This window comes from Rhinoderma darwinii, chromosome 1 (assembly GCF_050947455.1).
Source record: "Rhinoderma darwinii isolate aRhiDar2 chromosome 1, aRhiDar2.hap1, whole genome shotgun sequence".
NCBI lineage: Eukaryota > Metazoa > Chordata > Amphibia > Anura > Rhinodermatidae > Rhinoderma > Rhinoderma darwinii.
In genome coordinates, this window is record NC_134687.1 from 7,511,100 (window position 1) to 7,583,188 (window position 72,089).

Below are 72,089 nucleotides of genomic sequence, written 5' to 3' on the forward strand. Positions count from 1 at the left end.
TGGAGGTGATCTGACAGCACTGTGTATGGGGGTGATCTGACAGCACTGTGTATGGGGGCACTCTGACAGCACTGTGTATGGGGGCGATCTGACAGCACTGTGTATGGGGGCACTCTGACAGCACTTTGTATGGGGGTGATCTGACAGCACTGTGTATGGGGGCACTCTGACAGCACTGTGTATGGGGGTGATCTGACAGCACTGTGTATGGGGGTGATCATACAGCACTGTGTAAGGGGGTGATCTGACAGCACTGTGTATGGGGTGATCTGACAGCACTGTGTATGGGGGTTATCTGACAGCACTGTGTATGGGGGTGATCTGACAGCACTGTGTAAGGGGGCACTCTGACAGCACTGTGTATGGGGGCGATCTCACAGCACTGTGTATGGGGGCACTCTGACAGCACTTTGTATGGGGGTGATCTGAAAGCACTGTGTATGGGGGCACTCTGACAGCACTGTGTATGGGGGTGATCTGACAGCACTGTGTAAGGGGGTGATCTGACAGCACTGTGTAAGGGGGTGATCTGACAGCACTGTGTATGCGGTGATCTGACAGCACTGTGTATGGGGGCGATCTGACAGAACTATGTATGGGGGCGATCTGACAGAACTGTGTATGGGGGTGATCTGACAGCACTGTGTATGGGGGGCACTCTGACAGCACTGTGTAAGGGGGTGATCTGACAGCACTGTGTATGGGGGTGATCTGACAGCACTGTGTATGGGGTGATCTGACAGCACTGTGTATGGGGGTGATCTGACAGCACTGTGTATGGGGGTGATCTGACAGCACTGTGTATGGGGGTGATCTGACAGCACTGTGTATGGGGGGCACTCTGACAGCACTGTGTATGGGGGTGATCTGACAGCACTGTGTATGGGGGGCACTCTGACAGCACTGTGTATGGGGGCGATCTGACAGCACTGTGTATGGGGGTGATCTGACAGCACTGTGTATGGGGGTGATCTGACAGCACTGTGTATGGGGTGATCTGACAGCACTGTGTATGGGGGTGATCTGACAGCACTGTGTATGGGGGCACTCTGACAGCACTGTGTATGTGGGTGATCTGACAGCACTGTGTATGGGGGGCACTCTGACAGCACTGTGTATGGGGGCGATCTGACAGCACTGTGTATGGGGGAACTCTGACAGCACTTTGTATGGGGGTGATCTGACAGCACTGTGTATGTGGGTGATCTGACAGCACTGTGTATGGGGGTGATCTGACAGCACTGTGTAAGGGGGCACTCTGACAGCACTGTGTATGGGGGCGATCTGACAGCACTGTGTATGGGGGTGATCTGACAGCACTGTGTATGTGGGTGATCTGACAGCACTGTGTATGGGGGTGATCTGACAGCACTGTGTATGGGGGTGATCTGACAGCACTGTGTATGGGGTGATCTGACAGCACTGTGTATGGGGGTGATCTGACAGCACTGTGTATGGGGGTGATCTGACAGCACTGTGTAAGGGGGCACTCTGACAGCACTGTGTATGGGGGTGATCTGACAGCACTGTGTATGGGGGTGATCTGACAGCACTGTGTATGGGGGTGATCTGACAGCACTGTGTATGGGGGTGATCTGACAGCACTGTGTATGGGGGTGATCTGACAGCACTGTGTATGGGGGTGATCTGACAGCACTGTGTATGGGGGTGTTCTGACAGCACTGTGTATGGAGGTGATCTGACAGCACTTTGTATGGGGGTGATCTGACAGCACTGTATGGGGGCACTCTGACAGCACTGTGTATGGGGGTTATCTGACAGCATTGTGTATGGAGGTGATCTGACAGCACTGTGTATGGGGGTGATCTGACAGCACTGTGTATGGGGGCACTCTGACAGCACTGTGTATGGGGGCGATCTGACAGCACTGTGTATGGGGGCACTCTGACAGCACTTTGTATGGGGGTGATCTGACAGCACTGTGTATGGGGGCACTCTGACAGCACTGTGTATGGGGGTGATCTGACAGCACTGTGTAAGGGGGTGATCTGACAGCACTGTGTATGGGGTGATCTGACAGCACTGTGTATGGGGGTTATCTGACAGCACTGTGTATGGGGGTGATCTGACAGCACTGTGTAAGGGGGCACTCTGACAGCACTGTGTATGGGGGCGATCTCACAGCACTGTGTATGGGGGCACTCTGACAGCACTTTGTATGGGGGTGATCTGAAAGCACTGTGTATGGGGGCACTCTGACAGCACTGTGTATGGGGGTGATCTGACAGCACTGTGTAAGGGGGTGATCTGACAGCACTGTGTAAGGGGGTGATCTGACAGCACTGTGTAAGGGTGTGATCTGACAGCATTGTGTATGGAGGTGATCTGACAGCACTGTGTATGGGGGTGATCTGACAGCACTGTGTATGGGGGCACTCTGACAGCACTGTGTATGGGGGTGATCTGACAGCACTGTGTATGGGGGTGATCTGACAGCACTGTGTAAGGGGGTGATCTGACAGCACTGTGTATGGGGTGATCTGACAGCACTGTGTATGGGGGTGATCTGACAGCACTGTGTATGGGGGTGATCTGACAGCACTGTGTATGGGGGTGATCTGACAGCACTGTGTATGGGGTGATCTGACAGCACTGTGTATGGGGGTTATCTGACAGCACTGTGTAAGGGGGTGATCTGACAGCACTGTGTATGGGGTGATCTGACAGCACTGTGTATGGGGGTTATCTGACAGCACTGTGTATGGGGGTGATCTGACAGCACTGTGTAAGGGGGCACTCTGACAGCACTGTGTATGGGGGCGATCTCACAGCACTGTGTATGGGGGCACTCTGACAGCACTTTGTATGGGGGTGATCTGACAGCACTGTGTATGGGGGCACTCTGACAGCACTGTGTATGGGGTGATCTGACAGCACTGTGTATGGGGGTGATCTGACAGCACTGTGTAAGGGGGTGATCTGACAGCACTGTGTATGGGGTGATCTGACAGCACTGTGTATGGGGGTGATCTGACAGCACTGTGTATGGGGGTGATCTGACAGCACTGTGTAAGGGGGCACTCTGACAGCACTGTGTATGGGGGCGATCTCACAGCACTGTGTATGGGGGCACTCTGACAGCACTTTGTATGGGGGTGATCTGAAAGCACTGTGTATGGGGGCACTCTGACAGCACTGTGTATGGGGGTGATCTGACAGCACTGTGTAAGGGGGTGATCTGACAGCACTGTGTAAGGGGGTGATCTGACAGCACTGTGTAAGGGTGTGATCTGACAGCATTGTGTATGGAGGTGATCTGACAGCACTGTGTATGGGGGTGATCTGACAGCACTGTGTATGGGGGCACTCTGACAGCACTGTGTATGGGGGTGATCTGACAGCACTGTGTATGGGGGTGATCTGACAGCACTGTGTAAGGGGGTGATCTGACAGCACTGTGTATGGGGTGATCTGACAGCACTGTGTATGGGGGTGATCTGACAGCACTGTGTATGGGGGTGATCTGACAGCACTGTGTATGGGGGTGATCTGACAGCACTGTGTATGGGGTGATCTGACAGCACTGTGTATGGGGGTGATCTGACAGCACTGTGTAAGGGGGTGATCTGACAGCACTGTGTATGGGGTGATCTGACAGCACTGTGTATGGGGGTTATCTGACAGCACTGTGTATGGGGGTGATCTGACAGCACTGTGTAAGGGGGCACTCTGACAGCACTGTGTATGGGGGCGATCTCACAGCACTGTGTATGGGGGCACTCTGACAGCACTTTGTATGGGGGTGATCTGACAGCACTGTGTATGGGGGCACTCTGACAGCACTGTGTATGGGGTGATCTGACAGCACTGTGTATGGGGGTGATCTGACAGCACTGTGTAAGGGGGTGATCTGACAGCACTGTGTATGGGGGTGATCTGACAGCACTGTGTATGGGGGTGATCTGACAGCACTGTGTATGGGGTGATCTGACAGCACTGTGTATGGGGGTGATCTGACAGCACTGTGTATGGGGGCGATCTGACAGCACTGTGTATGGGGCGATCTGACAGCACTGTGTATGGGGGCGATCTGACAGCACTGTGTATGGGGCGATCTGACAGCACTGTGTATGGGGGCGATCTGACAGCACAGTGTATGGGGCGATCTGACAGCACTGTGTATGGGGGCGATCTGACAGCACTGTGTATGGGGGCGATTTGACAGCACTGTGTATGGGGGTGATCTGACAGCAATGTGTATGGGGCGATCTGACAGCACTGTGTATGGAAGTGATCTGACAGCACTGTGTATGGGGGCACTCTGACAGCACTGTGTATGGGGGTGATCTGACAGCGCTGTGTATGGGGGTGATCTGACAGCACTGTGTATGGGGGTGATCTGACAGCACTGTGTATGGGGCGATCTGACAGCACTGTGTATGGAAATGATCTGACAGCACTGTGTATGGGGGTGATCTGACAGCACTGTGTATGTGAGCGATCCAACAGCACTGTGTATGGGGGTGATCTGACAGCACTGTGTAAGGGGGCGATCTGACAGCACTGTGTATGGGGCGATCTGAGAGCACTGTGTATGGGGCGATCTGACAGCACTGTGTATGGGGGCGATCTGACAGAACTGTGTATGGGGGCGATCTGACAGAACTGTGTATGGGGGTGATCTGACAGCACTGTGTATGGGGGTGATCTGACAGCACTGTGTAAGGGGGTGATCTGACAGCACTGTGTAAGGGGGTGATCTGACAGCACTGTGTATGCGGTGATCTGACAGCACTGTGTATGGGGGCGATCTGACAGAACTATGTATGGGGGCGATCTGACAGAACTGTGTATGGGGGTGATCTGACAGCACTGTGTATGGGGGGCACTCTGACAGCACTGTGTAAGGGGGTGATCTGACAGCACTGTGTATGGGGGTGATCTGACAGCACTGTGTATGGGGTGATCTGACAGCACTGTGTATGGGGGTGATCTGACAGCACTGTGTATGGGGGTGATCTGACAGCACTGTGTATGGGGGTGATCTGACAGCACTGTGTATGGGGGGCACTCTGACAGCACTGTGTATGGGGGTGATCTGACAGCACTGTGTATGGGGGGCACTCTGACAGCACTGTGTATGGGGGCGATCTGACAGCACTGTGTATGGGGGTGATCTGACAGCACTGTGTATGGGGGTGATCTGACAGCACTGTGTATGGGGTGATCTGACAGCACTGTGTATGGGGGTGATCTGACAGCACTGTGTATGGGGGCACTCTGACAGCACTGTGTATGTGGGTGATCTGACAGCACTGTGTATGGGGGGCACTCTGACAGCACTGTGTATGGGGGCGATCTGACAGCACTGTGTATGGGGGAACTCTGACAGCACTTTGTATGGGGGTGATCTGACAGCACTGTGTATGTGGGTGATCTGACAGCACTGTGTATGGGGGTGATCTGACAGCACTGTGTAAGGGGGCACTCTGACAGCACTGTGTATGGGGGCGATCTGACAGCACTGTGTATGGGGGTGATCTGACAGCACTGTGTATGTGGGTGATCTGACAGCACTGTGTATGGGGGTGATCTGACAGCACTGTGTATGGGGGTGATCTGACAGCACTGTGTATGGGGTGATCTGACAGCACTGTGTATGGGGGTGATCTGACAGCACTGTGTATGGGGGTGATCTGACAGCACTGTGTAAGGGGGCACTCTGACAGCACTGTGTATGGGGGTGATCTGACAGCACTGTGTATGGGGGTGATCTGACAGCACTGTGTATGGGGGTGATCTGACAGCACTGTGTATGGGGGTGATCTGACAGCACTGTGTATGGGAGTGATCCAACAGCACTGTGTATGGGGGTGATCTGACAGCACTGTGTATGGGGGTGATCTGACAGCACTGTGTAAGGGGGTGATCTGACAGCACTGTGTAAGGGGGTGATCTGACAGCACTGTGTATGCGGTGATCTGACAGCACTGTGTATGGGGGCGATCTGACAGAACTATGTATGGGGGCGATCTGACAGAACTGTGTATGGGGGTGATCTGACAGCACTGTGTATGGGGCACTCTGACAGCACTGTGTATGGGGCACTCTGACAGCACTGTGTAAGGGGGCACTCTGACAGCATTGTGTATGGGGGTAATCTGACAGCACTGTGTATGGGCCGATCTGACAGCACTGTGTATGGGGGCGATCTGACAGCACTGTGTATGGGGCGATCTGACAGCACTGTGTATGGGGGCGATCTGACAGCACTGTGTATGGGGGTGATCTGAGAGCACTGTGTATGGGGCGATCTGACAGCACTGTGTATGTGGGGGATCTGACAGCACTGTGTATGGGGCGATCTGACAGCACTGTGTATGGGGGCGATCTGACAGCACTGTGTATGGGGTGATCTGACAGCACTGTGTATGGGGGCGATCTGACAGCACTGTGTATGGGGGCGATTTGACAGCACTGTGTATGGGGGTGATCTGACAGCACTGTGTATGGGGCGATCTGACAGCACTGTGTATGGAAGTGATCTGACAGCACTGTGTATGGGGGCACTCTGACAGCACTGTGTATGGGGGTGATCTGACAGCACTGTGTATGGGGGTGATCTGACAGCACTGTGTATGGGGGTGATCTGACAGCACTGTGTATGGGGGTGATCTGACAGCACTGTGTATGGGGGCACTCTGACAGCACTGTGTATAGGGGTGATCTGACAGCACTGTGTATGGAAGTGATCTGACAGCACTGTGTATGGGGCGATCTGACAGCACTGTGTATGGAAGTGATCTGACAGCACTGTGTATGGGGGTGATCTGACAGCACTGTGTATGTGAGCGATCCAACAGCACTGTGTATGGGGGTGATCTGACAGCACTGTGTAAGGGGGTGATCTGACAGCACTGTGTATGGGGGTGATCTGACAGCACTGTGTAAGGGGGCGATCTGACAGCACTGTGTATGGGGCGATCTGAGAGCACTGTGTATGGGGCGATCTGACAGCACTGTGTATGGGGGCGATCTGACAGAACTGTGTATGGGGGCGATCTGACAGAACTGTGTATGGGGGTGATCTGACAGCACTGTGTATGGGGGTGATCTGACAGCACTGTGTAAGGGGGTGATCTGACAGCACTGTGTAAGGGGGTGATCTGACAGCACTTGACTTAAGGTATGTTTGATGCTTCCGCTATCTACGACCTTACACCCCAAACCCCAATAAGAGACCACACATGAATTTTGGTGTAAAGGCCACAGCAGCCATTTATTAAACACACCTTTTTTCTGAAAAAGAGCATAACCATAAACACATCATAACTCCATGATAACATCCTGCTCTATTTCCCAACTCCAGATAAAGGATCCTTGAAGGCACTTCAATCATTAAACTCCATCGTTTCCTTATTAGGTCTGGACCCCTTACCCTACAGCCGTTCTGCACCTGACCCGAGGGCACCAACCATGTCCAAGACCTCTCTCTCCCTTCCTGGGGACCCTGCCCATCAGGAATATATATGAGCTGGGTAACCACTCCCCAGCCCCTCCAATACTATCCCGGGTTAAACGCCCCGAGTTCTCTTGCAACAATCTCCATTGTTGCTTCTCCTTCTCATTCCGTGCCTCCAAAGACCCCTCCTCCTACCGCCATTGCTACTGTGACAAAACAAAACCCCAACCGACAAATTCCCATAAACAGGAGAAAATACTGGGAGGGCGGGCGGGACAAAAATTTCTCCTGTTGTCCAGCGGGAAAGAGGGCTGCCTCTTCCCCGCATGGACTTATATACTTTATTCTCCACCCACCACATATAGATACATTTTGCCCCATGCCCCCTTTCACATAACCCTCCCATCCCTACAAATATAGCCTAACACATAATACCTAATACATAATAGCCTAGAACTCCCAAACACCTAGTCATGCGCTTGCTTCATTACGGCTGCGCCTACATTACGCTGGGCTTACTTGACTTAAGGTATGTTTGATGCTTCCGCTATCTACGACCTTACACCCCAAACCCCAATAAGAGACCACACATGAATTTTGGTGTAAAGGCCACAGCAGCCATTTATTAAACACACCTTTTTTCTGAAAAAGAGCATAACCATAAACACATCATAACTCCATGATAACATCCTGCTCTATTTCCCAACTCCAGATAAAGGATCCTTGAAGGCACTTCAATCATTAAACTCCATCGTTTCCTTATTAGGTCTGGACCCCTTACCCTACAGCCGTTCTGCACCTGACCCGAGGGCACCAACCATGTCCAAGACCTCTCTCTCCCTTCCTGGGGACCCTGCCCATCAGGAATATATATGAGCTGGGTAACCACTCCCCAGCCCCTCCAATACTATCCCGGGTTAAACGCCCCGAGTTCTCTTGCAACAATCTCCATTGTTGCTTCTCCTTCTCATTCCGTGCCTCCAAAGACCCCTCCTCCTACCGCCACGACAATCATGTGTGACCCCTTACACATGATTGTCCCTCCACAACTGCAGGGCTTTCTCCATGCCCTCCTTAATGTCCAAGGTCCACATATCCAGACCCACCTCGTTTAGATGAACACCATCCGCCCTGAGGAAACCTACCTCTCTACCCTCCAACTCCTTATGCCTCACCACAACACCGCCATTGCGTGCCACAAACCTGCCAACTACCTTGTTGACCTTTTGCTCGCGCTTTGTTTAAGCTATGTATGGAACGTGCCTGCCGCCACACCTTGCGAGCCACAATATCAGACCATACAATAACCACTCCTGGGAACGCCGACCACAACCGCAAAAGGTCAATCTTCACATCCCTCACTAAATCCCTGGACGACCGAATGCCCAAATCATTGCCGCCAAGGTGCACCACTAAGATATCCGGCGCCCTGTCCAATCCCGCATAAAATTGTACCTCTGGTAACAGCCTACACCACAGCATGCCCCGCAGGCCCAACCATCTGACCTGCACCTCTGCGTGATCCATGCCCAACTGCCGTCCGGCCGGACGAACATCAGCACGCACACCTCCCCAGTGTACGTAGGAGTGCCCCATGATCCAAATCAAGCAGGGACCTGCACCTAAAACCACACAAAACAACAACGTAACTACTCCATATCCACCTCCAGCACATCTTATCACCACCGCCTCAAAGCAAGTGAGGCCGCACATACAACCTGTATCTGTCTGACTCCCACCTACCAATCTTCTTAACCATCGCCGGGGATAAACCCCACCGAGCTGCTTCCGTAGCTGCGCCAATTCTAAAGGAATGAGAGCTAAAACCTGCTCCCCCTCTGCCGGACAACAGGATACATTTTTTGAACACCTGTGAAAACTGGAATTTTGACAGAGACAGCCCGTCTGCATGAACCAACAAGGATGCCGGGCCCTCAGGCCTCACCGCAACAAACTCCCGAAAACAGCGGACCGGGCACACCCGCGACCCTGGTAACTCATACAAACGCACCACAAAACCTCTCCCCTCCTGATCTGTCTTAGATCTACGGAGCAAACAAGAAAGGCAGGAGCCATCCAAATCCACATCAGCATACAATAAACCCCCTGCCACACTCTTACTGGCCGACACCAACTCCGATATCCGGAACGCCCCAAAGAAAGCCAAAGAAAAGGCCAGTGTAAATAGCCGCACTTCAAATGCTGAAACACAAACCTCCCTCAACAATTCACAAATCGCTACCAACAGCTCAAATGACACCGGCTTCCTGAGATCCCTAACTGCGGAACCCCTCCTGAAACCCTTCATTGCCTGCCGCACCAGAAAGGACTTAGTCACGTCCTCCTCACCTTTCTTCTTAAACCAAAAAGCCAAGGCCGACAAACTGCGAGCGACCATTGCTGCAGACGACCCCTCACTGTACGCATTTCCTATAAAATACAGCACACACGCCTGCCGATCTGCAATACCTGCCTGCGCATTTTCCAACAACGTCTCCCATACTTGCCACACCGCACTGTACCTCTGCCACGTGACCGCACTAACCGACCTTTCCACAAGCGACATCGCCATTGTCACACCACCTTCCACAGATGCTCTGGACAAGGCAGGCCATGAGACTCCGCCCCCGGCGCCAGCAGACGAAACCTGTCCCACTGTTGACGAGAAAGGGAATCAGCCACAGAATTCAGCACCCCAGGAATATGCACTGCCACAAAATGCGCATTCAACATCAGACCTCTCAAAACTAAATGTCGCAATAGTCGCACGACTGGCGGAGAATTAGCTGTCTGCGCATTAACAGCCTGAACGACACCTAGATTGTCACATACGAAACGCACTCTCCGGTCCCGCAGACAATCCCCCCACAACTCCGCAGCCACCACAATCGGGAACAATTCCAGCAGAGCCAAGTTACGGACAAAACCACATTCATGCCATGTATCAGGCCAAACTCCTGCACACCACTGCCCCTGGAAATAAGCCCCAAATCCACATGCACCTGATGCATCAGTATACAGCTCCAAGTCCACACTAGACACCGGCTGATACATGAGCACCGACCGCCCATTATAGGTCTGCAAAAACTCCCCCCACACCAACAAGTCAGCTTTCACCTCCGCCGACAACCTAATGAAATGATGAGGGGAATGCACCCCTGCGGTAGCATTCGCCAACCGCCTGCAAAACACCCGCCCCATGGGCATAATCCTACAAGCGAAATTCAAATGCCCCAACAAGGATTGCAAGTCCCGCAATTGTATCTTCTTCCTGCGCAGCGCACTCGCCACCAACTCTCTCATCTCCAGCAACTTATCATCAGGCAAGCGACACTCCATGTTATCTGAATCAATCATGATTCCCAAAAACTTAATGACCGTCGTGGGTCCCTCAGTTTTCTCAGGCGCCAAAGGTACCCCAAAATCCATTGCCACTCTCTCCATAGTGTGTAGCAATCCTGCACACACATAGGTACCCGGCGGACCGATAAACAGGAAATCATCCAGATAATGTAGGGCAGATTGCACCTGCGCCTCCCGACGGACCACCCACTCCAAAAACGTGCTAAACATCTCAAAATAAGCGCATGAAATGGAGCAGCCCATCGGGAGGCAACAATCCACAAAATATTCCTCCTGCCAATAACATCCCAGCAAACAAAAACTATCCGGATGCACCGGCAATAAACGAAAAGCGGCCTCAATGTCAGTTTTCGCTAACAGAGAGCCCTTCCCGTATTTCCGAACCCAAACAACCGCCGCATCAAAGTTAGTGTAACTGACCGCGCACAGGGCCGGATCAATGCCGTCATTCACCGACTCGCCTTCCGGATAAGACAAGTGATGAATAAGGCGGAATTTATTCACCTCCTTTTTTGGAACCAAACCTAACGGGGAAACACGCAAATTCTGAACAGGCGGGGAGGAAAACGGCCCCGCCATGCGGCCCAAAGCCACCTCCTTCAGCAGCTTATCCGTAACCAGATCAGGCCGCGCCAAAGCAGACGACAAATTACGGACTACCCCGTCACGTCCAACCGACGTACAAGGAATCCGAAAACCTTCTGAAAATCCTAACCACAACAAATCCGCCACTTTCTTATTTGGATAGCCCCTTAAAAACGGGAGCATCCTTTCCACCCTCACTGGCGTCGCCCCTCTTCTGCTCAGCATCTCCCTGCCTGCCCTTATGCTTCTTGAAGCATCTGGACAAACCATGGGCGCCTCCGCAACCGGAGCACTCGTGCTTGTACCTACAATCTGGGCCGAACTTGCAATGCCCCTCATTATACTGCCAGCAACACCCCTTTCCTGAGGATCCTGACCGACCCGCTGCTGACCCCTGACCGCCGGCCGCATCACGAAAGGGCTGCTGCCCCTGTTTTGGCGCAGACATCAGACGCATCCATAAACTGATATCCTTGTGATCCCATCGCAACGACGGGCGCACCGACTTCCGCTGACGAAACTGTTCGTCATACCGCAACCACGCATTACCACCGTATACACGATACGCCTCCCCTACCGAATCCATATAACAGAATAGCGCCGAACAGTTCTCCGGCGCCTTCTCACCCACCACACTAGCCAAGATAGCGAAGGCCTGCAGCCAATTCGCAAAAGTCCGTGGAATCAAACGATACCGCCGCCGCTCCTCCTCCTCCTTCTTACTTTCATCCGGTTTCCACCGGTCCAAATTAAACTTCTCTAACGGCAGCAAAGAAAAAATCTCAACATATTCATCTTTCCATATCTTTTCCCTAATCTCCACCTTCAAATGTGCCCCCAGCGGGCCCTCAAAACACACATAAACCTCACCTTTAGCGGCGTCAGCCAAACGCACATCCTCCACCACCTTCTTAGCTGTACTAGCCGCCTCGTCAACTGCTTTTCCCACAGCCACTACGGCACCCACAACCGGCGCCACTTCACTAACACCCGCAATCACTGCCGCAGCTGCACCAGAAATCGCCTCATTAGCAACCGCACTCCCTGCCGCACTAGCAGACGCCTCACTAGCAGCGCCCCATACCCTCGCTGGCGACTGCTCTACGCCTGGCACAATTCTCATAAAATACTCCTGCATCCCTCTAAACAACAATTGCATCTGTGACATTGACAATATCCCCCCCACATCCCCCCCACACATCCCCGGCACCACATCAGTGGTAGACTCACCCGTACGTCCCTGAGGTGACCTCCCAGCGGACGCGTCCATCACTCCAGATAATCCAGGCGTCGGTCGTGACGATCCTAGGGAGTGGTGCTCCTGCACCCCACGCTCCCCGTAGCTCCCCGCACTTCCAGTCGCTGCTGCTCTAGGCTCCGCGGAATGCGGCCCGTCCACGATCCTGCCACCCCCTGGTGGCGTGGCATATTCAGAACGACAGCCCTGCCGATCCAGTCCTTCTGCAGGGCTGTCAAAATAAAATCTTCTTGTAGTCGTCGCTGCCTGTATAGCAGACCGCTGCCCCCCCTCGTCCGGATGGGGCCCGGCGTCATTCCAAGAAGTTGCCCGGGTACCTCCGGTCGCTGTCGCCGCCGCACGCCTCCCTGCTCCTGCAGGAGGCGATCTCGCTCCCCATCTAGATGCCGCCCGCCTCTTCCTGCGGGTCGGCGCTGGTGTCCTGATGTCTGTCCGCTGAGCTCCTCCGGCACCTGGAGCATCGGCGCCGGAGAAAGCCGTCACTTCCGGACCTGCGCGCGCATCCGGCCCCGCACGCACATCCGGTCCTGTGCGCGCATCCGGTCTTGCGCGCGCATCCGGTCCCGCCTCCACTTCCGGCGTTGTTGTTGAAGACAGGAGGGAGGAAGATGGCCGCCGCGGCCCCCCCCCTCCTGTCACCTCCGGTCTCGCCCGCCTGATGGGATTCCTCCCAGACCTCCGTGGACCGACGCCAGGGTGCAGCTCCGGACCAGCAGGAGGAGGAGGGTCCCTGGAGGGGCTCCCTCGGCGCCGACCAGACCGAGGCGTCTCTGCAGATGAAGGCCTCTCCTGAGGCCTGGAACGCCTGCTGCTGCGTCCCTCACTCTCCTCTCCAGCCGCTGGAACCGGAGGAAGAGCCCCGGCAATCAGCGCATCCAGCCATCCCACGCCGTGCTGCATCGCTGCATCGCGGATCCTGGCCATCGTTGTCTCCATCGCCGCTTCCATCAGGTAAGTAGAAATATTAATCTGTATATTTGTCTTTTAAATATAATAACAGGACAAAAATTTCTCCTGTTGTCCAGCGGGAAAGAGGGCTGCCTCTTCCCCGCATGGACTTATATACTTTATTCTCCACCCACCACATATAGATACATTTTGCCCCATGCCCCCTTTCACATAACCCTCCCATCCCTACAAATATAGCCTAACACATAATACCTAATACATAATAGCCTAGAACTCCCAAACACCTAGTCATGCGCTTGCTTCATTACGGCTGCGCCTACATTACGCTGGGCTTACTGTGTATGCGGTGATCTGACAGCACTGTGTATGGGGGCGATCTGACAGAACTATGTATGGGGGCGATCTGACAGAACTGTGTATGGGGGTGATCTGACAGCACTGTGTATGGGGCACTCTGACAGCACTGTGTATGGGGGCACTCTGACAGCACTGTGTAAGGGGGCACTCTGACAGCATTGTGTATGGGGGTAATCTGACAGCACTGTGTATGGGGCGATCTGACAGCACTGTGTATGGGGGCGATCTGACAGCACTGTGTATGGGGCGATTTGACAGCACTGTGTATGGGGGCGATCTGACAGCACTGTGTATGGGGGTGATCTGAGAGCACTGTGTATGGGGCGATCTGACAGCACTGTGTATGTGGGGGATCTGACAGCACTGTGTATGGGGCGATCTGACAGCACTGTGTATGGGGGCGATCTGACAGCACAGTGTATGGGGCGATCTGACAGCACTGTGTATGGGGGCGATCTGACAGCACTGTGTATGGGGGCGATTTGACAGCACTGTGTATGGGGGTGATCTGACAGCACTGTGTATGGGGCGATCTGACAGCACTGTGTATGGAAGTGATCTGACAGCACTGTGTATGGGGGCACTCTGACAGCACTGTGTATGGGGGTGATCTGACAGCACTGTGTATGGGGGTGATCTGACAGCACTGTGTATGGGGGTGATCTGACAGCACTGTGTATGGGGGTGATCTGACAGCACTGTGTATGGGGGCACTCTGACAGCACTGTGTATAGGGGTGATCTGACAGCACTGTGTATGGAAGTGATCTGACAGCACTGTGTATGGGGCGATCTGACAGCACTGTGTATGGAAGTGATCTGACAGCACTGTGTATGGGGGTGATCTGACAGCACTGTGTATGTGAGCGATCCAACAGCACTGTGTATGGGGGTGATCTGACAGCACTGTGTAAGGGGGTGATCTGACAGCACTGTGTATGGGGGTGATCTGACAGCACTGTGTAAGGGGGCGATCTGACAGCACTGTGTATGGGGCGATCTGAGAGCACTGTGTATGGGGCTATCTGACAGCACTGTGTATGGGGGCGATCTGACAGAACTGTGTATGGGGGCGATCTGACAGAACTGTGTATGGGGGTGATCTGACAGCACTGTGTATGGGGCACTCTGACAGCACTGTGTATTGGGTCACTCTGACAGCACTGTGTAAGGGGGCACTCTGACAGCACTGTGTATGGGGGTAATCTGACTGCACTGTGTATGGGGCGATCTGACAGCACTGTGTATGGGAACGATCTGACAGCACTGTGTATGGGGCGATCTGACAGCACTGTGTATGGGGGCGATCTGACAGCACTGTGTATGGGGGCGATCTGACAGCACTGTGTATGGGGCGATCTGACAGCACTGTGTATGGGGCGATCTGACAGCACTGTGTATGGGGCGATCTCACAGCACTGTGTATGGGGCGATCTCACAGCACTGTGTATGGGGGCGATTTGACAGCACTGTGTATGGGGGTGATCTGACAGCACTGTGTATGGGGGTGATCTGACAGCACTGTGTATGGGGCGATCTGACAGCACTGTGTATGGGGGCGATTTGACAGCACTGTGTATGGGGGTGATCTGACAGCACTGTGTATGGGGGGATCTGACAGCACTGTGTATGGAAGTGATCTGACAGCACTGTGTATGGGGGCACTCTGACAGCACTGTGTATGGGGGAACTCTGACAGCACTGTGTATGGTGGAACTCTGACAGCACTATGTATGGGGGAACTTTGACAGCAATGTGTATGGGGGCGATCTGACAGCACTGTGTATTGGGGACTATGACAGCACTTTGTATGGGGCACTGTATACAGGGGCTGTGTTGCTGTTTATGGGGGCACTGTGTACGCGGGCCGTGTTGTTGTTTATGGGGGCACTATATATGGGGGCTGTGTTTTTGTTTATGGGGCAATGTGTATGGGGGCTGGCCAGACCCTAAAATAAATTCAGAGACAATGCGAGGGGGCACCCTCTGTTCCACGATCGTGCCCCCCCCCCCCCCTCACGACTAAATTGCGGGGTGCCGATCAGTTGCCATGACAATTGGAGGTCTATTGAAGATATCCAGGTCTGCCATCAGTGCTCGATTATTAAGCCTTGCCAAAGACAGGGGTTAATAGCAGAGCACAGATAAACTCTGTACACTGCAATATATAGGTAAGAGACCAATAGATCACATGGTAAAGTTCGGAGGACAAGGGCCGCTTCACATCAGCGCTGTGTTTCCGTTGAGGGGTTCCGTCTGAGCTTTCGGTCGGGGGAACCCCTCAACGGAAAGGCAAATGGAAACCGTGGCGTCCGTTTGCATCAGCATTGATGTCAGTGGTGACGGATACTTTGCTAATGGTTTCCGTTTGTCACCGTTGTGAAAGGGTTTTGTTTTTTGGACGGAATCAATAGCGCGTTATAAGAATATAAAAAAACAAATAAGTAAACGTTTTCCCATTTTTCACTTAAAATAATGTAAACAATAAAAAATAAACATAAACGGTAACGCCATGTCCGTAAATGTCTGAACTATTAAAATATCACGTGATTTAAAATCAATGGTGACGGAAATGGAAACCTCTGTCAGTTTGTGTCTTTTCAGGGTCCCGTTCTGACGGAAACCTCAGGACGGAGCGTCAGAACGGGACCCCAATGCAGATGTGAACGAAGACTCAATGTGGTATCGTCGTAATCGTACAGAGTCGGGGAATAAAACTGACATTACTACACAGTGAACGCCGTAAAAACGAAACCCCAAAAATATTGCAGAATTGTGTTGTTTTTTTTTTCAATTCCACTCCACAAAATATATTTTTTTCAGTTTCCCAGTACATTATATAGCACATTATTACAAAATACAACTCGTCCCGCAAAAAACAATCACTCATACGGCTACGTCGACAGAAAAACAAAAAGTTATGGCTTTTGGAATCCGATGATGGAAAAACGGGAGAAAAAATTGACTTTTTAAAAGTGAAAAAACACACACGACACTTTACACAATTTCCCTGATGTCCCTTCTCCATAGTTGGAACGTACTGTCCCTTTAAATACAATAAAGTGTCTGCGTTGTTCCTACTAATAAAGCTTTTTGTGCATTGAATGTGTGCTCGGGTATAAGTGGGGGCGTGTGGGCGGCCCCTCCTACCCTCTGCTGTATCACCGCCACTTCCTGATCACATGCAATCAGCTGATCAGGAGGTCACATGACCAGCGCTGCCTGCAGAGAGACCATGCCTGCGCTGTATGGAGGAGTGGAGGGGTGAGGCTGTGTATTCTCTACATGCCATATTGTGTACGTCCACCGATGCAGCAGAGATGGATTTGTCATTTAACTCTTTACACTGTTTGCGCATTGTGATCGACAAATGACAAACACGTCTCTGCTACGTCTGCGTTCCTATATGTTTATTCACGATGCGGAAGTTGGTTTCTTATTCGTCCAGTTTCTTATACAAGGGGAAGTATTTTTTTTTCCCCGGTTCGGTGACGATGAAGGACTTCTCGTATTGATAAATTACAATGACCCGGGCGCCCTGAGGAGCGTAAAGTCGAAAGCAGATCGAAAACTGGAATAATTGGCGCAAAAATTGGCATCGAATTGGGCGACCGAGAGTGGTTTAAGGGGTTAAATGACTGTTGTTTACCGTCAGACCTCGATGACCGGTTCCCTTTAAAGGATCTGCTGCGAACGTCTTGGGGCCACATATGACCGGAACATTCGCCTCCTTTGGTGACACGAGGGGCCTACACGAGATATATATATATATATATATATATATATATATTGTATGTGAACGTACAGCCGTATTCACACTGTGCAGGTTATTTATACGGTACACTGACCCAGTAGAGTTCGGCCCCCTCTTGCATGGCACAAATGGGCACCCAATCTATTCCTCCTCATCCCAAAGATGCTCCGTGATGTTTAGATCCTTGCACATAAAGTAGAACTCTGGGCCAAATGACGAAGCCCCCGCCAGCTGGAGCAGTGTCCTGGTGCCGGCACCCAATGCTGGTACTTCCATCCGTTTTTTTTTAAGTCAATATAGACCATATTGTCGTCCGTGCCAAGGACTGATGACCGGTAAACGCTGGGACGACATTTGTCCACCACTGCCGGATGCAGCTGTAAAGTAGAATATAAAACCGGCCTAAACCTCACCGATCCCGTGGAGCTTCCGTCTATTTTTGTGATTATTTTTTTTTTTTATCACAATGTTTGATTATTTCTTGCCGCTGTTGTGCATAAAAATGCTGTAACTTTTAATATTAGAATCTGCACAATTACATCTAGAGCTGGAAGGAAACTTCCAAGGGGCAGGCAGCATAGTAGCCAAGGGGCCTTGCAGCATAGTAGCCAAGGGGCCTTGCAGCATGGTAGCCAAGGGGCCTTGCAGCATGGTAGCCAAGGGGCCTTGCAGCATGGTAGCCAAGGGGCCTTGCAGCATGGTAGCCAAGGGGCCTTGCAGCATGGTAGCCAAGGGGCCTTGCAGCATGGTAGCCAAGGGGCCTTGCAGCATGGTAGCCAAGGGGCCTTGCAGCATGGTAGCCAAGGGGCCTTGCAGCATGGTAGCCAAGGGGCCTTGCAGCATGGTAGCCAAGGGGCCTTGCAGCATGGTAGCCAAGGGGCCTTGCAGCATGATAGCCAAGGGGCCTTGCAGCATGATAGCCAAGGGGCCTTGCAGCATGATAGCCAAGGGGCCTTGCAGCATGATAGCCAAGGGGCCTTGCAGCATGATAGCCAAGGGGCCTTGCAGCATGATAGCCAAGGGGCCTTGCAGCATGGTAGCCAAGGGGCCTTGCAGCATGGTAGCCAAGGGGCCTTGCAGCATGGTAGCCAAGGGGCCTTGCAGCATGGTAGCCAAGGGGCCTTGCAGCATGGTAGCCAAGGGGCCAGCAGCATGGTAGCCAAGGGGCCAGCAGCATGGTAGCCAAGGGGTCTGCAGCATGGTAGCCAAGGGGTCTGCAGCATGGTAGCCATGGGGCAGGCAGATATCCCAGGCTGTTGCATGGCAGAGACATTGGGTCAAATTGTGCAGCTTGACGTATCAGTATGATATGTGCCGATTTGCGCCCATCGGTGACTTGTTTCTTCGGGTTTGTTTTCCAAATGCTACTTCAATGGAAAACCCAGTTTTACATCATATTTACAGTCAATAATACCACATGTCGGTCCCCCCAACTTAACAATCCCCCCCCCCCCCCCCCCCCACCTGTTTATGAGCTCTGTTATAATGCACAATCACGATGTCCCATTCAGGGGAGGAACACACTCCAAAGCCGTCTTGATCTCGGAAGATGGACGGATCTTGTGTGAGACAGAAGGACCTTGCACCAACCACTGGGTAAGAAACATGCAGCGCTCCGTCATAATGGGAGGGAAGGGGTATTATGGGTAAGAAGAACGATGTAATTCATTGTCATCTTGTTGTTTCGGTTCTACAGGGTGGGCCATTTATATGGATACACCTAAATAAAATGGGAATGCTTGGTGATATTAACTTCCTGTTTGTGGCACATTAGTATATGGGAGGGGGGAAACTTTTCAAGCTGGGTGTTGACCATGGCGACCATTTTGAAGTCGGCCATTTTGTATCCAACTTTAGTTTTTTCAATGGGAAGAGGGTCATGTGACACATCAAACTTATCGAGAATTTCACAAGAAAAACAATGGTGTGCTTGGTTTTAACGTTACTTTATTCTTTCATGAGTTATTTACAAGCTTCTCTTTGTTTCCAGCCATTGACATGTCACAGAGGATAACACGTGAGGAGCGGATAGAAATTGTGTTGATGTCTGGTGAACGCAGTACCCGGGTCATTGCAGCAGATTTCAATGCAAGACACCCTACGAGACCACCCATCTCCCATGCTACAGTTTGCAAACTGCTTGCCAAGTTTCGTGAAACTGGTTCAGTGTTGGATTTGCCCAAATGTGGACGCATGAAAACTGTCACTAATGAAGAAACATCAGTGGCTGTCCTAGCTTCATTCAGCAAGAGCCCACAGCGTAGCACTCGCCGCATGTCACTGGAGAGTGGCATCAGTCGAACATCCCTTCGGTGGATATTAGCTACTCACAAATGGCCCCCTTACAAACTCCAGCTGCTGCAGGATCTCAACGAGGATGACCCAGATCGGCGCACTGAATTTGCAGAATGGGAAAAACAAAAATTGGAACAGGACCCTCAGTTTACACAGAACATTTTGTTCAGTGATGAGGCAAACTTTTATGTGAATGGTGAAGTTAACAAACAAAACCACCGCTATTGGTCTGACACTAACCCACATTGGATAGATCCCTCCAAGACTGTTGGAACACAAAAATTGATGGTATGATGTGGTATATGGGGTACAAAGATAGTGGGGCCATTCTTCATGGATGGAAACCTCAAGGCCACGGGATATCTGAAATTGCTACATGATGATGTGTTTCCCTCTTTATGCACTGAAGCGGGCACGTTCCCTGAGTTTTTCCAGCAAGATGGTGCACCACCACATTATGGGTGTCAGGTCTGAGCATTCCTAGATGAACAGTTTCCTGGAAAGTGGATTGGTCGTCGTGGGCCAGTTGAATGGCCCCCTAGGTCTCCCGATCTGACCCCCTTAGACTTTTATCTTTGAGGTCATCTGAAGGCAATTGTCTATGCTGTGAAGATACGAGATGTGTAGCAACTGAAACTACGGATACTGGAAGCCTGTGCTAGCATTTCTTCTGCGGTGTTGCTATCAGTGTGCGAAGAGTGGGAGAAGAGGGTTGCATTGACAATCCAACACAATGGGCAGCACTTTGAACACATTTTATAAGTGGTCAGAAACTTGTAAATAACTCATGAAAGAATAAAGTAACATTAAAACCGAGCACACCATTGTTTTTCTTGTGAAATTCTCGATAAGTTTGATGTGTCACATGACCCTCTTCCCATTGAAAAAACTAAAGTTGGATATAAAATGGCCGACTTCAAAATGGCCGCCATGGTCAACACCCAGCTTGAAAAGTTTCCCCCCTCCCATATACTAATGTGCCACAAACAGGAAGTTAATATCACCAAACATTCCCATTTTATTTAGGTGTATCCATATAAATGGCCCACCCTGTACATATATTTGTCTTTGTTAACGGGACTGACCCATGACCAGGTCATCAAAAGTCCTAGATTTGCCATTGTAAAGAACTGGGCATGGACAGGGTCTTTCACTTACATTGTAGCAGGGAAGTTATGATAAGGTGGGTGTTTATCTGTGACCTTATCACTTTACCAGACTGGAGGGACCATCCATAGTGGTCTCGGTACTCCTGGGAGGAGCGGATGACATGACCTCACAGACGCGCGGACTAGTGGGAGTCTCACTGGGTGACCAATAATTCTTGTCAATACATTTGAACGTAATTATTTTTGCCCAGTCTACTGCTTGTTGGGGGTGTAGAAGGGGAATGGGCCATCTAGATGCTTGGCCCCATCGTAACCACTATGCCTTCAACCCTCATGGAAAAAAATGGATACAATGAGAATGAGTCCATGAAATTCATAAGGAGGAATTTTGCGTTATAATTCATGATTTCAGTCATCCACCACCCGATGGTCCAATCCTGCAGGCTCCAGATCATCAGATTGTACACATTTGACAATTATGTTTTGCTGGATGGATCCTGGTTCAAAAATATTTAATAAGGCCCCATGTACACGGCCGTTCTCCACCCCGTTCCCCATCTTAGGTGGAGAACCTCTATACATTTTGGAGATTGATTTGGTAGAATGAATGTCGTACTACATGATCTGTACAGGCCAGGGCTGAGTACTTTGGGTGCAGTATAAAACTCTTCTGTTACTTCACGTTTAATCTTTTCATTTATCCTTTTTTTCTTCCAGTTGGTCGGCACAGACCGATGTCTGGAGGTGATTAATTCCATGGTGACGGAGGCTAAACAGAAAGCGGGGCTGAACCCTCAGGTTCCCATCAGTTGCCTGGTAAGACTGGAGGGGAGGCAGTTGTGGATCATCCTCCTTAAAGGGGCTCTGTCGCCACATTATAAGAGCCCTGTCTCCTACATGATGTGATCGGCGCTGTAATGTAGATTACAGCAGTGGTTTTTTATTTTGAAAAACAATCAATTTTGACGGAGTTATGACCTATTTGAGATTTATGCTAATTTGTTTCTTAATAGACAACTGGGCGTGTTTTTAGTTTTTGACCAAGTGGTCGTTGTGGAGAGAAGTGTATGACGGTGACCAATCAGTGACCAATCAGCGTCATACACTTCTCCCCATTCATGTACTCAGCACATAGTCCTCTTACGAGATCATGCTGTGCTGTCACTTACTCCCACATTAACTTTACTGAAGTGTCTTGAGAGTGAATAGACATCAGTTCCAGCCAGGACGCGATGTCTATTCACAATTCCGACACTTCGGTAACGTTTGTGTGGGACTTACAACACAGCACATCGAGATCACGCCGTGCTGTCATTAAGTCCCACACAAATGTTACCTAAGTGTCGGGAGTGTGAATAGACATCGCGTCCTGGCTGGTAGTGATGTCTATTCACTCTCAAGACACTTCAGTAAAGTTAATGTGTGAGTAAGTGACAGCACAGCGTGATCTCGTAAGATGACTATGTGCTGAGTACATGAATGGGGAGAAGTGTATGACGCTGATTGGTCGCTGATTGGTCAGCGTCATACACTCCTCTGTACAACGCCCACTTGGTCAAAAAGTAAAAACACGCCCAGTTGTCTATTAAGAAAGTCATTAGCATAAAGCTAAAATTACTCATAACTTGATGAAAAATAATCGTTTTTCAAAATAAAAACTACTGCTGTTATCTACATTACAGCGCCGATCACATTATCTATGAGACAGGGCACTTATAATCTGGTGACAGAGCCTCTTTAATTTAAGTGCTCCTTCACCCAAAAAGAAAAACTTGCCTGTGCTCCCGAATCCTTCGGCCGCTTTCAGAGAGGAATGGTTTCCCTGACTTGTCCTGACGGGATCTGATCCTGTTTTTGGCACTAAATAATCGCAGCTGCTTCTATTCCAGACGTCTCCAGCCTTCAGATCCCATTAGCTACTTCCTGTCAGCCATATTGGCTCCCATGGGGTAAAACAGGTCACAAATCTGTGTCTGAATAAGGTCCCCCGCCCCTTCCCCGTCTTCTTACTTATAAGCATGGTATGTTGCGGCATGCTGAGAAACAATGTAAAACCAATGTAAAAGTGCAGTAAAGTATACTCTGTACAAGCTACAAACCAGCAGGGGATGTGAGGCTCAGGAAATTAGCAGAATTTGAAATATAGCTACAGCTCAGGCTATGCTCACATCACATTATGTGAGCATATTCGACTTATGCCGAATGTAGCCATAGGCCCCCATTCACCCAGTGGAGGCCAAAAAAGTGTCCTGCTTCGGCATACTTTTTTTTTCTTTTTTTTACTGTATAGGACGGCTCATCAGACTGCACTTTCCTATAGTGGGCCACCGAAAAAAACAAAAACATTGTGGCTAATTGCCACTATAACTATGCAGGGGCATATGTCGGAGATATACATCAGGGAATACTCCCCATGCATAACTCCAATAGAGCTCTAGTGTGAACAGGGTCTTATAGGAAATGTTTATTTTCTCATTACTTCGGGTGAGACCAACTTAACATAAAAATGTAAAGAGGTTTAGGCACCTTAAGGCTCAATACACACGATGTGTATTACATGCGCTTTTCCCGCACGGATTTGCGTGCGGCAAATCCACAGCGTAATACAGTACCAGCATAGACGATGAGGTTCCATGAATTCTCATGTGCACCCTGCGGTATTTATCTTGCACGTAAATTGACCTGCGGTGTGTATTTTAGAGTCCGCAGCATGTCAATTTATCTTGCGTTTCCGCTTGCGAATTGCACAGCTTGTGCCTAGTGCTGTGGAAAATTGCACCAAAATCCGCAGAATGAAAACGCGCCGAAAAACGCATCAAAACGCACCATTAGGTGCAGTTTTTACCTGCAAAATGCCTGCGTATTGCTGTGGTTTTGGTGCGTATTCTGTGCAGCAAAAAACGCAACGTGTGCATGTAGCCTAAAGGCTATGTAAACCTTTGAAAGCTATTTTTTTTATATAAAAAGGTATCCGTGTGATTGGTGCAACTTTCTAATTCGTTTTTATTAAAAATTATTTTGACTTTTTGAGATACAGCTGCTTTTGTATTCTCTATACAGAGCAGCTGTATCTTACGCTGAATCCTGCACCTGCCGGGGCCGACGGGTTCAGGGTCAGCGGGTCCTGCGTGTCTGACAGTTAATAACTTAGATGTGATAGATTACAGGTGGCTCCTGCGTGTCAGAGACACAGGACCCGCCGACACTGAACCCGTCAGTCCCGATGACCTGACAGATTCAGGTCTTAGCGCACGATACAGCTACTCTGTATACATAATATAGAGCAGCTGTATCTCAAAAAGTAAAAATAATTTTTAATAAAAACTAATTAGAAAGTTGCACAAATCAAATTGAATGACCTGTTTGTTAGAAAAAAAACATTTTTTCGAAGCTTTACATAACTTTTAAGGTAAATCATACACCTAAGACGACTGGCGGCTAATCCAGCCAACTATCTGTTGTGTGTGGGGGTGTCCTGACATTCCCCGGATGTGTGGGGAAAGAAGGAGCGCGCATGTTTATGGGGGAGTCGGGAAGAAAATTTGTTCGGCCGACAGCTGTGTATGGGCAACTTGACGACCTTGTATCTCCTTTACCACCTGCTGGTTCAGTGTCTGCTGTATGATCTCTTATGGATTATTTTTTCTTCATCGCAGGGCATGTCATTGAGTGGTGGGGAAGAGAAAGACGCCATCGACAAACTGATAGAGGAGATGAGGCAGCGCTTTCCACAACTCAGTGACAATTACTTCATCTGCAATGATGCCATAGGGGCCATGGCGACTGCTACAAAATTGGGTAAGAAGACCCTCAAATCGCCCCGCCCCCATCTCAAAGTCCTCAAGTGGTGTTATAACTCAGGACCGGTTCTTATCCCATTAACCCTTTCAGGATCAGGCTAATTTTCCTTTTTATGCTTTTGTTTTTTTTTCCCTCCCCGCCCACAAGTCATAACTTTTTTTTTTTTTTTTTTTGTTGATAGCCGTACGAGGGCTTAATTTTTACAGGACAAGTTGCACCTTCTGATGGCACTATTTAATATTATGTGCGATTTACTGGGAAGCTGGAAAAAAAATTCAGAATGGGGTGGGATTGGAAAAAAAACAGCAGTTCCGCCATATTCTTATGGGTTTCGTTTTTACGTGTTCACTGTACGGTGCAGAGGATACTTTGTCTTTATTCTGGGGGTCAGTGCGATCACGGTGATACCCAATTTATATCGTTTTTGTTACGTTTTAGTACTTTTAGAAAAATCTAAATGTTTGAAAGAAAGAAATCATATTTTTGCATGGCCATATTGTGATCCCCGTAACTTTTTTATATTTCTGTGTACAGAGGAAAGAGGTCGCTTTTATTAATACGATTTTGGAGAATGTCGGGCATTTCGATCACTTTATTAAATTTTTTTGGAGCGGTTGAAGTGGCAAAAACTGATTCAGCCATTTTGATATTTTTTCCCGCTACGGCGTTCACCGTACTGGATAAATATTTTTGTATTTTTATAGTTCAGGCATTTTCGGACGCGGGGATACCGAATGTGTTTGTTTATTATTATTTCTGATCTAGGGAAAGGGGGTGATTTAAATTTTTCTATATATATAATCTTTTATTACCTTTTGTTAGCCCCGCTAGGGGGCTTGAACCTGCAAAAACAGCAGATGGCTATAGTGGCAGGTGTCAATAGCAATCTTCCTATATGAGGGCTGGGAGCAGTCACGAGTATCCCAGAAGCTATAGGAATACCCCGGCTCCCACGATCTCGTCACTCGGGAGACGGTGACCGGCCCGGAAGGGGCAGTAAAAACCCCTCAGATGCCGGTGGTCACATCTGACATCGGTATGTGAGGAGTTAAATGCCTGCGATCAGAGATCTCACTGATCGCAAGCATTGCCGCTGGGTCCCTGCTGTGCGACACCATGGCGCCCGCTCAGAAGCCATTTTTAAAATCCTTTCCCTTTTACTCTGATCGCTCGTCCCCATACGTTTCTATCATGCCGGCAGCGCGTCCCGCTGTTTACACTGATACGCTGCCAACAACCGTAATATCTTCGGCTGCATAAACGATACAATCAGCCGATGAACGAGCGTTTGCCCCATTATTGGCCCTTGTGAAAGGGCTTTTACCCAGTGATTGTTCCCTACTGGTGGAGGTGTTGGGACCAGTAGTTTCATCTAGAAGGTATTTTTTTTGCAGTTGACCTCATGCTCAGACTGACCCACCCTAGGACCTACCTGAAGATCATCTGGTGGACCAGGGTCTGAGACATTATTGGGCTCCAAAGGTCCATCAGAAAACAATCCTATTCGGAGGGGACTTTGGAGCCAATCACTTGCCACTGGGGTCCATTTCTTATGGGATGATTGACAACCTATTAGACCTCGTTGATCTGTCCTGTGTGTACAATGTATAGATGGAGGTGGGCACTCATTTTCTCTGGAGGGCTCGAAGACTCCTAGTCTGGAGCCAAAGAAAATGTTTTTTCTTTTGTAGACATGGATGTCACAGTTTCAAAGTTTTGGTCCCTGATGCTTTACAGGAAGGTGCAGCAACATCTAGACTGGGTGGGTATTGCACTGGGACTGGAGGACCACTCTTTATATGGGGGGGGGGGATTGACACCTACGAGATGGTTGGTCTTCAGGTTTAGCTCCCTCCACCATGACACTGAATCAACCGAAGCCAGTCCCTGTCCTGATATTATAAACATGCGGCATTATTACTTCTGTCATACGACTGCTCACATTTACAATTCTACAAAACAAAGTACAAAAACTGTATGTATAATATATATAAAGTGTAAAGTGCGGGGTTATTGTTTTTTTATACGTCAATGGCTTAATACTAATTTCGTCTTCCAGGGGGCGTTGTGCTGATATCAGGGACTGGATCTAACTGCAAACTGGTGAACCCAGATGGTTCAGTGACCGGTTGTGGGGGCTGGGGACATATGATGGGTGATGAGGGATCAGGTGAGTATCTACAGTCCTCTGAGTATATATATCTGTGTGTGTGTGTGTGTGTGTGTCTATATAGATATATATATGTGTGTGTGTGTGTAGGAGAGCTGAATTTGTTATTGAACTTTTTTCCGTTCATTGCCATCGTCCTATACTCCAGTTTGGATGTTGTGTAGGAATCCTGTATGTTGTGTGTATGTGCGTATAAATATATATGTGTTGTGTAGGAGTCCTGTATGTTGTGTGTACAGTGTGTGTATCATCACGGCTCCTGGTGATCTCTATCCGCAGCATATTGGATATCTCACCGGGCCATGAAGACCGTGTTTGACACGACTGACAACCTGGTGGATCCAGAATACGACGTCCGCTACGTGCAGGAGGCCATGTTCAGCTACTTCCAGGTAGCGCTCCACTTTATCATCTATATTTGTGTGACTTTATAACCGGCCGGTGAGCGCTTCTCACCCATAAAATCCAAAAATCACCAGTAAATATAAAACCTTGACCCATTTTCTCCTGTTAAGTTGTTAACCCCTTGGTGCAGGTTGGTGTCCTAGAACATGAAGGGCTTGAGCCAGGGCCCGGGCATCTATTCCAACATATTGATGGTCCGGGCAGTGCCCACGTGATCAAAAACTTGGCTTTAATAGTGCGTAGCAGAAGCCTAATGGCGTTATAATAAATATTGGCGTAATTAGTTGTTTTTTCGTTTTTTTTTTATTATTTCTTGTCCCCCAAAAAATGTGTCAATAAAGATTAAACGTTCACCTATAAACATCCAAAAAAGCATAAAGCGCAACATGTCCCGCAGAAGACCCGACGTCCGACCGCCACATCCACGCAGAAAGTTACTGACGCAGCGTTTCCTCGTGCAGTAATGGGATTATATTTTGTCCATATCGGTTCCACCCTAAAAATGGCGGCCTACGGCACAACATATGCGGTTTCCATTTCCGGAAGATTAATGATTCCTACGTTTTGTCTTGTTCTTTAACCCCTTCCCGCCGCTGCCCTTTTTCAGATTTTCATTTTCGTTTTTTCCTCCCCGCTTTCCAGAAGCCATAGCTTTTTTTATTTTTCCGTCGATATAGTCCTATGAGGGCTTGTTTGAGTTTTGCGGGACGAGTTGTAGTTTTTCGTAGCACCGTTTATTTTGCCGTATAATGTACTAGGAAACGGGAAAAAATTATTTGTGGGATAGAAAATGAAAAAAACAGCGATTCCTCCATGTTTTTTTGCATGCCGTTTTTACGGAATTCTCTGTGCAATTAAAACAACACGTTAACTTTATTCTGCGGGTCAATACGATTACGGCGATACCAAATATGTATCGTTTTTTCTGTATTTTACAAGTAAAAACCTAAGTGTAAAAAAGAACATTTATTTTGCGTCGCCAAATTCCGAGAGCCAGAACTTTTTTTATTTTTCCGTCGATTAAGCGGTACGAGGGCTTATTTATTGCGGGATAAACTGTAGTTTGTAATGATACCATTTTGGGGTAACATGCGACATTTTGATCACTTTTTATTTCATTTTTTGTGGGAGATTAGGTGACCAAAAAATAGACATTCTGGCGTTTCCAATTGGTTGTTTTTTTACGGCGTTCACCGTGCGGGTTACATGATAATATATTGTAATAGTTCAGACTTTTACGGACGCGGCAAAACCAATTATGTTTATTTATTTTTTTTACTATTCTCTAGGGGGAGAATGGGAAAAGGGTTTTTTTTTGGAAACTTTAATATTTTTATTTTACAAATTGTTTTGTTTTTTTTTTATTAGTCCCCGCAGGGGATTTCAACCAGCGATCGTTAGATCGCTTGCACGATATACTGCACTACTAATGTAATGCAGTATAACGTGATTCTGACAGGCCGGAGGCAGCGCTTAATAGGAGTAAAAAGATGGCGGACCTGGAGTGCTTCATTAGGCCCCCAGGCAGCCATAGCAACCATCACCCCCCAGCGATTGCATTGCGGGGGACACGATGAGCTGTTAGAGGAGGTCTCCCCATCTTTCAAACTATTTAAATGCCGCGGTCGCTATTGACCGTGGAATTTAACAGGTTAAAGGAGCGGGATTGCGCTCGAGTGCGATCCCGCTCGTTACTCTGAAGTTTCGGCTGTAACATACAGCCGACACCGGCATCGTATGAAGCGGGGTCACTCCGTGAGCCCGTTCCATACTTCCCCTACCGGACTATGGCGTATGGATACCTCAAATGTCGGAAAGGGGTTAATCTACAATTCCGCCCTCAGGTCTAGTTCACACTGAGTTCTTCGGTGCTGATTTTGACGTGGAAACCGGGGCAAAAAACGTCCGAAATCGCCGCCTGTTGATTTCAATGGGAAACAGAGGCATTTTTTTCCCCGCCAGCAGAAAAAAACGCGTGCGGGGGAAAAAAAGCGACATGACCTATCTTGAGGCATTTTTCGCCTCAGAAACCCCATTGAGATCCATGGGAGACGGAAAAAAAAAAATGTGATTTTTTTGGTGCATGTTTTGACCCCCAAAAAACCCCACCTTTTTCCATTAGAAATGATATTCTTTTTTTTTTTTAAAAATGGTTCACCATAAAAAAAAATCCATATTTTGTACCGCCGCGATCGTAGTGACCCATAGAATAAAGTTACTTCTTATCCATAAAATGACGGATTTTAAAATTTTTTTCCATTCCCTCGAAAATAATTTTGTACAAAATGTAATAACTTCTATGTACCCAATGATGCCAAAAAAACCAACAAACCATCATTACTGTACAGGCATCTGTTTGGGCATCTCTAATCTGTGCCCCGAAGCCCTCGTTCACGCGGCATGCTTTAAGCTTCTCATTGACCTCAATGGGAAAACGCTTCGTAGCGTATACAACGCGTTTTTGTTTTACGCATGTGTTTAAAAAACGTGTCATGTAAAAAAAGAAGCATCAGCTCAATTCCTGACGCGCCGAAAATGCACCAACAATGCGCCTAATTCCCATAGTCAAAGGGAGTCCTATTTACGTGCCCAGAAAAATGCGGCAAAAACGCCTGTACTTTAAAAAACGCTTTGCAAAAAACTTGTTTACTCTGATTCTCTAGGAGCGCCGTGTGAACAAGGCCTAACAGAGACTTATAATGGACAGCTCGGGAGGACTTAGGCTTCGTTCACATAGGCGCCAAGGTTCCGTTACGACTTTCCGTCGGAACGAGACCCTGACTGGCACAAACAGAAACCAAAGGTTGATTTCACTGGTGACGGATCCGGTGCCAATGGTTTCCGTTTGTCTCAGTTGTGCCGGGGTTCCGTCGTTTTGCCAGAATCAATAGCGCAGCGCCGCAGACTCGGCTGTTTCAGGAATTCCCAGACCACCTTTCTACCAATTCTCCACGTGGTTGCGGTGGCCACGTGCTGCCTCACCAGTCGGGACAGGATCGGACGACCCCCGTTCTGGAGATAGTTGCAGGTCCCACATAATTGGCTGTAATACAGACGTGACGGATTAACGGAAGATTATTAAACCAGTGACGGACTAGAGATTTGTGGTCGGATCCGTCCTCGTATTGATCCCTGACAGTTCCGGTCACTGATAAACGGTCTTGCTCTTTGCAGGTCTCTGATCGGCTGGGGATCCTCGCCCACCTGTACCGCACGTTTGAGAAGTCCAGAATAGCAGGATTCTGCGTCAGGTTGGCAGAAGGTATCAGAGACGTGAAGATAATGGGACATCGCAGCAGTAGGAGACAGACTCAGTTTTTTTGCTATATCACTTTACACCAATCATCCTTCAGGAAGGGGAACAGATTCCAGATCCCCTTACCCTGGGGTCACTGTCGGCCCCTGCTGAGTAATGTATATGAGGTGCCAGAGGGAAGTAATCAATGCTCTGCGCACGTGTCCGGCGCGCTTTTGGTGGTGGTCACTTCTCAAGCCCATTTAGCCATTGTTCTCGCAACATTTTTTCTTGTCTGCTCTGTAGAAATGACTGGGGGTCTATTACCTGAAAAGGCGCAATATGGCGTTATATATGTTACCTAACCCAGTTTAAGAGGTCTGCGCCATAATTCTGGGAAATAAATGTGGTTCCCCCATATTATGCTGTTGTCCCAGACTTCCTCCTCTGTTGGTGACTGGCACTGTTGGTGACTGGCACTGTTGGTGACTGGCACTGTTGTGGGGGCTCTGTTGGCGGTCGGCTCTGTTGGCGGCCGGCTCTGTTGTGGGAGCAGCGTTGGAGGCTGGCTCTGTTGTGGGGGCAATGTTGGAGGCTGGCTCTGTTGTGGGGGCAATGTTGGAGGCTGGCTCAGTTGTGGGAGCAGTGTTGGAGGCTGGCTCTGTTGTGGGAGCAGTGTTGGAGGCTGGCTCTGTTGTGGGGGCACTGCTGGAGGCTGGCTCTGTTGTGGGGGCACTGCTGGAGGCTGGCTCTGTTGTGGGGGCACTGCTGGAGGCTGGCTCTGTTGTGGGGGCACTGCTGGAGGCTGGCTCTGTTGTGGGGTTACTGCTGGAGGCTGGCTCTGTTGTGGGAGCAGTGCTGGAGGCTGGCTCTGTTGTGGGAGCAGTGCTGGAGGCTGGCTCTGTTGTGGGAGCAGTGCTGGAGGCTTGCTCTGTTGTGGGAGCAGTGCTGGAGGCTGGCAGTGTTGGAGGCTGGCTCTGTTGTGGGAGCACTGCTGGAGGCTGGCTCTGTTGTGGGGGCACTGCTGGAGGCTGGCTCTGTTGTGGGGGCACTGCTGGAGGCTGGCTCTGTTGTGGGAGCAGTGCTGGAGGCTTGCTCTGTAGTGGGAGCAGTGCTGGAGGCTGGCTCTGTAGTGGGAGCAGTGCTGGAGGCTGGCTCTGTTGTGGGAGCAGTGCTGGAGGCTGGCTCTGTTGTGGGAGCAGTGCTGGAGCCTGGCTCTGTTGTGGGGGCACTGCTGGAGGCTGGCTCTGTTGTGGGGTTACTGCTGGAGGCTGGCTCTGTTGTGGGAGCAGTGTTGGAGGCTGGCTCTGTTGTGGGAGCAGTGTTGGAGGCTGGCTCTGTTGTGGGAGCACTGCTGGAGGCTGGCTCTGTTGTGGGGGCACTGCTGGAGGCTGGCTCTGTTGTGGGGCACTGCTGGAGGCTGGCTCTGTTGTGGGAGCACTGCTGGAGGCTGGCTCTGTTGTGGGGGCACTGCTGGAGGCTGGCTCTGTTGTGGGGCACTGCTGGAGGCTGGCTCTGTTGTGGGAGCAGTGCTGGAGGCTGGCTCTGTTGTGGGAGCAGTGCTGGAGGCTGGCTCTGTTGTGGGAGCAGTGCTGGAGGCTGGCTCTGTTGTGGGAGCAGTGCTGGAGGCTGGCTCTGTTGTGGGAGCAGTGCTGGAGGCTGGCTCTGTTGTGGGAGCAGTGCTGGAGGCTGGCTCTGTTGTGGGAGCAGTGCTGGAGGCTGGCTCTGTTGTGGGAGCAGTGCTGGAGGCTGGCTCTGTTGTGGGAGCAGTGCTGGAGGCTGGCTCTGTGGGAGCAGTGCTGGAGGCTGGCTCTGTTGTGGGAGCAGTGCTGGAGGCTGGCTCTGTTGTGGGGGCACTGCTGGAGGCTGGCTCTGTTGTGGGGGCACTGCTGGAGGCTGGCTCTGTTGTGGGAGCAGTGCTGGAGCCTGGCTCTGTTGTGGGAGCAGTGCTGGAGCCTGGCTCTGTTGTGGGAGCAGTGCTGGAGCCTGGCTCTGTTGTGGGAGCAGTGCTGGAGCCTGGCTCTGTTGTGGGGGCACTGCTGGAGGCTGGCTCTGTTGTGGGAGCAGTGTTGGAGGCTGGCTCTGTTGTGGGAGCAGTGTTGGAGGCTGGCTCTGTTGTGGGAGCAGTGTTGGAGGCTGGCTCTGTTGTGGGGGCACTGCTGGAGCCTGGCTCTGTTGTGGGGGCACTGCTGGAGGCTGGCTCTGTTGTGGGAGCAGTGCTGGAGGCTGGCTCTGTTGTGGGGGCACTGCTGGAGCCTGGCTCTGTTGTGGGAGCAGTGCTGGAGGCTGGCTCTGTTGTGGGGGCAGTGCTGGAGGCTGGCTCTGTTGTGGGGGCAGTGCTGGAGGCTGGCTCTGTTGTGGGGGCAGTGCTGGAGGCTGGCTCTGTTGTGGGGGCAGTGCTGGAGGCTGGCTCTGTTGTGGGGGCAGTGCTGGAGCCTGGCTCTGTTGTGGGGGCAGTGCTGGAGGCTGGCTCTGTTGTGGGGGCAGTGCTGGAGGCTGGCTCTGTTGTGGGGGCAGTGCTGGAGGCTGGCTCTGTTGTGGGGGCAGTGCTGGAGGCTGGCTCTGTTGTGGGGGCAGTGCTGGAGGCTGGCTCTGTTGTGGGGGCACTGCTGGAGCCTGGCTCTGTTGTGGGGGCAGTGCTGGAGGCTGGCTCTGTTGTGGGGGCAGTGCTGGAGCCTGGCTCTGTTGTGGGAGCAGTGCTGGAGGCTGGCTCTGTTGTGGGGGCAGTGCTGGAGGCTGGCTCTGTTGTGGGGGCAGTGCTGGAGGCTGGCTCTGTTGTGGGGGGCACTGCTGGAGGCTGGCTCTGTTGTGGGGGGCACTGCTGGAGGCTGGCTCTGTTGTGGGGGGCACTGCTGGAGCCTGGCTCTGTTGTGGGGGCACTGCTGGAGCCTGGCTCTGTTGTGGGGGCACTGCTGGAGCCTGGCTCTGTTGTGGGGGCACTGCTGGAGCCTGGCTCTGTTGTGGGGGCACTGCTGGAGCCTGGCTCTGTTGTGGGGGCACTGCTGGAGCCTGGCTCTGTTGTGGGGGCACTGCTGGAGCCTGGCTCTGTTGTGGGGGCACTGCTGGAGCCTGGCTCTGTTGTGGGGGCACTGCTGGAGCCTGGCTCTGTTGTGGGGGCACTGCTGGAGCCTGGCTCTGTTGTGGGGGCACTGCTGGAGCCTGGCTCTGTTGTGGGGGCACTGCTGGAGCCTGGCTCTGTTGTGGGGGCACTGCTGGAGCCTGGCTCTGTTGTGGGGGCACTGCTGGAGCCTGGCTCTGTTGTGGGGGCACTGCTGGAGCCTGGCTCTGTTGTGGGGGCACTGCTGGAGCCTGGCTCTGTTGTGGGGGCACTGCTGGAGCCTGGCTCTGTTGTGGGGGCACTGCTGGAGCCTGGCTCTGTTGTGGGGGCACTGCTGGAGCCTGGCTCTGTTGTGGGGGCACTGCTGGAGCCTGGCTCTGTTGTGGGGGCACTGCTGGAGCCTGGCTCTGTTGTGGGGGCACTGCTGGAGCCTGGCTCTGTTGTGGGGGCACTGCTGGAGCCTGGCTCTGTTGTGGGGGCACTGCTGGAGCCTGGCTCTGTTGTGGGGGCACTGCTGGAGCCTGGCTCTGTTGTGGGGGCACTGCTGGAGCCTGGCTCTGTTGTGGGGGCACTGCTGGAGCCTGGCTCTGTTGTGGGGGCACTGCTGGAGGCTGGCTCTGTTGTGGGGGCAGCGCTGGAGCCTGGCTCTGTTGTGGGGGCAGCGCTGGAGCCTGGCTCTGTTGTGGGAGCAGCGCTGGAGCCTGGCTCTGTTGTGGGAGCAGCGCTGGAGCCTGGCTCTGTTGTGGGAGCAGCGCTGGAGCCTGGCTCTGTTGTGGGAGCAGAGTTGGAGCCTGGCTCTGTTGTGGGAGCAGAGTTGGAGCCTGGCTCTGTTGTGGGAGCAGAGTTGGAGCCTGGCTCTGTTGTGGGAGCAGAGTTGGAGCCTGGCTCTGTTGTGGGAGCAGAGTTGGAGCCTGGCTCTGTTGTGGGAGCAGAGTTGGAGCCTGGCTCTGTTGTGGGAGCAGAGTTGGAGCCTGGCTCTGTTGTGGGAGCAGAGTTGGAGCCTGGCTCTGTTGTGGGAGCAGAGTTGGAGCCTGGCTCTGTTGTGGGAGCAGAGTTGGAGCCTGGCTCTGTTGTGGGGGCACTGCTGGAGGCTGGCTCTGTTGTGGGAGCAGTGCTGGAGGCTGGCTCTGTTGTGGGGGCACTGCTGGAGGCTGGCTCTGTTGTGGGAGCAGTGCTGGAGGCTGGCTCTGTTGTGGGGGCACTGCTGGAGGCTGGCTCTGTTGTGGGGGCACTGCTGGAGCCTGGCTGTTGTGGGGGCACTGCTGGAGCCTGGCTCTGTTGTGGGGGCACTGCTGGAGCCTGGCTCTGTTGTGGGGGCACTGCTGGAGCCTGGCTCTGTTGTGGGGGCACTGCTGGAGCCTGGCTCTGTTGTGGGGGCACTGCTGGAGGCTGGCTCTGTTGTGGGGGCACTGCTGGAGGCTGGCTCTGTTGTGGGGGCACTGCTGGAGGCTGGCTCTGTTGTGGGGGCACTGCTGGAGGCTGGCTCTGTTGTGGGGGCACTGCTGGAGGCTGGCTCTGTTGTGGGGGCAGCGCTGGAGCCTGGCTCTGTTGTGGGGGCAGCGCTGGAGCCTGGCTCTGTTGTGGGAGCAGCGCTGGAGCCTGGCTCTGTTGTGGGAGCAGAGTTGGAGCCTGGCTCTGTTGTGGGAGCAGAGTTGGAGCCTGGCTCTGTTGTGGGAGCAGAGTTGGAGCCTGGCTCTGTTGTGGGAGCAGAGTTGGAGCCTGGCTCTGTTGTGGGAGCAGAGTTGGAGCCTGGCTCTGTTGTGGGAGCAGAGTTGGAGCCTGGCTCTGTTGTGGGAGCAGAGTTGGAGCCTGGCTCTGTTGTGGGAGCAGAGTTGGAGCCTGGCTCTGTTGTGGGGGCACTGCTGGAGCCTGGCTCTGTTGTGGGGTTACTGCTGGAGGCTGGCTCTGTTGTGGGGTTACTGCTGGAGGCTGGCTCTGTTGTGGGAGCAGTGTTGGAGGCTGGCTCTGTTGTGGGAGCAGTGCTGGAGGCTGGCTCTGTTGTGGGAGCAGTGCTGGAGGCTGGCTCTGTTGTGGGGGCAGTGCTGGAGGCTGGCTCTGTTGTGGGAGCAGTGCTGGAGGCTGGCTCTGTTGTGGGAGCAGTGCTGGAGGCTGGCTCTGTTGTGGGAGCAGTGCTGGAGCCTGGCTCTGTTGTGGGGGCACTGCTGGAGCCTGGCTCTGTTGTGGGGGCACTGCTGGAGGCTGGCTCTGTTGTGGGGGCACTGCTGGAGGCTGGCTCTGTTGTGGGGGCACTGCTGGAGGCTGGCTCTGTTGTGGGGGCAGCGCTGGAGCCTGGCTCTGTTGTGGGGGCAGCGCTGGAGCCTGGCTCTGTTGTGGGAGCAGCGCTGGAGCCTGGCTCTGTTGTGGGAGCAGAGTTGGAGCCTGGCTCTGTTGTGGGAGCAGAGTTGGAGCCTGGCTCTGTTGTGGGAGCAGAGTTGGAGCCTGGCTCTGTTGTGGGAGCAGAGTTGGAGCCTGGCTCTGTTGTGGGAGCAGAGTTGGAGCCTGGCTCTGTTGTGGGAGCAGAGTTGGAGCCTGGCTCTGTTGTGGGGTTACTGCTGGAGGCTGGCTCTGTTGTGGGGTTACTGCTGGAGGCTGGCTCTGTTGTGGGAGCAGTGTTGGAGGCTGGCTCTGTTGTGGGAGCAGTGCTGGAGGCTGGCTCTGTTGTGGGAGCAGTGCTGGAGGCTGGCTCTGTTGTGGGGGCAGTGTTGGCGGCTGGCTCTGTTGTGGGGGCACTGTTGGCGGCTGGCTCTGTTGTGGGGGCACTGTTGGCGGCTGGCTCTGTTGTGGGGGCAGTGTTGGAGGCTGGCTCTGTTGTGGGGGCAGTGTTGGAGGCTGGCTCTGTTGTGGGGGCACTGCTGGAGGCTGGCTCTGATGTGGGGGCACTGCTGGAGGCTGGCTCTGATGTGGGAGCAGCGCTGGAGGCTGGCTCTGTTGTGGGAGCAGCGCTGGAGGCTGGCTCTGTTGTGGGGGCACTGTTGGCGGCTGGCTCTGTTGTGGGAGCAGTGTTGGCGGCTGGCTCTGTTGTGGGGGCAGTGTTGGAGGCTGGCTCTGTTGTGGGGGCACTGCTGGAGGCTGGCTCTGTTGTGGGAGCAGTGCTGGAGGCTGGCTCTGCTGTGGGAGCAGTGCTGGAGGCTGGCTCTGTTGTGGGGGCATTGGTACAGGCTGGTTTTATTATAGCGGCTATGTTGCTGGCAGTGTAATGGGGGCCAGGTGCGATGTGGCTAGTTCTATTACACAGCTGACCTTTGTCCAGACATAACATATTCTGGTCCCTGTTGTCCCGTTAAGCTCGTTGTATATATATGTAATTACCCTCCCCCCCCCCTAATGTGGCTTCTATGTGAATAAAGAAAACCCATCCCCCACCACCATCCCAGATATCCCGTTATTTACAGCAATGGCCTCAGTAACTGATAGAAGCCGCGCAGGTTGAGCAGTTTTGTTAAAAATCGTGCCGGATTGTCGCCATGCGGCTTCTTGTATGACGCGTCTTTGATTAGCGGTAAAAGACGTGGAATTCTCCGTATCTGCGCCTGACGACCCCACAGACCACGCTCAGTGACATACAAAACATTAATCCCATTCAGACCGTCTGTGGCGGGGGGACCCTATACCTGCCCCCAATCTATGACCGGATCTTCTGTATATGAGGGGTCTGAGCTGTAGATGTGACCACTTAACGGCTTCTGCCTTCATTTCAGGGGCTAACAAGGGGGACGCCTTATGCCGCTCAGTGTTTCGGCGCGCCGGTGAAGTCCTCGCTCGCCATGTTGTGGCCGTCCTGCCCAAGATTGATAAGGTGGGTAAATCCCGGCAATCTTACAGATCTATAGTAAATGTCTTCTGTCACCCCAACTCTCGCTGTGGCCACATGATTAAGGCCGTGTTCACACAGGGTAAAAGTACACAGCGCATCCGTCCCGAGACTCCGCCCGAAAAACTGCACCAAATATTGGTGCCGTTTTTTAACCGGAATCTCCGCTGCGGAAAGCAGTGGTCGAAAAAAAGAAAAATAAACGAATACTCACCCCCGGCCGTTGTCATAGCGACGTGTCCCTCTGTTCTCCGTGCAGCTCGGGCCTCCTGGTATGGCGCCTCAGCCCATGTGACCGCTGCAGCCTGTGATTGGCTGCAGCAGTCACATGGAATGAAACGTCATCCCAGGAGGCCGAGCTGCACGGAGAACAGAGGGACACGTCGCTATGACAACGGCCGGGGGTGAGTATTAACTTTATTAATTTAATTATTAAAGATTTATTATTTTTATGATTTTTATGCGGTGAAATCGCAGCTTTTAAGCAGCAAAAATTGCAACATTTACATTGAATTCAATGGGAAAAATCCGCAACAGAAGAGCAGCGATTCCGCAGCATAAATTGACACGCTACGAATTTAAAAAACGCATCGCAGGTCAATTTATAAGCGGTTTCTAGGCGGATTCTTCCGTAGCGAGGCGACGAGATTTGTTCAAATCCCATCCACTCGGCTGCTCCTGTAAATGCTGCAGATTTTCTGCCACGACATCCGTTGCGGAAAATCGTCAGCGTTTACTCTACACGGGAGCTTACTGCTTACTTACTACTGCCGCCATTCCCACATCAAAGATACTACAAATCCCATCATTTCTGTTATTCTTGTCACTGTTCCACCGACTCCCATCACTACTAATAGATGTTATTCTCATGTGACATATACTACTACTCCTATTATTACTGCTATTCCCACATCACTGGTATTACTACAATACACAATAAATGGCATGACATAATACATACAGCACAGGTTTCCTGACACAGTGCACCAAGACGCATGCTACGCTAAGTAAAAAAAACAAGTCATACAATGAAACAATTTTATTGTCGCTGCAGGTGACTTGTCAGAATAAGCGTCATGTGTATGGACATGAGGAATAACACGATTTCTGGCCATTATATGACCCGTATTTATCAGTTCTCCCCCTCTGCAGGCTCTATCCCTAGTTGTCATTTGTCCCTGAGCTCAGCTCCAGAGTAGATGGAGACGATCTGCTATGATGTCTCCCCTACACAGCACACATAGAAAAAGAGGAGATCCTCCTCCTCGATCCCTATGTGGCACACCCTCAGAAGAAGCAGCAGCGAGAAGGACATTATGAAGCAGTGCTGAGCAGTGTAGCTGGGAATCCAGCACTGGGGTGAGATAGAACACTTAATAGAAGCTGCAGCAGTGTCTCTGTGTGTGAGTATGTAGGTCTTGGATCCAGAACAGCATAATATTTGGGCAGTGTATTGTGGTATTTAGGTCAGTGATCTCCAACCACCGGGCACCGGATCATTTGGTACCGGGCCCGGTATCTGGTGTCAGCCCCGGTGGCCGCAGTGAATTCCGGGTGAAAAACCGCACCAAATTGTGGTGCAGTTTTTCATCTGGAATGTCCGCTGCCGAAAACTGCTGGGCATTCAGTCGGCCTGTGATTGGCTGCAGCGGTTATCCCAGGAAGCCGGTCTGGAGGAGGAAACAGACTTCTGAGTAAGTATAAGATATTTATTTTTTTACGTTTTTTGCGGCAGAATAAACGCAGCAACTGCTATTTGTTGTGGATTTTCCACAACGAATTCTGTCATGGAAAATTCGCAGTATTTATGCAACATGTGAACTGACCCTAAACCCCAAAACACACCCCCGCGCCGGTCCGTAGAAAAATTGTCTTGCATGAAACTGGTCCTTGGGCACCGCAGGTTTAGGTGCTGTATTATTTTGCCACTTCTCGGTGGTATTATTTGGGCGCAGCTTGGTGATTCTATAAAGTATAGTGCTATTATTTAGATTATGTATGACAGGATTATTTGGGTACCGCAATTTCACACCTTGCAGTCTATAGCAGGATTATTTTTTGGGAACCAAACCTAGATGTTAATATTTGGGCACAGTTTGATGCTGTAATTTGGGTACGTGAATATGAAGGGATTTGTCTACAGAATAACATGTTATTTGGGCACGGTTTTGTGTTATTTGGGCACGGTTTTGTGTTATTTGGGTGTTATATGACAGGATTATTTGGGAACAACATAGCACAATTATTAGGGTTCCGTATGACGCTATTATTTACATACTGTCAGCACTTATGCGGGTATTGGTGTGGCCACATTTTATTCATGATGGAGTAGCTACGATTGAACATCTTATGACGGAAAGGCCCGCCGAATGATTAGTTGGCTAGGTAAAGTGGGTGGGGAGAGAGGGGTAGAAAAGGGGCAACCAGGTATGGGGCTAGTCAGTTGCTGGAAGAAAGCAAAGATACCCTCCCTCCCTGTTGAATGTTTTTTTTTTTTTATTGTTACAATACTTGGTAAGGCGGATCGCGACACTACGCTTTGAGATGGGCGGGTTGATGTGGCCACAGCGAGCAAGCCACGAGCCGTACCGCAGGGTGACCTTTGCTAGTGGGGGACCACGAGCCGTACGGCAGGTTCCCAGGTAAGATCACGGCCCGGGTAGCTACGAAGGTCAGCCTGGACAGCTGACGGCAGCCCAGGGGGCCGACCGATGGCAGACAGGCTCAGTCGGTTCTTGAGTAGGCGGGTTGGGGGCAGGCGAGTCCCGGCTCATAGTGTGGAGTCGCGATTGGTCGGGCTCCCCTTAGCACTGTATGTTTATTTAATTAATAAAATTGGCTTGTGGAATAGCGTGTGTGCTCCTTATGGGCTGGTAATGAGTATACAGACGTACATATCGGCCCTTGTGGCGGTAACAAGATTGGGATGAACAGGTCGCATCCGAGCACAAGGCTGCAATCTCTGCCACCCATTGTCACTCTTTGTGTTTAGGTTTTATTCCAGGGGGAGCTGGGTCTTCCGGTGATGGCTGAAGGCTCCGTGTGGAAGAGCTGGGACCTTCTAAAAGATGGTGAGTTATTGTTACTGCATCTCCGGGGCCCCTCTTTTCCCTTTAGCTGATCTCGAGCTGCTCTTTGTGGCAGCCTGTACTCTGTTTATAGACTCTGGGCCACAGACCATCCTCTAACGGCCTCTGTCTGCAGACGGATTTAGGCCTCATGCACACAAACTTATTTTTGCGGCCACAATTCACCCGCAAATCGGGTAAATTGCGGATCCGTTCATTTCTATGGACCCATGCACAGGACCGGGGTTTCGGAGTCATTATGCGGTCCGGGTTTGCGGTCCCAGGTGATTGAAATCAATGTGTGCACGGTCCGTGAATTGCGGGCGGCCCGCGGATGACACTCTGCAGCCGTCCATGCCACAATCGGCTACTGTCGTGTGCATGAGACCTTACAGGACAATTGCATGGAATATGAATGTTCCCCCACATATTACAGCTGATTGCTGGGGGTCCGAGCCCTGGAACATCCTGTGATCGTCTTATTGTCATGAGATTTTTCCTCTGCAATGGATTTGTCCAAAGCATATAAACCCTTTTGCAGTTTCCTAAGGCTCCATTCACACATAATAATAGACACAAAAAAAATTTTTGGTGCTCCAAATTTTTAACCTAAGCTTTATCCTTATGGGATGTGTATGAAATTATAGTATTACTCCAATTCAGTTCAAATGTACGTTTCATATTCGGTAATTTTGCAGATACAGGTCTTATACTCCAGGTGTATAGACAAATCAAGGGTAGGAGCAGCACTGTGATTCCTTGCCTGTTAAAGGGAATGTGTTGCCAGCAAAACATGTTTTTTTTTTTTTAATTAAACATTTAGTGTGTAGGTGATTAAACATTGTTCAAATTTTTTTTATTTTTTTCACGAGTCAGGAAATATTATAAATTAGATTCTAATTTATAATATTTTCCATTGCTGGTCACTAGATGGAGCTATTCCCAAAATTGCAGCATTGCATGTGGTAAAGCAACCACATTGCTTTTTGCTGCAAAATTGGGTAAAAAGCCCTCGCTCTAGTGAGCTCTCAGAATCCCCCCCTCCTTTATCCTGGCTAGTGCCGGGATAAACGAGGGGATTGAACGGTCTAACCTCCTACACTGTGTGTCGCCATTTTTTGAGCTAACACACAGTGTAGTAGGTTTACATACAGTAGTAAACACACACAAACACGAACATACATAGAAATCTCTTACCTGCTCCTGCCGCCGTGGCTCCCTCCGGCCCGTCCGCTCCGTCTGCTGCCGCTGGTCCAAGTGCACAAGTCCGAAAGCCGCGACCGGAAGTAGTAATCTTACTGTCCGGCCGCGACTTCCGGTCCACAGGAAAATGGCGCCGGACGGCGCGCATTTCAAATTGGACTGTGTGGGAGCGGCGCATGCGCAGTTCCCACACAGACGGCGTACACAGAAGTGGATGGGACGGGACCCGTTCGCAGTCCCTATGGGACTGTGGCTGCCGTATTCCATGTCTGTATGTGTCGTTAATCGACACATACAGAAATGGAAAAAAAAATGGCAGCCCCCATAGGGAAGAAAAAGTAAAAAAATTGAAAAAAGTAACACAAACACACAAATAAATAAAAACGTTTTTAATAAAACACTAACATTAAACTGACATGAAATTTTTTTTTGTGGTGACACTGTTCCTTTAAGGCTGGTGCTCAGCTTTCAAACAGGGAGTGACCTCTCCCTGCACAAACGTGTATCCAAAAAAGAGAGATAGAAGCAGCACTCAAAAAAACTCTGGTTTATTCATCCAGCATCCACTGCAATGTTTCACCTGCTCTATGAAGAAGCCTTCATAGAGAAGGTGAAATGTTGCAATGGATGCTAGATGAATAAACCAGAGTTTTTTTGAGTGCTGCTTCTATCTCTCTTTCTTCTATTTCTCTTATACTCCAGTCACATCCAAAGCTGCATTCACGATTTGATAGTGTCACGTTGAGTCTTAGACTGCAAGACTGTACATCTCACTCCCAGCCGGATAGTTCAGTGTCTGTACAGAGAATGCTGTGCTGAGAGGACCCAGGTAAGAGATTTAGTCTTTTGCACACGGTATATTAGGCTGATATAGGAAAGGGGGGAGCCTCCCACAATGCAATGCAACACAATGAAATGCATTATGGGACCTAAGCTAAAATATGAAGGGGATGTTTGTTCGCACTGTTCTGTGCAAATCCGATTGGCATCTAAGAGATTTGTAAATGCAGCTCTGGATGTAACTGTAGTATAAGAAACGCTGCGGTCTAAATCTACATATAATGCTCAGCAACTTTGCAAATACTTTGTATTACTTTTCTTGTACAGATCCTGAGTGAAATGTTGTATACTCCAGTCACAACTAGAGCTGCATTCAAAATGATGCTGGTTTCCTGCTATTTCTCAGGCTTGATCATCTGTACAGAACAGGCTCTGATGAGATGCATTGTGGGATATATACAGATTATACCAGACACTTTACAGAAAAAGAAAAAACATGGGATCGAAGGAAAGTCTTTGGGGGCGTGTCTGTCATCACAGGACTGATTGCAGCCATAGAATTTTGAATGCAGCTCTGGATGTGACTGGAGTATAGGACACAAAGTATTTAAACCGTTACTGAACACTATATGTTATAAGGTTTAGGTCTGTGGATTATTGATATGCACTCTCCCTGTGTAGGGTTCATCGAGGTCCTGGACAACGCTCGGAGCAGCCACCATGGAAGCCACTTCTCCCGCTTCAGTCTTCTGAAGCTCAAGCAGTCGTCCGCAGTGGGTGGAGCCAGCCTGGCAGCAAAGAATATTGGGATTGATTTACCAATCAACTACCAGGATAATGTCAACGTCTTCTACAGCCACATCTTCCTATAGACCTCGGGGGCGTCCAGCGCTGGTCACTGCCTCCCCTCATACAGAATATTATATGTAGGGACCCGCACAATCAGCCATGTCTCCTATATGACCTATAAGGGTATTCTGGGCTAGTGGAGGAGGGGGGACTTCACCTAGGACCCCCCCCCCCCCCATTTATTAGCCAGAGGGGGTGCTGATACACTCCATGCAATCTATTGATGTCAATGGACTCCATGTAAAGTTAGACTTCCCCTGCTGGTAGCACAGGGTAGTGCGCAGATCCTATAGGCAATGCTGGGGGCATTTTTTTTTTTATATACTTTGTTTTAAACTTTACATTCTAAAATTAAAAAAAATCTGCATATTAGAAGACGAGTCCCCCCTCTACTGGTCATGTGCAGCTCTTTATCCAATCACACGAGAAGAAACCCTGTAAAGACCTTATACTTCTCACAGCTGAGTGTTTGTTACAATTGTATCCAGTCCAGACAATAAGCTAAACACATCAGTAGCACAAATCTCCCACCTGTCCTGATCGCTACAATGTATCAGTGAGGCGGAAGTCCAGCCGGTGTATCAGGATTGTCTAGATACAATTGTCCCCATATCTCCCAACGTAGAATTATTGTAAAGAAGGACAAATCCTGAAAAATTGTCACCGTTAATGCCTCTCCACAATACAAGGCCCCCAGAGCCCCTCCACATAGTATCATGTCCCCATAGTGCCCTCCACATAGTATCATGTCCCCATAGTGCCCTCCACATAGTATCATGTCCCCATAGTGCCCCCACACCGTATTATGCCCCTATAGTGCCCCCCACACAGTATAATACCCCCATAGTACCTCCCCTACACAGTATAATGCTCCCCACCCCCATAGTGCCCTCCACATAGTATCATGTCCCCATAGTGCCCCCACACCGTATTATGCCCCTATAGTGCCCCCCACACAGTATAATACCCCCATAGTACCTCCCCTACACAGTATAATGCTCCCCACCCCCATAGTGCCCTCCACATAGTATCATGTCCCCATAGTGCCCTCCACATAGTATCATGTCCCCATAGTGCCCCCACACCGTATTATGCCCCTATAGTGCCCCCCCCACACAGTATAATACCCCCATAGTACCTCCCCTACACAGTATAATGCTCCCCACCCCCATAGTGCCCTCCACATAGTATCATGTCCCCATAGTGCCCCCACACCATATTATGCCCCTATAGTGCCCCCCACACAGTATAATACCCCCATAGTACCTCCCCTACACAGTATAATGCTCCCCACCCCCATAGTGCCCTCCACATAGTGCCCTCCCCATTGATGGCCCCATACAGTACAATACCCCATAGTGCCCATCACACAGTATAATGCCCCCACATAGTATAATGCCCCATAGTGGCCCCCATACAGTATAATGGCACATACCCCCCACACAGTAAAATTCCCCATAGCTGCCCCCACACAGTATAATACCCCATAGTGGCCCTAAACCAGTATACAGCCCCCATGCAGTATAATGCCCCCATAGTCTCCCCCACACATTATAGTGCCTCCCGACACAGTAAAATGCCTCCATATTTGCCCCCACACAGTATAATGCCACCATAGCTGCCCCCACATCCAGTACAATGCCACCATAGCTATCCCCTGAGGACGCAGATAAAGTTTAAACCGGGACATGCTACCGGCCGCTCGCGACTGAGGGACAATGACCGGAATCTGGGATTGTCCGGCTAGATCTGGGACGTTTGAGAGGTTATGTTGTGATAAATGCTCAGCTGTGAGACGTATTAGGCTGTGTTCACATGGAGTTTTTTGCAGGAGGAAAATTCCTCCTGCAAAAACTGCTCCAGTAGGTTTGACAAAAACTCGTCAAAACACTCGTCAAGGTTTTTTTTTCCTCTTTCTGACTGATTGAAATGGGGTTTTGGAGGCGGAAACCGCTTCAAGATGGGTCAAGACGCTTCTTTTTACCGCAACGCGTTTTTTTTACTCGCGGTAAAGAAACTCGTCCAACTCCCATTGAAATCAATCGGAGGCATTTTCGGGCGGTTTTTGAGGAGTTTTTTGGCGCGGTTTACAGACTTTTCAACAATAAGAATATTCCCTTTCACTGATGGCAAACACTTTTGAAAAAAACTAGGGCTTAATTTTTCAGCCAAATTGTGGAGCTCGGTCAATGTTCATAAGCATGTGATAGGTTCTAGGTGCCCCCACACACATGAGCCGCATTGTCAGGAATCTTACTAAAACCCAATCACTTACGTGAAAAATGGAACATCAGCACGACCGGACGTCACCGCAGAGTCTCATTCACATTAGGAAAATGCCGATTTGTACTATTTTTATTACACAGTTTTTCTGTATGTTTTTTTTATATATAAATTGATTGTAGAACATTATTTTCAAACTTCATTCAATTTTACCAAACAAAATAAAAGCTCATGTAAGTGACTGATACAGAAAGAAACTTCACGTGACAACGTGGTTGGGGGTGCTTACATACACTTATATTAATATCCATAGGGGGCAGTATTATAGTAGTTATATTCACTTATCTTATATTAATATCCATAGGGGAAGTGTTATAGTAGTTATATTCTTGTATATAGGAGCAGTATTATAGTAGTTATATTCTTGTATATAGTAGCAGTATCATAGTAGTTATATTCTTGTATATAGTAGCAGTATTATAGTAGTTATATTCTAGTATATAGGGGCAGTATTATAGTAGTTATATTCTTGTATATAGGAGCAGTATTATGGTAGTTATATTCTTGTATATAGGAGCAGTATTATAGTAGTTATATTCTTATATATAGGAGGCAGTATTATAGTAGTTATATTCTTGTATATAGGGGGCAGTATTATAGTAGTTATATTCTTGTATATAGAGGCAGTATTATAGTAGTTATATTCTTGTATATAGGGGCAGTATTATAGTAGATATATTCTTGTATTAAGTGCGCAGTATTATAGTAGTTATATTCTTGTATATAGGAGCAGTATTATAGTAGTTATATTCTTGTATATAGGGGCAGTATTATAGTAGATATATTCTTGTATATAGTGCGCACTATTATAGTAGTTATATTCTTGTATATAGGAGACAGTATTATAGTAGTTATATTCTTGTGTATAGGAGCAGTATTATAGTAGTTATATTCTTGTATATAGGGGGAGTATTATAGTAGTTATATTCTTGTATATAGGTGCAGTATTATAATAGTTATATTCTTGTATATAGGGGCAGTATTATAGTAGTTATATTCTTGTATATAGGGAGCAGTATTATAGTAGTTATATTCTTGTATATAGGTGCAGTATTATATTAGTTATATTCTTGTATATAGGGGCAGTATTATAGTAGTTATATTCTTGTATATAGGGGCAGTATTATAGTAGTTATATTCTTGTGTATAGGGGGCAGTATTATAGTAGTTATATTCTTGTATATAGGAGCAGTATTATAGTAGTTATATTCTTGTATATAGGGGGCAGTATTATAGTAGTTATATTCCTGTATATAGAAGCAGTATTATAGTAGTTATATTCTTGTATATAGGGGCCGTATTATAGTAGTTATATTCTTGTATATAGAGGCAGTATTATAGTAGTTATATTCTTGTATATAGGGGCAGTATTATAGTAGTTATATTCTTGTATATCGGTGCAGTATTATAGTAGTTATATTCTTGTATATAGGAGCAGTATTATAGTAGTTATATTCTTGTATATAGGGGCAGTATTATAGTAGTTATATTCTTGTATATAGGGGCAATATTATAGTAGTTATATTATTGTATATAGGAGGCAGTATTATAGTAGTTATATTCTATGTAGGGGCAGTATTATAGTAGTTATATTCTTCTATATAGGAGCAGTATTATAGTAGTTATATTTTTGTATATAGGGGAAATATTATAGTAGTTATATTCTTGTATATAGGGGGCAGTATTAAAGTAGTTATATTCTTGTACATCGGTGCAGTATTATATTAGTAATATTCTTGTATATAGAAGCAGTATTATAGTAGTTATATTCTTGTATATAGGGGCAGTATTATAGTAGTTATATTCTTGTATATAGGTGCAGTATTATAGTAGTTATATTCTTGTATATAGGGGCAGTATTATAGTAGTTATATTCTTGTATATAGGTGCAGTATTATAGTAGTTATATTCTTGTATATAGGGGGCAGTATTATAGTAGTTATATTCTTGTATATAGGAGCAGTATTATCGTAGTTATATTCTTGTATATAGGGGCAGTATTATAGTAGCTATATTCTTGTATATAGGGGCAGTATTATAGTAGTTATATTCTTGTATATCGGCGGCAGTATTATAGTAGTTATATTCTTGTATAAAGGGGCAGTATTATAGTAGTTATATTCTTGTATATAGGAGCAGTATTATAGTAGATATAGTCTTGTATATAGGGGGCAGTATTATAGTAGTTATATTCTTCTATATAGGAGCAGTATTATAGTAGTTATATTTTTGTATATAGGGGAAGTATTATAGTAGTTATATTCTTGTATATAGGGGGCAGTATTATAGTAGTTATATTCTTGTACATCGGTGCAGTATTATATTAGTAATATTCTTGTATATAGGAGCAGTATTATAGTAGTTATATTCTTGTATATAGGGGCAGTATTATAGTAGTTATATTCTTGTATAGAGGGGCAGTATTATAGTAGTGATATTCTTGTATATAGGGGCAGTTTTATAGTAGTTATATTCTTGTATATAGGAGCAGTATTATAGTAGTTATATTCTTGTATATAGGAGGCAGTATTATAGTAGTGATATTCTTGTATATAGAGCAGTATTATAGTAGTTATATTCTTGTATATAGGGGCAGTATTATAGTAGTTATATTCTTGTATATATGAGCAGTATTATAGTAGTTATATTCTTGTATATAGGGGCAGTATTATAGTAGTTATATTCTTGTATATAGGGGCAGTATTATAGTAGTTATATTCTTGTATATAGGAGCAGTATTATAGTAGTTATCTTCTTGTATATAGGGAGTAGTATTATGGTAGTTATATTCTTGTATATAGGAGCAGTATTAGGCTGGGTTCACACGACCACATTAACGTCCGTAATGGACGGACGTATTTCGGCCGGAAGTCCCGGACCGAACTCCGTGCAGGGAGCCGGGCTCCTAGCATCATAGTTATGTACGATGCTAGGAGTCCCTGCCTCTCTGCAGGACAACTGTCCCGTACTTTAATCATGTTTTCAGTACGGGACAGTAGTTCCACGGAGAGGCAGGGACTCCTAGCATCGTACATAACTATGATGCTAGGAGCCCGGCTCCCTGCACTTAGTACGGTCCGAGACTTCCGGCCGAAATACGTCCGTCCATTACGGACGTTAATGTGGTCCTGTGAACCCAGCCTTTTAGTAGTTATATTCTTGTATATAGGGGCAGTATTATAGTAGTTATATTCTTGTATATAGGGGGCAGTAGTATAGTAGTTATATTCTTGTATATAGGGAGCAGTATTATAGTAGTTATATTCTTGTATATAGGAGCAGTATTATAGTAGTTATATTCTTGTCCATAGGAGAGGATAGACGTGTGCTTGTGAGCTCCCTGTTAGGACTATGCATGGCTTCTGACCCAGGTGGAGGGGAGGGGTCCTGGGCTGATGATCCTGGGAAAGCCCAGAGTCTGGAGTTTGGCCTGCAGCATGGAGATGGTGGAGGTGATGATCTGGAAATGGTGGCTGGTGAGTCAACTGAATCTCATGATGTTGGTGAATTGTGCACAAAAATGACAAAGAAAAATATCTTTAAAATGGAAATGCCAGTTGAGAACTGAAATTAACCAAGAGACTGATCCAAAGGCAAAGCTGATGAAATGTGAGTGTCTGGATGTTTGCAGACGTGAGCTGGTTATATTGAAGGAGAGATTGCAGAAAGAATCATGCACAGTACTCAAAATAAAGAATCGGGCAATGGAGAATAAAAGGGAGACCAGAGCCCAAACTGTGAAGAGAAAAAATATAATTGCAAAAAAAGACACTGACTATAAGACTGTGTATAATATTGTGGCACAGGGAAACCCTGGAAGATATGAGTGTGCGGTGGCTGGAGGATCACAACTCCCATCATGTGTGAGGTCTGTGCAATCAGTCAATAAAAATGCTGCTGCTAAAGCTGCAGAGAAATGTGTGCCAGCTGACGAGGGGTTAACTGCAGTAGACTCTATGTGCAGTACAGATGAAGTGAATGTGAGTGCCACTCCTGGGAGTGAGCAAGAAAGTGCCGCATATACTGACATTGTAAGTGAGACCTCGCTCAGCGCGGTGATTGACAGTCTGATATCTGATGAACCAGCGGCACAGGCTGAGGCGGACATTGCAGACCCTGTTCTGGAGGTTCAGCCGTCCGCAGTGTCAGTGAATGGAGTGCAGGTTACACAGCGATCAGGAGCAGACACAGGAGGATCTGGACTATCAATCAGCTGAGGAGAGGTCCAGTCCTGACCAATCTGCTGACAGACCTCAGTACAGGAGACTGTTCTCCAGCGTCACAAGACCGACTAACCCCACACCTCAGAGGAGGAACGCGGTCAGAATCAGGTACTCAGGACCAGAGGAAAACCTCCCCTCCAGACTCTACATTGGGAAAGTTTTGTTGAAGGAGTTTATGAAGTTTAAAGCTTCTGAGGTGTTCGCTCTGATCCACGTTCCCTCCAGCAGGAATTATGACATCAGTTTCAAGCTGCAATATAGTCTAGACTTGTTCTGGAGTATTTTTAATGATACAAAGGAGCACACGATGTGGGAGCATCTACATGTCATCCAGCTGTCTAAACCCCAGGTAGTCACCGCCACCGTCCTGTTCCAGTCTGAGGTGGTGGCTCTGGCAGATTTGCAGCACTGGTTGAGCAGATATTGTGAGGCGAAGAGACTGCCAACAAAGATCTATGATGAGGAGGAGATCTGGAATGGAGGATATTCTGTCAAGATCCAGCTGGTTCAGGAGAATGGAGTGACCAGACATCTGCCGCACTCCTTCTACCTAGGCTCGGAGAGAGGCATATGTTACTACCCTGGTCAACCGCGACAGTGCCATAGATGTGGGGGCAGACACCTGGCATTCAACTGTTCCCGTATTAAGTGCTCACTATGTGGTCAGTTTGGGCATGTGAAGGATGATTGTACAGGACCTGTCATCTGTAACCTGTGCTTAGGACATACATTCCGGGAGTGTCCACATGCAGAACATAATAAAGAGGAGACCTTTAAATGAGTCATGGAGGAAGAGCAGGAGGATGTCTCCATATGTGTAGCTACAACCCCAGAACCTGGAAGCCCCAGCGAGGATGTGAGCCGAAGTACCAGAGACCCTGCTCCAGAGACGATTGTACCATCTGTAGATGCTGTACAAGTGTCACCAGCCACTGAAAATAGAGGTCATGCTAAAAGTAAAATATCAAGTCATTCTGTCACCAAAACATCTAAACATCTGCCCAACACCAGTAAGGAACCAGCTGATCCAGCCAAAGCGACCAGTAAAGAACCAGCTGATCCAGCCGCAGCGACCAGTAAAGAATCAGTTGATCCAGCCACAGCGACCAGTAAAGAACCAGCTGATCCAGCCGCAGCGACCAGTAAGGAACCAGCTGATCCAGCCGCAGCGACCAGTAAGGAACCAGCTGATCCAACCGCAGCGACCAGTAAAGAACCGGCTGATCCAGCCGCAGCGAACAGGAAAAAAACAGCTGGGCCAGCCGCAGCGACCAGTAAAGAATCAGTTGATCCAGCCACAGCGACCAGTAAAGAACCAGCTGATCCAGCCGCAGCGACCAGTAAGGAACCAGCTGATCCAGCCGCAGCGACCAGAAAGGAACCAGCTGATCCAGCCGCAGCGACCAGTAAGGAACCAGCTGATCCAGCCGCAGCGACCAGTAAAGAACCGGCTGATCCAGCCGCAGCGAACAGGAAAAAACCAGCTGGGCCAGCCGCAGCGACCAGTAAAGAATCAGTTGATCCAGCCACAGCGACCAGTAAAGAACCAGCTGATCCAGCCGCAGCGACCAGTAAGGAACCAGCTGATCCAGCCGCAGCGACCAGTAAGGAACCAGCTGATCCAGCCGCAGCGACCAGTAAGGAACCAGCTGATCCAGCCGCAGCGACCAGTAAAGAACCGGCTGATCCAGCCGCAGCGAACAGGAAAAAACCAGCTGGGCCAGCCGCAGCGACCAGTAAAGAACCGGCTGATCCAGCCGCAGCGACCAGTATGGATGAGGAGGGATTTCAGACGGTTAAAAGGAGAAGTAAAACAGATGATTCTTCTAGAAAAAAAATCACTGCTGCAAAGAAATCACCGGAGTCTCCAGTGCTGGCGATAACTGGGGGACGTTACTGTGCGCTGGGAGAAGATGACCAGGAAGAAGAAGCAGAGATGGAGCAAGTCTCCTCACACATCCCAGGCGACGAACCTCAGGATGAAGCTGCTGACCCCCCAATGTCCACCAAAAGATGGTGTGTTACAGTACATAGCAGTGGAAGAAGGAAAAAAAGTAGGAAAGACATGTAACCAGGATGAGGCTGAAAATCACCTCCATCAATGTGAACAGTGTGAAGAATAGGGGCAGGCGATATTCCAGCGTCTGTCTGACGAGAAATCTGATATCATCTTTATACAAGAGACTTCTCTGAAGAGCAATGCTCAGGTGTATGCAGCCAAGAGAGACTGGAGACACGGACCATCATTCTGGTCCTTTGGACTGGAACAAAATGATGGTGTAGGAATTCTATTTAATAACATGGACGTACAAGTGGAGAAAGTCCTGGAGATCTGCTCCGGCCGCTGCCTGATGCTGGACTTTACCCTGGACACTGTACATTATAGAGTCATTAATATCTATGCCCAGCAAACCAAGAAAGAGAGGAGGGAATTATTCAAAAATAGCCCTATTGTTTTACTTCTAAGGTCTTTATTTTGAGTGGTGACTTCAATAGTGTCTCCAGTAATGTGGATCGTTCCAGTAGTCACAAAAGATTGAGATATGATGAAAATTTTCTCAATAATCTAGTCCAGCAGGCTCATTTAGTGGACCCCTATGGTCTACATTGTAGTCGTAAAGCCTACACTTATCATAAGGGAGGTAATGCAAGCAGAATAGCCCGTGTGTACATTAAGAAAGAATTGAAGTGTTCTCAGTATAGGATAAGTCCTATAGAGTTCTCTGACCATTGTATGGTGAGTGTAATGCTGGATCTGGACAATGCTGTGGTCTATGGTAAGGGTTATTGGAAGGTAAATAGCTCTGCGCTCCAGGATCCACAGTTTAAAGAGTCCTTTATCACATTTTATAACGACCGGAGAACTACCCAGTGTATGTGCGATGATACAGCGGAGTGGTGGGAGGACATGAAAAGAGACATCAAGCAGTTTATTATCAGAGCTGCAAAGAGACGGAGTAATATGGAGTATATGAGGTATTCTGCCCTGAGACTGCTGCTGAGCCGTCTATATAGTAAGATGAATAGTGGAGAGCAGGTAGACGGCGAGAGCGTCCGCCAGATAAAGCAGAAGATGAGACAGCTGCAGTATGATCGCCTCAAGTCTCTGAAGGCAGAAGGCGAGTTTGATAGTTGGGGGGTTCATACCCCAGATCCCTTCATTGCCTGTAAGAACCGGGTTAGTAAGAAACTTCTAGTGAGTCTATTAGATGAGAACGGGATGGAGCAATCAGAACAGAAAAAACTTCATAAAATCATTGGAAATTATTATGGAAAACTGTTTGAAGGGAGTCAGATTAGAGATGACGACATAAAAGCCTATCTGAAGAGTGTGACCCTGCCAAAATTAGATCCAGTGCAGGCAGATAGCATGGCTGAACCTATATCTGAGGAGGAGGTCAGGAGGAGCATTGACTCCTTAAAAACCAAGAAGAGTCCTGGTCTGGACGGCCTGACCAGCGAGTTTTATAAGGAGTTCAGGGATTTATTGGCCCCTGACCTGGTGCAGGTATATAATGATTGTCTCTCTGCTGGGAAACTTTTACAGTCACAGTATAAATCTGTTCTAGTTCTCCTCGCAAAGAAGGGAAATCTGAAAGATTTAAAAAATTGGCGTCCATTGTCCCTGCTGAACACAGATTATAAAATCCTGGCCAAGATCTTGTATTATAGGCTGAGTGAGGTGGCGGATGATCTCATCATCCCTAATCAGATGTGTGGTGTGAAAGGCCGGACTATAGAGGACTCCTTGCTGCTGATGAGAGAATCCATGACTTATATTAAGCAGCATGAGGTGGGGACATATATAGTAGGCTTAGACCAGAGTAAGGCCTTTGATAGAGTCCATCATGATTTCCTGTATCAGGTGTTGTTGGAGTACGGCCTTCCTGCGCAGTTTGTACAATGGCTGCAGGTTCTGTATAAGGAGGCAGTTAGCCGGCCTCTGATTAATGGTCACTTGGCAGACGCCTTCAGTATAAAGTCGGGTGTGCGGCAAGGCTGCCCTCTCAGCCCATTATTATATGTGTTTAGTCTGGATCCATTTTTAAGGAAATTGCAGGATAATAAAAAGTTTATGGGGTTGAAATGTCATTTGCAGAATAAAGTAGAGGAGATAAAGTTCTGCGCCTATGCAGATGATGTGACGTCATGTTGTCTTCTGCTGGTGACTGTGCAGCTCTACAGCAAGAGATAGCCAGGTTTTCCCAGGTGTCTAATTCTGCTGTGAATATGGAGAAGAGCGAGGCCTTGTGGTTGGGAAGTGACAGCGATGTCTTCTCAGTGCCCTTCAGGACAGTGCAGGAGAAGATAAAGATTTTTGGGGTTGTGTTTGGAGCTGTGGATGAAGGGAAGGTGAACTGGGAGGAGAAGTTAGCGCTGTATGAGCAGAAGGTGCTGAGCTGGAAGCACTGGCGGCTGACGTATCAGGAGAAGGTCCGCCTGTTGAAGAGCTTCCTCCTCCCGCTCTTTCTATATATCAGTGTGGTGTTTCCAGTACCGGATACTTTACTTCCCAGACTGACAAACGTTTTCTTCCGCTTCTTGTGGGGTAACCGGGTCAATGTAGTCTGGAGGAACATTGTCTATCTCCCTCATAAGGAAGGTGGTCTTTCCATGCCCTGCCCGGAGCTCTTCTTTAGTCTGATGTTTCTGATGAAGAATTTTTTATTTTGTAAGAATGCTGAGGTGAAGCCATGGGGCAGTTTGTTTAAGAGTCAGATCCAACAGTTTGTGTCTGTGTGGTCAATAGGTGACCCCATAAAGAGGATCTCAGGGCGCATTAAGAATAACGTGTCTTGGTATGGAGTCAATATAATCAGGAAGATAATTAAATGGAAGATCTTGTATGATGATGTCAAGTTACTCCATAGGAAGGATTTGTACAAGAAGCTTCTTAGATGTCAGTTTACTGTCCATATACAATTGAGGGAAGCCCCGAGCGTTGATATAAGGCAGGCTGCAAAAATTCTGGATGACCCTAGAGTTCCTCCGCACATGAGGGACGTGGCATAGTTGGGATTCCATGGTAAAATGTATGTTAGAGCCAACCTTAAGTGTAGGTACGTTTTGGAGAGATTTTGTCCTAGAGAAGAGTGTCCCCAGATACTAGAGACCATGGAACATCTACTGTTAGAGTGTCCTTTCAGTATACAATTATGGGAAGCTGTGTCCCTGTCCCTGCAGTTACCACATCTAGTGGGACAGCCATACTCTCAGCTGCTGTATGGAGACTTTCAGCCCGAACTTAGTGTATATGATAGAAGTTCATTATATGTCATAAATGTGGTGACCCTGTACCATCTGTGGTGTGCGCGATGCAGCCTGGTCATCAATAAAAAAGAACTCTCCTGTAATACTGTCAGGCAGAATATCTTGGAAAGTCTTAAGACTGTGTATAGGAAAGATATGAAAAATAATTTGAATTTATACTGGAGGAATATTAATATATCAGGCTTTGTTTAATATTTGTGATGTTATTAAGAGACAAGTTTTGTTCTATATTTGTCATGAGTGTCTTGTAAATACATTGGAATATTTTGTTGCAAGTTTTTAAATAAAAAAGATCATTATAGTAGTTATATTCTTGTATATAGGGAGCAGTATTATTGTAGTTATATTCTTGTATATAGGGAGCAGTATTATTGTAGTTATATTCTTGTATATAGGAGGCAGTATTATAGCAGTTATATTCTTGTATATAGGGGGCAGTATTATTGTAGTTATATTCTTGTATATAGGAGGCAGTATTATAGTAGTGATATTCTTGTATATAGAGCAGTATTATAGTAGTTATATTCTTGTATATAGGGGCAGTATTATAGCAGTTATATTCTTGTATATAGGAGGCAGTATTATAGTAGTTATATTCTTGTATATAGGGGCAGTATTATAGTAGTTATATTCTTGTATATAGGGGGCAGTATTATAGTAGTTATATTCTTGTATATAGGGGGCAGTATTATAGTAGTTATATTCTTGTATATAGGGGGCAGTATTATAGTATTTATATTCTTGTATATAGGAGGCAGTATTATAGTAGTTATATTCTTGTATATAGGAGGCAGTACTATAGTAGTTATATTCTTGTATATAGGAGCAGTATTATAGTAGTTATATTCTTGTATATAGGAGCAGTATTATAGTAGTTATATTCTTGTATATAGGGGGCAGTATTATAGTATTTATATTCTTGTATATAGGGGGCAGTATTATAGTAGTTATATTCTTGTATATAGGAGGCAGTACTATAGTAGTTATATTCTTGTATATAGGAGCAGTATTACAGTAGTTATATTCTTGTATATAGGAGCAGTATTATATTAGTTATATTCTTGTATATAGGAGGCAGTATTATAGCAGTTATATTCTTGTATATAGGAGCAGTATTATAGTAGTTATATTCTTGTATATAGGAGCAGTATTATAGTAGTTATATTCTTGTATATAGGGGGCAGTATTATAGTATTTATATTCTTGTATATAGGGGGCAGTATTATAGTAGTTATATTCTTGTATATAGGAGGCAGTACTATAGTAGTTATATTCTTGTATATAGGAGCAGTATTACAGTAGTTATATTCTTGTATATAGGGGGCAGTATTATAGTAGTTATATTCTTGTATATAGGGGGCAGTATTATAGTAGTTATATTCTTGTATATAGGGGGCAGTATTATAGTAGTTATATTCTTGTATATAGGGGGCAGTATTATAGCAGTTATATTCTTGTATTTAGGGGGCAGTATATAGTAGTTATATTCTTGTATATAGGAGGCAGTAGTATAGTAGTTATATTCTTGTATATAGGGGGCATTATTATAGTAGTTATATTCTTGTATATAGGAGCAGTATTATAGTAGTTATATTCTTGTACATATGGGGCAGTATTATAGTAGTTATATTCTTGTATATAGGGGGCAGTATTATAGTAGTTATATTCTTGTATATAGGAGGCAGTATTATAGTAGTAATATTCTTGTATATAGGGGCAGTATTATAGTAGTTATATTCTTGTATATAGGGGGCAGTATTATAGTGGTTATATTCTTGTATATAGTAGCAGTATTATAGTAGTTATATTCTTGTATATAGGAGCAGTATTATAGTAGTTATATTCTTGTATATAGGAGCAGTATTATAGTATTTATATTCTTGTATATAGGGGGCAGTATTATAGTAGTTATATTCTTGTATATAGGGGCAGTATTATAGTAGTTATATTCTTGTACATATGGGGCAGTATTATAGAAGTTATATTCTTGTATATAGGAGGCAGTATTATAGTAGTTATATTCTTGTATATAGGAGGCAGTATTATAGTAGTTATATTCTTGTATATAGGGCAGTATTATAGTAGTTATATTCTTGTATATAGGGGGCAGTATTATAGTAGTTATATTATTGTATATAGGGACAGTATTATAGTAGTTATATTCTTGTATATAGGGGTAGTATTATAGTAGTTATATTCTTGTATATAGGAGCTGTATTATAGTAGTTATATTCTTGTATATAGGGGCAGTATTATAGTAGTTATATTCTTGTATATAGGGAGCAGTTACATAGTTACATAGTTACATAGTTACATAGTTAGTACGGCTGAAAAAAGACACATGTCCATCAAGTTCAACCAAGGGAAGGGAAAAGGGAAGGAAAAATTTCTACACATAGGAGCTAATATTTTTTTGTTCTAGGAAATTATCTAACCCTTTTTTAAAGCCATCTACTGTCCCTGCTGTGACCAGCTCATCCTGCTGGCCTTTGAAGCAGCTGATTGACACTGCATGCTGTTATTGAGTTTATGATTTACAAGTACACCCAGATCCTTCTCAACAAGTGAATCCGCCAGTGTAGCGCCCCCTAGGACATATTATGCATGCAGGTTGTTGGTACCAAGATGCATAACTTTACATTTATCTACATTAAACTTCATTTGCCAAGTGGACGCCCAAACACTTAGTTTGTTTAAATCTGCCTGTAATTCATGAACATCTTCCATAGTCTGAACTATATTACATAGCTTGGTGTCATCTGCAAAAATAGAAATAGTGCTATTAATCCCTTCCTCTATATCATTAATAAATAAGTTGAATAATAGTGGTCCCAGCACTGAACCCTGGGGTACACCACTTATAACCGGGGACCATTCAGAGAAGGAATCATTGACCACAACCCTCTGGATACGGTCCTTGAGCCAATTCTCAATCCAATTACAAACTATATTTTCTAAACCTATAGTCCTTAATTTACCCATTAGGCGTCTATGGGGGACAGTGTCAAATGCCTTTGCAAAGTCTAAAAACACTAAATCCACAGCGGCCCCTCTGTCTAGACTTCTGCTCACCTCTTCATAAAAACAGATTAGGTTAGTTTGACAACTTCTGTCCTTAGTAAAACCGTGCTGGCTGTCACTTATAATGCTATTTATTGTCACATAATCCTGTATATAGTCCCTCAATAGCCCCTCAAACATTTTCCCCACGATGGATGTTAAGCTTACTGGTCTATAATTACCCGGGGAAGACCTAGAGCCCTTTTTGAAAATAGGCACCACATTTGCCCTGCGCCAGTCCCTTGGCACTATACCAGTCACTAGAGATTCTCTGAATATTATGAAAAGGGGGATAGAAATAACTGAACCAAGCTCTTTAAGAATTCTAGGGTGTAACCCATCTGGTCCCGGAGCCTTGTGCACATTTATTTTATTTAATTTAGCTTGGACCATCTCTACATTCATCCAATTCAGTATATCAACTGATATATTAACAGCACTGGCACCGGCTACATCAGCTGCTCTTTCTTCTGTTGTATATACAGAGCTAAAGAACCCATTTAGTAACTCTGCCTTCTCTTGATCCCCTGTGATCAACTCCCCATTACCATTATCTAGGGGTCCTACATGTTCAGACCTTGGCTTTTTTGCATTTATATGCTTGAAGAATTTTTTAGGATTTGTTTTACTATCCTTGGCCACCTGCCTTTCATTTTGTATTTTTGCTAATTTTATTACATTTTTACAGATTTTATTAAGCTCTTTATATTTTACAAAGGCTACAGCTGTACCCTCAGATTTGTATTTTTTAAATGCCCTTTTTTTGTCATGTATTGCCCCTTTCACAGAAGGTGTAAGCCATGTGGGGTTTAATTTGAGTCGTTTATACTTATTACCTGTAGGAATAAATTTTGCACTATAATAACTCAAAGTAGATTTGAAAATCTCCCATTTATCATTTGTTCCATTATTTGACATTAGTTCTTCCCAGTCTATATCCTGAATTGCAGCCCTCATCCTGGGGAAATTGGCTTTCTTAAAATTAAATGTTTTTGCCCTCCCAGCCTGCGTTTGTTTTTTACAGTATAGGTAAAATGTAACTATATTATGATCACTGTTACCGAGGTTTTCACGAACATTGACATTCCCAACAAGATCTGCATTATTAGAAATGACCAGATCCAACAGAGCTTCACCTCTAGTCGGGTCTTCCACAAACTGGCCCATAAAATTTTCCTGCAACAGGTTGAGGAAATGTCTCCCCTTTGCAGTTGAAGCCGAACCATGACACCAATTAATATCCCGGAAATTAAAATCTCCCATTATCACTACAGTACCCGCCTGTGCAGCCCGCTCCATCTGTTTATATATCTGACCTTCCATCTCCTCAGTTATATTGGGGGGTCTATAGATTACACCAAAAGTAATTTTTTCAGTGATCACCTCCCTTTCTAGTTCCACCCACAAGGTTTCAACCTCCTCACAGTCTTCACCCACTATTGTCTCTTTCACACTCGCCTTCATATCACTTCTCACATACAGACATACACCACCACCTTTCCTATTTGTCCTGTCTTTACGAAAAAGTGTAAAACCCTGTAGATTTACAGCCCAGTCATGTGAAGAGTCCAGCCATGTTTCAGCAACACCAACTATATCTATATTTTCTTCCAGTATCAAGGCCTCCAGCTCCCCCATTTTGCTTGCTAGACTTCTGGCATTTGTGAACATACACTTTAACTTGCCTGTCAGTTTTTCACTTTTATTATCAGAAATGTGATTTGACATTAATCGGTCCTTTTTATTTACACTGATGTTTTGTAACGAAAGGATCTCCTTATCTTGTTGTCTAGTCCTCTCCCCACATTCTGTTTCTCCCCCCACCAATATAGTCTGACCCCTCTCTAACCTGGCTACCCCTTTTTTTTCTACATTGACCTCCCTCCTCAGCCCTAGTTTAAAAACTCCGCCACCCCAGCTAGAATTCTCTCCCCCAGCACAGCGGACCCCCTTCCATTTAGGTGCAAATCATCTGCAGAATACAGTTTGTACCCCAATGAAAAGTCAGCCCAGTGCTCTAGGAACCCAAATCCTTCTCCTCTACACCAAGACTTCAGCCATGCATTTAACTCCCTAAGCTCCCGCTGTCTTTCCTGTGATGCGCATGGCACAGGCAGTATTCCTGAGAATACAACCTTGGAGGTCCTTCCCTTCAGCTTGTAGCCTAGTTCTTTAAAATTATTCTTAAGGCTCCTCCACCTACCATTTATTCTGTCGTTGGTACCGACATGGACCACGACAGCTGGATCATCACCAGCCCCTCCCAGCAATTTGTCCACCCGTTCCACCACATGCCGAACCCTGGCACCAGGGAGACAGCAAACCATTCGGTTGAGGCGGTCTTGGCGACAAATTATTCTATCCGTCTTCCTGATTATAGAATCCCCTACGACTATCAATTGTCTTGGCTTGCCTGCATTACCATCCCGCCGACTACTAGCTGGGCTGTTCTCCCGGCTGTTAGGGAGATCAGTATCCACTAGGGCTGCCTTTTCTGAGACTGACACCCTCGCATCATCACCCAACCTGGCAATTTTGCTTGGAATACCAGAAACCGGATCGGCCTTCCTTGTCTTTGACCCCTTTCTACTGCCCCTAACTACATTAACCCAGCTACTTACCTGATCCTGCTCACCCATGTCTTCACCCTCCAGTTCTAACCCACTAACTGCATGCTCTGTGAGCAGCAAGCTCCGCTCAAAATTGTCTATCCTCCTCAGTGTTGCATTCTGCTCCTCCAGATCTCTAATACGAGCCTCCAGGTGAACAACATGCTCACATCTGCCACAGAGATATTCACCCTGGAACTCCGGCTCCAGTCGTGTATACATATGACAAACTGTGCACTGAAGAAAACCTCCAATCTTGCTATCCATTATCCAAGTTACACCAAAACAGCGAATAATTGTCAAAGAAAAAGAAGAGTACTTACTGGGGCTTCAACTCCTCTTTTCAACTCCGGTTTTAGAACTCCACTTAGTTCACAAGCCACTTAAACCACCAAGCTCAGAAAGAGCAAAGTATTATAGTAGTTATATTCTTGTATATAGGGAGCAGTATTATAGTAGTTATATTCTTGTATATAGGAGCAGTATTATAGTAGTTATATTCTTGTATATAGGGACAGTATTATAGTAGTTATATTCTTGCATATAGGGGCAGTATTATAGTAGTTATATTTTTGTATATAGGGGGCAGTATTATAGTAGTTATATTCTTGTATATAGGAGCAGTATTATAGTAGTTATAATCTTGTATATAGGAGCAGTATTATAGTATATATATTCTTGTATATAGGGGGCAGTATTATAGTAGTTATATTCTTGTATATAGGAGCAGTATTATAGTATATATATTCTTGTATATAGGGGGCAGTATTATAGTAGTTATATTCTTGTATATAGGAGCAGTATTATAGTAGTTATATTCTTGTATATAGGGGGCAGTATTATAGTAGTTATATTCCTGTACATAGGGGGCAGTATTATAGTAGTTATATTCTTGTACATAGGGGGCACTATTATAGTAGTTATATTCTTGTACATATGGGGTAGTATTATAGTAGTTATATTCTTGTACATATGTGGTAGTATTATAGTAGTTATATTCTTGTATATAGGGGGCAGTATTATAGTAGTTATATTCTTGTATATAGGGGGCAGTATTATAGTAGTTATATTCTTGTATATAGGGCAGTATTATAGTAGTTATATTCTTGTATATAGGGGGCAGTATTATAGTAGTTATAGTCTTGTATATAGGAGCAGTATTATAGTAGTTATAGTCTTGTATATAGGAGCAGTATTATAGTAGTTATATTCTTGTATATAGGGAGTAGTATTATAGTAGTTATATTCTTGTATATAGGGGGCAGTATTATAGTAGTTATATTCTTGTATATAGAGGGCAGTATTAGGGCATGACCACACGTGGCGGATTTCCTCCGCAACTGTCCGCATCAATGCCGCACAGAATCTGCGTTGCAGATTCTGCAGCGGATCTGCCCAAAATGTGCAGAAAATTGATGCGGACTAGCTGCTGCGGACTGCGGGAAAAGTGCTTCCCTTCTCCCTATTCAGTGCAGGGTAGAGAGAAGGGACAGCACTTTCCCTAGGGAAAGTAAAAGAATTTCATACTTACCGGCCGTTGTCTTGGTGACGCGTCCCTCTTTCGGCATCCAGCCCGACCTCCCTGGATGACGCACCAGTCCATGTGACCGCTGCAGCCTGTGCTTGGCCTGTGATTGGCTGCAGCCGTCACTTACACTGAAACGTCATCCTGGGAGGCCGGACTGGAGACAGACGCAGGGAGTTCTCGGTAAGTATGAACTTATATGTTTTTTACAGATACATGTATATTGAGATCGGTAGTCACTGTCCCGGGTGCAGAAACAGTTACTGCCGATCGCTTAACTCTTTCAGCACCCTGGACAGTGACTATTTACAGACATCTCCTAGCAACGCTCCCGTCATTACGGGAGCCCCATTGACTTCCTCAGTCTGGCTGTAGACCTAGAAATACATAGGTCCAGCCAGAATGAAGAAATGTCATGGTAGTAAAAACAATACGCTCCGCAGCACACATAAGATCTGCGGACTTCATTGCGGAATTTTGACTCTCCATTGAAGTCAATGGAGAAATTCCGCCATGAGTCCGCCACTGCTCCGCAACAGACAGAGCATGCTGCGGACACCAAATTCCGCTCCGCAGCCTATGCTCCGCAGCGGAATTTTACGCCTCGTCTAAACGAACACTGCTAAATTAAAGTGTAAGTCTATGGACAAACGGCACCGCTGCGGATTAACGCTGCGGAGTGTCCGCAGCGGAATTTAAGTGAAATTCCGCCACGTGTGAACCCGCCCTTATAGTAGTTATATTCCTGTATATAGGAGAAGTATTATAGTAGTTATATTCTTGTATATAGGAGAAGTATTATAGTAGTTATATTCTTGTATATAGAGGGCAGTATTATAGTAGTTATATTCTTGTATATAGGAGCAGTATTAGGCTTTATTCAGACGAACGTAAAATACGCGCATGCAACGCGCGTGATTTTCACGCGCGTTGCCCGGACCTATATTAGTCTATGGGGCCGTGCAGACATGTGCGTGGTTTTTGCGCAGCGTTGCTCCGTTGCCAAAAAGGCACGACATGTCCGTTGATTCAGCGTTTTCAACGCATCACGCACCCATTGAAATCAATGGGTGCGTGAAAACAACGCAGGGCACACGGAAGCACCTCCGTACGCACAGCGTTTTTCACGCAACACTTGTTAAGTCTATGTAAATGAGTTGAGCAGACTAGACAAAACAACTACAAACCAGGAAGTGGCTTTTCACTTTCTGAGCACATGCGCACAGTTTAAACTGACATCTGCAGCAATAGTAGTTTTTTAACCTGTAAAACCACCCAAAAACAACAAACACGGGCCAAAGTGTGAGGTAACGTGAAATCTTGATGCGAACATGTGTTCACAGCAAGCAGGTGTTGGAGAAGGTGTCTTTTTGTAGGCTGCCCTCTCCATTACTCCACCCTCCGTTGTTTTGACTCGCGTAAAAAACGCATGCCATACGCGCGTTAAATACGCTATCACGCTGCCCAAACGGATGCCACACGCAACTCCAACGCAACCGAAACGGCGCGTTTTTCACGCGCGCAAAAACGCAACGTTCGTGTGAATCCAGCCTTATAGTAGTTATATTCTTGTATATAGGAGCAGTATTATAGTAGTTATATTCTTGTATATAGGGGGCAGTATTATAGTAGTTATATTCTTGTATATAGGAGCAGTATTATAGTAGTTATATTCTTGTATATAGTAGCAGTATTATAGTAGTTATAGTCTTGTATATAGGGGGCAGTATTATAGTAGTTATATTCTTGTATATAGGGGCAGTATTATAGTAGTTATATTCTTGTATATAGGAGCAGTATTATAGTAGTTATATTCTTGTATATAGGAGCAGTATTATAGTAGTTATATTCTTGTATATAGGGGGCAGTATTATAGTAGTTATATTCTTGTATATAGGAGAAGTATTATAGTAGTTATATTCTTGTATATAGGAGCAGTATTATAGTAGTTATATTCTTGTATATAGGGCCAGTATTATAGTAGTTATATTCTTGTATATAGGGCCAGTATTATAGTAGTTATATTCTTGTATATGGGGGCAGTATTATAGTAGTTATATTCTTGTATATACGGGGCAGTATTATAGTAGTTATATTCTTGTATATAGGAGAAGTATTATAGTAGTTATATTCTTGTATATAGCAGCAGTATTATAGTAGTTATATTCTTGTATATAGCGGCAGTATTATAGTAGTTATATTCTTGTATATAGGGGCAGTATTATAGTAGTTATATTCTTGTATATAGGGGCAGTAGTATAGTAGTCATATTCTTGTATATTGTGGGCTGTATTATAGTAGTTATATTCTTGTATATAGGAGCAGTATTATAGTAGTTATATTCTTGTATATAGGGGAGCAGTATTATAGTAGTTATATTCTTGTATATAGGAGGCAGTATTATAGTAGTTATAGTCTTGTATACAGGGGGCAGTATTATAGTAGTTATATTCTTGTATATAGGGGGCAGTATTATAGTAGTTATATTCTTGTATATAGGAGCAGTATTATAGTAGTTATATTCTTGTATATAGGGGGCAGTATTATAGTAGATATATTCTTGTATATAGGAGCAGTATTATAGTAGTTATATTCTTGTATACAGTGGGCAGTATTATAGTAGTTATATTCTTGTATATAGGGGGCAGTATTATAGTAGTTATATTCTTGTATATAGGGCAGTATTATAGTAGTTATATTCTTGTATATAGGGGCAGTATTATAGTAGTTATATTCTTGTATATAGGGGGCAGTATTATAGTAGTTATATTCTTGTATATAGGGGGCAGTAGTATAGTAGTTATAGTCTTGTATATAGAAGCAGTATTATAGTAGTTATATTCTTGTATATAGGGAGTAGTATTATAGTAGTTATATTCTTGTATATAGGGAGCAGTATTATAGTAGTTATATTCTTGTATATAGCGGGCAGTATTATAGTAGTTATATCCTTGTATATAGGGGGCAGTATTATAGTAGTTATATTCTTGTATATAGGGCAGTATTATAGTAGTTATATTCTTGTATACAGGGGGCAGTATTATAGTAGTTATATTCTTGTATATAGGAGGCAGTATTATAGTAGTTATATTCTTGTATATAGTGGCAGTATTATAGTAGTTATATTCTTGTATATAGGAGCAGTATTATAGTAGTTATATTCTTGTATATAGGGGCAGTATTATAGTAGTTATATTCTTGTATATAGGGGCAGCATTATAGTAGTTATATTCTTGTATATAGGGGGCAGTATTATAGTAGTTATGTCAGGTCCGTATTTCACACCGAATAACCACCTCTGTAAATTGTACTTCTCTCCAGGCATGCCTTCAGCTTTCAATTTACAGAGGTGGTTATTCGGTGTGAAATACGGACCTGACTGTTATATTCTTTTATATAGGTGCAGTATTATAGTAGTTATATTCTTGTATATAGGAGCAGTATTATAGTAGTTATATTCTTGTATATAGGGGGCAGAATTATAGTAGTTATATTCTTGTATATAGGAGCAGTATTATAGTAGTTATATTCTTGTATATAGGTGCAGTATTATAGTAGTTATATTCTTGTATATAGGGTTAGTATTATAGTAGTTATATTCTTGTATATAGGGGCAGTATTATAATATTTATATTCCTATCTATGATGCCAGTATTATACAAATTTAGTGCTGCCTCCTATAGGCAAGATTATTATGTAAGTAAATTATTGTCCACAGGAGATATCATCATTGCCCCTTATGGAAAATAAAAAAAATACTATACTTACTGCTACGGATAACACAAGTGACTTAAACACATTGGGGACTGACATTTTCTGCAAAGAAAATTTAATATTTTTGCAAAATCTGTATTTTTATGCCAAAAGGAACATGACGTCCTCAGCGTCTCTCTGCTCCGCACCCATGGAAGTAGATGAACTGGTTAAACTGTATGAAATGTACTTAATAATTACCAGCCAAACAATGACTACATATCCACAGAGATCACCCCTCCCTGCAGAAGTTCCAGGGCGATGAGGGAGGATGGACTGCGTACAGACGGCAGTCGGCAGAGCTTTGGCTTGTTACATCCTCACATGTGAATTATTCATGGAAACTTATAGCTCAGCTAAAAACAAGAAAAATTATCATCGTAAAACTGGTTTGTCTACTTTGGGCTGAAGTTTTGGAGAATATACTAGTCCTCAATGAAATAGAATATCATCAAAAAGTTAATTTAGTTCAGTAATTCAATTCAAAAAGTGTCTCTTATATTCTATAGATTTATTACACACAGAGGGATCTATGTCCAGCATTTTTTCCTTTATTGTTGATGATTATGAGAACAGTTAATGAAAACCCCAAATTTAGTCTCCCAGAAAATAAGAATATTGGATAAAAGTTGCAGATTGTCGCCTCCTGGTGACACTCTAATCAGCGAATCAACACAAAACACAAAGGTTTCCTAAGTCTTTACAAGGACGGGTCTGCTGCTCAGTGTCCAAAGTCCTGTTCTCAGATGAAAGTAAATGTTGCATTTCATTTGGAAATCTCATCCCAGAGTCTGGAGGAAGAGCGGAGAGGCTTAATCCGAGTGTCTTGTGGTCCAGTATGAAGTCTCCGCAGTCAGTGATGGTTTGGGGGCCGTGTCATCTGCTGGTGTTGGTCACTGTGTTATATCAAGTCTGGAGTCAGCGCAGCGTCTAGCAGGACATTTCCCAGCACTTCATGCTTCCCTCTGCTGACAGCTTGAGGCCTCATTTACACGAGCGTAATATACGCGCGTGCAACGCGCGTGCTTTTCACGCGTGTCGTACGCACCTATATTACTCTATGGGGCAGTTTAGACGATGCGTGAATTTTGCGCAGCGTGAGTGCGTTGCGTAAAACTCACGACATGTTCTATAATCGTGCGTTTTTCACGCAACACGCACCCATTGAAGTCAATGGGTGCGTGAAAACAACGCATGCCACACGGACGCTACTGCGTTGCATGCGCGAAAATCACGCAGCCGCGCATCATACACGGATGACACACGGAGCTGTCAAATGCCTTTTGCGCGCGCAAAACGCAGCGTTTTTTGCGCGCGCAAAATGCACACGCTCGTGTAAATCAGGCCTTATGGAGATGATGATTTCATTTTCCAGTAGGACTTGGCACCTGCCCACACTGCCAGAAGTACCAATACCTCGTGTAATAACCTCAGTATCACTGCGCTTGATTGGCCATCAAACTCGCCAACCTAAACCCCACAGAGAATCTATAGGATATTGTCAAGGGGAAGATGAGAGACCAGACCCAACAATGCCGACGAGCTGAAGGCCGATATCAAAGCAACCTGGGCTTCCATAACACCTCAGCAGTGCCACAGGCTGATCGCCCCCATGCCACGCCGCATTGATAACACCTCAGCAGTGCCACAGGCTGATTGCCCCCATGCCACGCTGCATTGATAACACCTCAGCAGTGCCACAGGCTGATCGCCCCCATGCCACGCCGCATTGATAACACCTCAGCAGTGCCACAGGCTGATCGCCTCCATGCCACGCCACATTGATAACACCTCAGAAGTGCCACAGGCTGATCGCCCCCCATGCCACGCCGCATTGATAACACCTCAGCAGTGCCACAGGCTGATCACCTCCATGCCACTCCGCATTGATAGCACCTCAGCAGTGCCACAGGCTGATCGCCCCCATGCCACGCAGCATTGTTAACACCTCTGCAGTGCCACAGGCTGATCGCCTCCATGCCATGCCACATTGATAACACCTCAGCAGTGCCACAGGCTGATCGCCCCCCATGCCACGCCGCATTGATAACACCTCAGCAGTGCCACAGGCTGATCGCCTCCATGCCACTCCGCATTGATAACACCTCCGCAGTGCCACAGGCTGATCGCCCCCATGCCACGCCGCATTGATAACACCTCAGCAGTGCCACAGGCTGATCGCCTCCATGCCACGCCGCATTGATAACACCTCAGCAGTGCCACATGCTGATCACCTCCATGCCACGCCGCATTGATAACACCTCAGCAGTGCCACAGGCTGATCACCTCCATGCCACGCCGCATTGATAACACCTCAGCAGTGCCACATGCTGATCACCTCCATGCCACGCCGCATTGATAACACCTCAGCAGTGCCACAGGCTGATCACCTCCATGCCACGCTGCATTGATAACACCTCAGCAGTGCCACAGGCTGATCACCTCCATGCCACGCCGCATTGATGCAGTAATTCATGCAGAGTCGAACCGCGACCAAGTATTGGGGGCAGATACTGGACAGACTTTTCAGTAACCCGACAAAATAATTTTTGAAATTGGGCTTATATAATATTCATATTTTCGGAGAGACTATATTTTGGGTTTTCATTAACTGTTCCCATAATCTTAAACATTAAAAGAGAAAAATTCTGGAAATAAATCCCTCTGTGTGTAATGAATCTATAGAATATATGAGCTTCACTAATTGAATTACTGAAATAAAGTAACTTTTTTATGATATTCTAATTCATTCTGTATATCTGCATAATTAGGTTAAATTGGGTTGTAGGGGTTAACCCATGAGGCAAGGTGATCATTAACCCTTTGGTGGTGGTGGCGTTCCCAGACTAGATTTCCCTCTTTTCCTTGCTCCTGATTTTTGTAAAACGGGGCAGCGCTCAGCCGACAACCAGCAGATGCTCATTCATCGACTAATCACATCTTTTATGCAGCCTGTAAAATCATCGTTGTCGGCAGAACATCTCCCTGCGTAAACAGGTGATAAGCTGCCGACAATGATGTCAACTGATGGGGACCGAACGATCCTATTAATGATCTTTTATCCCCATACGGTATAGCAGGCCCGTTTCCACACGCTGATGCTAACGAGCACCGATTGACTTTTTACATCGCCGATCAAGCTCACTAAGCCCAACCCAAGTAGTATTAACCCTAGACCACCAGGAGCATAAACATGTTATCCCTGTGGAGTGAATATATAATATCCCTGATTGTGTCAAATTTAATAAAGAACACAATCGGTGGTCTAGGGCCTAATATAAATAACTTCCGATGGTTTGGGATACTTTAAAGATTAATATTCAAATTCCTGGTGGTCTAGGGGTTAAATGACAACTGTACTTTTAAACACTGAAGGAATGTCGCAAGGATGTAAGGGGCCACACTGATCGGGAGGACGGAGGGGGATGTAGTGTCGTGGACTCTTGTATCTTGAGTAAAGTTGAGTAGGACTCTGAAGGGGCCAGGAAGCTATTGGACCCCCCTGATCACACATCGATGGCATATCCTAGTTATAACCCATCAATGGTTAAATCTACTGAGCCCCATATATTTCCTAATGGTCTAGAGTTCTATAAGGCTGTGTTCACACAGGGCTCTGTAAAAGTTCACAGCGTATCCAACCTGGATCCCATAGGGAATTCCGGCAGAAAACCTGCACTAAATTGTGGTGCAGTTCTTTGGGTGGAATTTCCGATGCGGAGAGCAGCGGTAGAAAGCTCCTACCTACCCCGGGCCGTAGTCATGGCGCCACGTCCCTCTGTTGTCTGAGAATTCCGGCATCCTGAAAAAACGTTTCATCCCATGTGACCGCTGCAGCCTGTGATTGGCTGCTGCAGTCACATGGGGTGAAACGTCATCCCGGCCTGGACGGAGAAGTATAGAGAACGGTGTAAGTATGAGGTGTTTTTCTTTCGGAGCCGCGTTTTTTGCAGCTTTTCCGACGCAAAAATTGCAACATTTGAGATTAGTTGCGAGTTTTAAGCCCTGTTCACACTGAGTTTTTTTTTCACGCGGAAACCGCGCCTAAAAATATCAGGAAACTCCTCCCATTGAGCGACGATCTATCTTGAGGCGTTTTCCGCCTCAAAAACTCCATCTAAATCAATGCGAGACGGAAAAAAACCCGCTGCGAATGGCCGCAGCATTATTTGATGCGTTTTTTCCTTTGCCTGTTGAAGAAAGAGGTAAAAAAAAAAAAAAAGATGTCAAATCGCGTCAAAAAAACTCATGTGGTGCAAAATCAGCTTAAAAAAAACCAGAAGCTGATTTTTCCAGGCTGAATTTTATGTGCCGTGTGAACTAGGCCTTACCTTCCTATTGATTTCAGAAAACCAGTGACTCCGCAGCATAGACACGCACCGCACGGCAATTTCTAAACATTTTTTTAGGCTGACTTTTGATGCAGCGTGTGGGTGACATCTGTTTAAATCTCATCCTCTCTGCTACTACGCTGCGATTTTACACAATGACATCTGTTGCGGAAAATCGCCAGTATTTACGCTACGTGTGAACTTACCCTTTAGGTTCATATTAATATCCCTGGTGGTCTGGGGTGATTTTGGGGGACAATATAATCTCCTAGATTATTTTTGTGTTTTAGATTGAAGTGGGCCGATTCCATGTGGGTGCTGTCATGTCTGCAAAACGTTGAACCCAAAAAACAAGAATTTTTTTCATGCCACAACAAATCCTAGATCCATCTATCAAATAAACGAGAACTGACTGTAATTCAGTCCACAACGAACATTCAGTCCTCAACTCAACCAAATAACAAGGTCCAGTAAATAAGCCAGGGCTGTAGCAGCATCCTGTGCAGAAACCTTACCATAGGTTTGGGCTTCATGTGGGTTAGGGGTCCAAGCCTCGGGCTATCAGGGTCAATGGCATCCCTTTCAGTAGTGACTGGCTATGCACCGTGTGACCGCACAGGTTGCAAACCCCCAAAGGCGTCCCTGGCTGAGAGCTGCATTCACAAATCTGCTGGTTGTTATTGGAAACAGTCAGCAAAGCTCGTTGTCAGACATCTCCCTCTCCGCTTAGCTGAGCTCCTACAGTCGGCTCCAGAAATATTGACACCCCTCAAGAAACTGAGCAAAAATATTTATATAGAATAATCTACGCAAATATTGATGTAAAACCAAAGAGCCGTCAGCTCAAATTAGACGGAGCAGATTAGCAAATGGTTTTTAAAATAAAATAGTAGTTAGGTCCAGAATTATTTGGGCAGTGACACATTCTTCATGATTTGGGTTTTGCTGCCACCACATTGGATTTGAAATGAAACAACTGAGATGTAATTGAAGTTTAGACTTTCAGGTTTAATTCAAGGGGTTGAACAAAAATATCCTATAAAACAATTAGGAATTGCAGCCATTTTTCTACACGGCCGCCTCATTTCAGGGGCTCAAAAGTAATTGGACAAATTAACATTACCAGAAATAAAATGTTTTTTTTAATACTATCTAGAGAATCCTTTGCAGCAATGACAGCCTGAAGTCTGGACCCCATGGACATCACCACACGCCGGGTTTCCTCCTTTGTGAGGCTTTGCCCGGCCTTTACTGCCGCGTCTTCAGTTGTTCTTGTTTGTGGGTCTTTCTGCCTGGATCAGGTTGAGATCTGGTGACTCGGCCATTGCAGAATATTCCACTTCTTTGCCTTATAAACTCCTGGGTCGCTTTCGCAGAATGTTTTGGGTCATTGTCCATCTGTCCTGTGAAGCGACATCCAATCAACCTGCTGCATTTGGTTGAATCTGAGCGGAAAGTAAATCCCTGAACACTTCAGAATTCAGCCGGCTGCTTCTGTCTTCAGTCACATCATCAATAATCACTAGTGACCCAGTGCTAGGCAGCCAAGCACGCCCATGCCATCACACTGCCCCCACGGTGCCATCACACTGCCTCCGCCGT

General features: G+C 47.0%; 1 protein-coding gene across 2 annotated transcripts; it reads left to right on the plus strand.

Annotated features, from left to right (window-relative positions):
- The first annotated feature begins 17,074 nt into the window (after positions 1-17,074).
- On the plus strand, positions 17,075-45,962 carry NAGK (N-acetylglucosamine kinase). Of its 2 annotated transcripts, XM_075855579.1 has the most exons (10): positions 17,075-17,158; positions 19,160-19,244; positions 21,770-21,868; positions 24,709-24,850; positions 26,913-27,023; positions 27,303-27,415; positions 30,603-30,690; positions 37,420-37,517; positions 40,525-40,603; positions 43,265-45,960. In XM_075855579.1, exons 1-10 carry the CDS (start codon positions 17,103-17,105, stop codon positions 43,453-43,455), a joined length of 1,062 nt encoding a protein of 353 aa, XP_075711694.1. In that variant the 5' UTR covers positions 17,075-17,102; the 3' UTR covers positions 43,456-45,960. The 2 variants fall into 2 exon arrangements, with proteins under 2 accessions (XP_075711694.1, XP_075711695.1); XM_075855580.1 differs by lacking the exon at positions 19,160-19,244 and having other exon boundaries at positions 17,092-17,158; positions 43,265-45,962.
- Positions 45,963-72,089: the final 26,127 nt, after the last annotated feature.

Coding starts and splice junctions, on each gene's coding strand:
- NAGK (XM_075855579.1), top strand. CDS start 17,103: ATGACCAGCGCTGCCTGCAGAGAGACCATGCCTGCGCTGTATGGAGGA. Junction 24,851..26,912: donor GGCGACTGCTACAAAATTGG/GTAAGAAGACCC, acceptor TTCGTCTTCCAG/GGGGCGTTGTGCTGATATCA. Junction 27,024..27,302: donor GATGGGTGATGAGGGATCAG/GTGAGTATCTAC, acceptor CTCTATCCGCAG/CATATTGGATATCTCACCGG.